General features: G+C 41.1%; 1 long non-coding RNA gene across 1 annotated transcript; it reads right to left on the reverse strand.

Moving 5' to 3' along the window:
* Positions 1 to 21241: 21241 nt before the first annotated feature.
* On the reverse strand, positions 21242 to 42053 carry LOC126068273 (uncharacterized). The gene is made up of 3 exons (XR_007515595.1): positions 41995 to 42053; positions 33724 to 33863; positions 21242 to 21288 (listed from the first exon to the last, which is right to left on the reverse strand). It is a non-coding gene; the product is annotated as an uncharacterized LOC126068273 (long non-coding RNA).
* Positions 42054 to 72089: the final 30036 nt, after the last annotated feature.

Consider the following 72089-nt stretch of genomic DNA (forward strand, 5'->3'; position numbering starts at 1 on the left):
GGCGTGTGCTTTCCTGATTAAATAACGAACCAGTCGCACTCAAATCAATTCCAGCTCGTGGTGGCCAGGGCGCGTCAGAGAAGGACTGGGCTTCACAGGGCTCTCAGCGGCTGATGTTTTTAGAAGCAGATCTCCAGATCTTTCTTCCGGAGTGCTTCTGGGTAGACTCGAACTTCCAGCCTTTCAATTAACAAGGGAGCGTTGAGCATTTGCACCACCCAGTGGCTACTGCTTTCCTGATTAGAGTATTTCACATGATAAATAATCACGCGGAGTTAGATTAAGGTAACTAGTATTGCACCCGTAATGATGAAGTATTTTAAAGACAGACAACATAACAAAACTGAAGGGCAGAGAGGGTGGGGGGAAGCATTTTAAAAGGAGGCTTCAATTAAACTGAGTTTTAAAGTCCAAAGATCACTACGAAATACCTGGGTGGTTCCTGGAACTTTCCGGGTCCTTAACAAATGCTGCTTTCCTTCTGTTTACTCTTTGCTTGTGTCCATTCTTTTAGTCCAACATGGGCTCCAAATTTGATTTATCTCTTGAAAACCCAGCACAAACGCCATTTCTTTGGTCGAACCTCTCCTAGTCATTGGCACAGCTACCTAAGTCCCCTACACCTCCCTTCTCCCCTCTCCAAGGCTAGAATTTATCTTTCTTCTACGGTGGGTCCCTGACGGGTACCATTCACAGCGTAATCACGTTGTTTTTCAAGCTCCTTTATTCAGGGCCCTTTCTAATATTTTTCAGGAGCCTTTCACGTAGTAGGTGCTCCATGAATGCTTGTAGAGTAAATAAGTAGATGTGCAGGGAAATGTTGTAGCCCTGGCAGCAGCATCTCCCTGAGCATCCTTCCTGGGCCTTTCAAACTGTCCAAACAAATGCCTTCAAGGGCAGTGAAGAGGCAGAAGAAACCAGGAAGCATCGCTGAAAACAGCTTCCCGTAAGCAAAGACATTTCTTTGCAAGTTTTTGTTTTATCCAAAAAAAAGTCATGCTACTTTTGTCTTCTGTTTAATACTTTAAAATAAAGAATCTTCATGGTACCAGTTAAATCACCTTTTGAAATGAGGAAAAAAGTGGGGTGATGCTCCCTGTTTACTCCGTGGATGGGTGCACTTGGGGTAAGCAAGAACCTGTGGCTGTGCAGCATGGTTTAGGATAGTCCCTGTTTTAATATCAAGGTTTAATGATAGTGTCTCTTAACATCAGCTGACAACCTGTTTAAAGCTCCAGGGACCCATCTCTGAAATTCTAATGCAGAGGGTCTGGAATGGAGCCCCCAATTAGCACTTTTAATAAACATTCTAGGTGATCCTGACACAGGTTTGTGCTTTTCTAAATTCTCTTCAAAGAAGGGATTCTAGTCGACTGAAATTAAATAACCCATCATAGGATGCTACTTTACTAAGAGTTCTGCACTTTGAGAAACAGGGCCCCAAGGTTTAATTTTGCATGGAGCTTTAAATTGTTGTTGTGGTTGACTGCCATCTAGTTGGCCTCAACTCATGGCAACCATCTGTGTTATAGTAGAAATGTGCTCTACAGGGTTTTCAGTGGCTCGTTTTTCAGAAATAGATCAACAGGTGTTTCTTCCAAGGTGACTCTGGGTGGACTTGACCCTCCAACCTTTCAGTTAGCAGCAGAGCATGCTAAAGACTTTGAGCCTCAAGAAAGTTTGTACTAACCCATGGCTTCTTGGAAACACATGGGTTTTAAAAATTTGATAAAATCAAACATAGGCTCTGAATGCATGGAAATCACAAGTCTCATGGCTCAAATCCCTCTACAAATTCTAAATAATTGTCCATTTAAGGCACTTTCTTAATATTTTTTCATGGTGGAAAATATTGCTCTAAGAAGTTATGACGTTTGCCCAGTGTTGCACTGTGGGTCGAGGGAAAGTACGAATAGGTCAGAGAACTAATTACACTCATTGCAGAGTTCCCTCTGTACCTTCTCACCAAAGAACTGTCATAGACACCATTTCAATGACTCATGGGCTTAGAAGCCACCCTTCTGTGGCCAGTCAAGCTCCTTTATCCCCGCACTTCATTCAGCCTTGGCTTTGACACAGTAAATCCTACGGGATCTTACTGGGACTGTGGCAAGCTTTTTACTTAAAACCAGCCTGAGACCACCAGCTTATTTCACAACTCTCAGCAACTGAAGAACTGTCATCCTTCTGTTCAGGTTTGAAACTGCCTGTGAGCTGATATTGAGCCTTCTCTTTCTTATTACAAATCTCCTGAACCACTCAGCAGACAAAGCCACTGCAAGGAATCAAGGGTAGACTTCTGTTCCATTTATAGAAGAATATGGGCTTCCTCTAGGACTAAAGTCACACCTGTGTATTCACTTATGAAAATGGCTAATGTCCAAAAAGTCCATTGTGCCAAAAAAAAGCTCATTGTCATTTCACATGTTTTTTACATTATGATGAAAAGTAAGTAGAGAGAGACATAATTAGCCTTACAAAAAGATTAAGAAACCAAGGCATAGAGAGATCAAGCAGTTTTAAAGGTTGCATAGTATATTCCAAGGAAATGAATAAAGTGGAAATATTCTGCCTTCCCATCTACCATTCTTCGCATTACTTATGAATCCCTCTCTGCATCTCAGCCTATTTTCAATTTATATTTAAGACTCTTACAACAAAAGCACATATAAAATTAGGCAGATACATATAAATATCATGCAGAGTGAAGAGAAGCGTGAAAGGAACCTAAAAATATCATGGCTGTCTCAGTTGAGTGATACAACTGACTTTGAGCTTCCTGGTTACCAACACAAAAAGAGATCAAGATGAATTATTGAGAATTAATTGTTTGAATAAAAACAACTGTATCGTTCTCCAGAATATGAAGTACAAATTTCTGGTCTAAATTCTAAGAAGAATTTATCATAAGGATCCTCATGGTTAGAACACTCAGTAAAATAAAGACCAATTCATCAACAGCGACAATGCAGGAAAAAGTAAATATGATCTTATGACTATTTCTTCTTACCATCCTTGAAGAAACATGGGGACATATTATTAAACTGTGATTCGGTAAATAGCCTTCTATAAGACTGGATTATTCTTCCAACTTTTCACTCCCATCTTTGCCATATTCTTCCCACTAGGCCAAAAAAACCCAAACAATTTCCAATGAGTCAATTCCAACTCATAGCGACCCTATAGGACAGAGTAGAACTGCCCCATAGGATTTCCAAGGAGCAGCTGGTGGATTCAAACTGCTGACCCTTTGGTTAGCAGCCAAATGCTTAACAACTGCGCCACCAGGGAGTAAGAGTTTACTTTCCTACCTCTTGAATTTGAACTATGTCATGTGATTTCCTTTGGCCAAGGGGATGTTAGCAGATGAAATGCAAGCAAGTGCTTGAAATGTTCTCCTGTGATTGGACTTGCTCAGTTGTGCCTCCACCATCAGTATGAGATGAACATATCGCAGCTACCCTGAAGTTCAAGGATGATGAGAGGCTTACAGGACAGATCCAGACCTGTAGACCTGCAGAATGAAGTAGAGCTGCCCCAGCTGTGTCAGCCAAGTGAATTGCCCACCACCCTCCTACCAATCCACAGGTCCTAGACAATTGTTATTTTAAACCACAAAGTTTTTGGGCAAATTGTTGTACAGCACTTTTTAAAGTGAGGTTTATAAAGATATAATTCACATACAATATGATTTTTGGCATACCATTCTATGAATCTGAAAAATATATACATGATGGTCAAGTGATCACCACTGCAATCAAGACATAAGATATTTACAACCCTCCAAAAACTTTCTGCATGACTATTTGCAATCATTTCTCTCCACCACTCCCAGCCCCTTGCAACCACTGCTCTGTTCTGTCTCTATAGTTTTGCTTTTTCCAGTTTGTCGTATAATTAGAATCATACAGCCTGTGGCCTTTTGTGCCTCGGGTATTTTCACTTAGGGTAATGGATTTGCGATGAATCCTTGTTGTCGCATGTCTCAGTGGTCTGTTCTTTATTATTGCTGAGTAGTGTTCCATCGTGTGACTGAAGCACGGTTTATCAATTCCACAGCTAATGGGCACTGGGTTGTGTCCAGTCTGGAGAAATTATGAATAAAGGTGCTATAAACTTCATGTATAAGTTTTGGTATGGACATATACATTTTGTTTATCTTGGGTAAAAAGTTAGGAGTGGGCTTTCTGGGTCACATGAAAGTATAAGAAACCACCAAACTGTTCCGCGAAGTGACCATACCATTTTACATTACCTCCAGGCTTGTATGAGACTTTCAGTTGCTCCGCATCCTCACCAGGACTTGACATTGTCAACTTTTATGGTTTTAGCCATTTATATAGATGTGCAATTATATCTAATTGCAGTTTGAGCAGCATGTCTGTGGCAACAGTTAAATGATACAAAAGCATTAAGCCCATATGATCCAGGTGCCATGTTTTCTGGTGCTTCAAACTTCAGCGTTACTATCACTATTGAAATTGAAAACGGCCAATGCTAACCTATGCCTCAATTATTTCTGATGCGGGCAGGCTCTGAGAAAGATTTGAAAATCTATTCAGCTCTCGGAATGTTCAGTAGTACTTCCCATAGCCTCCAATATTATAGTAACAATATGTCAGTCCTTTGAAATGCAAGAACTGCTGTAGGTCATTGTTCTTTCCCCTCTTTTCTTCATTTTATTTTCACAGCTGTACCTGAGGTCTGTCTGTTGCACTGGCTGTAATTCAAAAAAAAAAGAACAACTACAGTCGTATCATTTCTTCTGCTTTCTAAACGGGAATAAAAGTCCAGCTAGAATCAGATCTCTAGGTCCAGAGGCATGAAACCTGAGGTGTGGAGAAGTCATCTGTGTTCTAGAGTTTAATTTCTCCTCCTCAAGTCCAGCAAATGAGGTTTTAAAAATATGTTCTTTTCATTTAAAACTCTTGCAAAAGTAAAGTGGATAGAATTTCAAGAGACTCCCTGCAACACGTATTTTTTTTTTTTAATAAAAACTTACCAACCACAGGATGGTATCTTTAGCGTGATATATCTTTTTTAGTTATTGACAATTCTAAACGAAATCGACCTAGGGAAAAATGAAATTGGGCTTATGTATTACCGATTAGTTTCTGGTTTAGTAGCTCCCAAAATTAGGGGTCACCAGTGTCTGGAATCACAGCTGTACAGCCAACTATTTTGTCTGCTGGAAGGTTGTTCCAGGACTATGTTCATTTTTTTCCAGGTAACAGATTCCAATCAGCCTTGCCATATTTTAATAAAGTATATGGTCCTACTTTAAGCAAGAATTCTTTTCACCAATCCTGTTGACTCCTGAGTGTCCAAAAGTATGCATCTTAGTAATATTCAATGGTACGTTCTGGTGACGATGTTTGTTCCAAGGAAGAAGACTTAGGAGGAAATAAAAACTCTCTTCAAATATTGTAATCCTCTCATATAAATGAGAACAGAAACTTATAACTTTCCAGAGGGGAGGAATGACAAGGGAACACTTTGCTAAGCCAGTTCTGCTTCAATACGAGGAATAACTTTCTATTGACTACCTCAGCAGAATGGGCTTCTCTGTGTTTTGTAATGTCCAGACAAATTCTGAAGTCATATTATCTGACTGAAATCTGTGAGGCCCTTCTCAGCTCTGAGACTCTAAGGTTCTGTGAAACACGTGTTTGGATTATAAAATAACCCTAAGCTTACTTCTGTCTTTGAAGTCCTCCTTAAAATGGCACTTCACCCAACTCACACCCCATGATCAATCTCTCTCTCACTCTGTTTCTTTCTAACATAGGGAGGTGAGAGGGGCAGGGCACAGAGAGCTGTATTTTTCAGTAAATTTCGCTGTTTTGATTATGAATAACAGAAACCCAATTTGAACTGACCGTGCCTTCCCTCCTCCTCCAGAAAAGGGATCTCCTGATTCATGTAAGAGAACCGCCAGAAGAACATAAGTATAGCTGGCTTGGAAAATGATGAAACCCAGAAACTGTAACGCTGATTAGGCCACACTCTTCTTTCCCTCTCTCTCTCTCTTCATCTCTCATCTCTGCTTCTCACTCTGCTGGAATCATCTCCTGTGTAGCTGATCAGCTTTTTCCACAGAGCGCGTTACATGCCCTCTGGAAGCATCTTGATTTATAGCCTCGCCCTTAAGAAAGGCACTGGCCATGTTTCCTTTCTATCCATCCAAGAAATCTTAAGAACTTGGATTAAATAATGTCTCCACTCCTGTGGCTTGAAGGGCAAGAAAGTTCTTATATTTCACAGCCCCACTGAACCACACGGGAAGACAAAGCGATGAATGTCCACTACTGGCTTGAGTTTCTGTAAGTAACAATCAGTTGTAGCACTTTTGACATGGTAGGCCCTATTATAAGTGCTTTACCACTATTAATCCATTTAATCCTCATACCAATTCTATGACATACCCGCTGTCATCATCTTCATGTTCGAGACGAGAAAACAGAGGCAGAGAATTTAAGGAATTGTCCGGATCAGAACTACACCGAAAAGGAGTATACTCACATAACAAAGCCTGTCTCACATTCACAAACTCTGAATATTCTATATGATTCTATTTTCTATATCTTTCTCCCAACTCACCTTTCTTTTTCTGCTTGGGTTTTTACCCTTTTACTGTGCACTTTTTCATATAACATCCAGTATGATGGCACAACCTGTCTCCCTGTCCTTCTTCTCCAATTGACAGAGGAATAGTCTCCACCTGGCTGAGATGTCAGGTGCTGAAAAATATTGGCATTCTTTAGAGGGGTGATTTGTTTTCTTTTCCCAAATGTATCAGGGGCAGCTCAATGGCTCTGTCTTGCCTCTTACTGACCAAATTTCTCGGAGAAGGCCTGTCAGGGGTTAGAGAATCTTTTGAGGAATGGGTGTTTTCTCTATGGAAATATCCCAATTACCATTTCTTGTGGAATATGCAACATCCCCCCCAGAGGTCTGTGACCATCAGGAAAAGTAACCAGGCTGAAGGGACATTCATCTCCATTCCCACTGGGGACACCACCATCTTCTCTAACTTGTTCATCTCGAGAAATAGAAAACTCTAACTAAATAAATGAAAATGGATGGCAGAAAATAATCCACAGTGACTTATGCATCTTTCTCCATCCATAAATAACTTTATATTTCATTTCTGGCAGCAGAGCTGAGCCAGAGGTAATGAGCCATTGTGGAAAACCCATCTGTTGCTCATAAGGGAAAAGGCCGGATTTATTGAGGAAGAATCTGGAGCGTAAGTCCTGTTATTGTTAATGGGAGTTGAACATCTAATTGGTCATGCTGAAAATATGCCCTATTATATTCTTTCACTGGCCAGATGGATGTGCTGAGCTGCAGTGCCCAGAAAAAAAAAAAAGGGACCTAAAGATTTCGGGAGAGGGAGTGGACGCCACAGCCAGTAGGGAACTGGCGGTTCTAATGAGGATAGATAGTACTTGTCCATGGCCTGATTCAAAGATGTTTTCAAGAGAACATAAAAAGCCCAATATAGGTATTTCTAAATAGGGTCACATAGTCCCCTGAAGTGGATAGTGTTGGATCATTTCAACTAGAGCCACCAGCCCCATAATTAGAGAGACCCTGGCCCCCATCCTTTTGTAAACTGGCCCATTGGTACTCAATAATTTCTCTGAGACTGCCTACAAACGGTGCTGGGTAATGGCAATTGGAAGCCATTTACTTTCCTCCAGCTTCCTCTGTGAGGTTAACCGCTGTCTTAGCTTCCTAGTGCTGCTGTAACAGGAACACCATATGTGGGTGGCTTTAAAAAACAGAAATTTATTTTCTCACAGTTTAAGAGGCTGTCCCTCAAATAGGAAAAACTAAACCCGTTGCTGTCAAGTTGATTTTGATTCATAGCGACCCTGTGATACAGAGTAGAGCTGCCTCATGGGGTTTTCAAGGCTGTAAATATTTATGGAAGCAGACTGCCACATCTTTCTCCTGTGGAGCAGCTGGTGGGTTCAAACCTCTGATCTTCTGGTTAGCAGCTGAATGCTTAAACACTGGCTATAGAGGAAGCTGTCTGTTGGCTCTGGGGGAAGATCCTTGGTTCCTTGTCGATCTTCACGTGGCATCTATCTTCCCCCATCTGTGCTGCTTGTCTCTTTGTCTAAGCTGCTCTTTGTATCAACTCAGACGTGATCAGGTTTAGGATAGGCCCTACATTGATACGGCCTTATTAACTTAAGAAAACCCTATTCCCAAGCAGGTTACATCCACAAGTATAGGGGTTAGGATTCCGACACATACTTTGGGGGTACACAATTCAATCCATAACGATCACTGTGGTGGGAGAACAACTGAGAAAGCAAAGGCAGGCTATGCTTCATGCACCGGATTCCTCCCAATCGTATTTGAATTAGATTTGGGGCCAGAAGGCTCCTGACAGGGCTCAAGGACTATGTCTTAGCACAATTTCTGGTGTGCTGCAGGCTCTTGGTAAATGTTGAATGAAGGAGAATAAAATCAACTAACAAGAATTACAAGCTTAACACATTGTAGCTGAAAGGGACTTTAGAAGTTTTATTCATCAGGGTAAGCTAATTGCTGTAACAAATAATCCCTAATTCTCAGTAGGTGAATAAAGGATTTGTGCTCTCACGTCATGGTCCAATGTGGATGCAAAGAAGGGGTATGTTGTAGGGAGGGAATAATGCTAATACTCCATATGGTCATTTTTCCATGTTTTAATGCTACTAGCCTCCACATGTGGCCTTCAAGCTCACCACGAAATAGGAAGAGAGGGTGAAGAGGACTGGATGGTGTATGATTACCAAGTCTGGGTGTGAGGTCATCACTTCTACTCCATTCCACTGGCCAAAACTCAGTCATCTGGTCTCAAATAACAGCGCCAAATAAGTTGCTGTGCAGTTAATTCTGACTCGTGACAACCCCTTGTGTCAAACTTCTCCATAGGGCTTTCGCGGTTGTGACTTTTCAGAAGCAGATCACCAAGCCTTTCTTCCAAGGCCCCTCTGGGTGTAGAGCTGAAGCTGGAAAATGCAGTCTCCCCATGTGCCCAGGAGTTGAGTGAACATATCTCTACCACAGAGATACTTTAATCCAGTCCTTGGTTTCATAGATGAGCAAAGTGCAGCCCAGGGGCAGAGCCATTTCAAGCAAGTCACACGGCTGATTGATTGGTGACAGAATCAGGACAAGGCCCCAATTTCCTACTTCCTGGCTCCATTGTGTGGATGTGAGAGATAGGAGGAGAGAGAGAGAGGACAAGGCAGAGGGACTTCCTATGAAGATCCCCAGAGAGGAGCCAGGACATTCAAACTCTTATCCCTGGCTCTGTCACCAGCTTGGCTGGTCACTCACACACCTCAGTTTCCTCTTCTATAAAGTGGGAAAGTTGATGATGATTTCTTAAGTCTTTCCAAGCTCTATCTCTGCTTCTACCAAGAACCATTAGGAAGAAGAAATAAAAATAAGAAGAAAAGAAAAGTCATCAAATTCAAGGAAATTAGTACGAGGAGAAGGGTAGCAATAAATCAGAAGAGAGACAGGTAGACACAGCCTACTGGGGTTTCTCAGCTTGTGAAGACTTCTGACAGGCCCCCAACCTGCAGTGACTCAGACCATAAGTATCTTCCCAGAGTCCATTTCTCTGTCCCCTGGCCTCTCTCTCCCCACCCAACCCAATTCAGTCAAGTTTTCTTCTCATCAGAGACTCATGGTGTGAGCAAACCTTGTCACAAGGTTTGAAAGCCATCTGATCAAAGGCAGGACTGAGGGGGCCTGGCAGGCGTGCAGCTGGGCAACTGCCCCTTTCCTTCCCTCTGTGGAGCTCATGTCTCTCACCCACCTTCAAGTGTTCAAGTGTAACACAAAAAGATTAAGGTGACCCTACAGGTGCCTTCATTAACTGCTCAAGGCCAGCCAAGCCCAGGAGACTCTCCCCATGCAGGAGTGATAACAGACCTCTGCAACATGCAGCCAGTGGCAGGCTCAAATCCCTTTTCAATTCTGCTGACTTTGGTTGCTCAGAGGGTAAAGGGATCAATTTCTGAAACGAGCCTTTCCTTTAAACACAACCAAGTGGTAGCCGAAGCCTAAACAGAGGTAACCCTTAAAGGAAAAGCACTTCAGGTCCAACAAGCACTTTCATCTTGGGATTCCAAAGTCCTTTTCAATCATGAGTCACTTCCCTAAGCTTCCTGTTCTCCAACAAGGAAAAAGCAACCTGGAGACTGTATGCAAAGGAAAGCAGGAACCGGGGCTCTCAAAGGTATCAGGGGAGCTCAGTTACATTTCCATCCTCCATCAGGTTTCTATAAATATCATGAGCCAGAAATAAAATATTGCTTGAAAGACCAGATACCACATCAAGACAACATTTTGCAAAACTGGAGAGGGAGCAATTACGAGCAAGGAAATCTAGAATTATGGATTTCACTCACCTGGACTCCCTTACACTTCTGTTGCAGCGGAATCACTCACTTTAGTATCTCTCCGGGTCTCTCTGTCTTCACCTCTAACTGGGTTAAAGTGGCAACATTTTCTAATCATTACAAGAGGCCCAGGTACTATGACCTTAGACTGTAAACTTTCAACTGGGTTTATATTTGTGGAGGGTATAGAAGTGCAAGAGCCCCCGTGGCGCAGAGGTTAAGAGCTCAGTTGCTAACCAAAAGGCCAGCAGTTAGAATCCACCAGCTGCTCCTTGGAAACCCTATGGGGCAGCTCTAATCTGTTCTATAGGGTTGCTATGAGTCGGAATTGACTCAACAGCAACAGGTTTGGCTTTTGGTTACCCATCTGCAGCTACAAAATCAGGTGTGGTAAATATATTATAATTCCTTGTTTTTTAACAACTAACTGAAATCAGACTCCAGCCTCCATCTACCTGTCTGGTGGAAGATTCAATCTCAGCTGTTAGGGATGCTGCCCCCATCAGGTTTCAGGAATCCCCAGGGCCAAAGCAACCTTGACAGTGTTTTAACAGATTCGTAGATGGCAAGTCAGGTGTCACCTGAAAGAGGTGTCAGGGAGGGAAGCCATGAAAGTAACCAGGTTTATAACACTCACAGTTCCCAGAGAGGTGTGCAGCATGTCACTCAGGACCTCCCAGGAGCACACCCAATGCAGGCATCCTCAAGGGGAGAGCTGAAGAGAACTAGCTGGGAACTGTGGGAAACTGCCTTTCTTGGGGTTTCAGGTTGGGGCTAAGTAGTTGGCTGTGCTGGCCTCGGGTTGGGTAGTTACATTTTAAAGTTCATGCCTAGGGGAGAAAGGAACAGGGAGGCCAAGCCAACTTCTCTTTTGAGAGAGGCCCTGGGGAGACTATGAGACCTCAGATTCCCAAGGAAACTATAAAGTGGGGCCACATGGATAGAAAGGTATATGAGTTGCAAGGAGATGACCAGATGGGACCACAAGGGAAAATGGTAGGCGAGTCCAAGGAGATTACCAAAGGGGGCCAACCAAACCATACCAAACCCACAGCTGTCGAGTTGGCTCCAACCACTAGGGACTCTGTAGGATACAGTAGAACTGCCCATAGGGTTTCCAAGGCTGTAATCTTTACGGAAGTGGGAGACCGCATCTTCCTCCCGCAGAGAGTCTAGTGGGTTCAAACTGCTGACCTTTCAGTTAGTGCCTGAGTGTTTTAACCACTGTGTCACCAGGGCTCCTCAAAGGAAACCAAATGATAGCTATTCCAATGTGGCAGAGGGAGCCTGAAATTAGGACAAAGGGCAAGGGCCTGCTGGCAGGGGTCGAGCCCTGAAGATTTTCTCTCAGAATGGTGAAGTGTCAAAGAAAAGAGTTTAAATTGCTAATGCAGATGGCCACTATCCTGAGCCCCTGGTCCTCTCTGATCCACAATGAGATGTCTGTAAGAGCTTGCTTGGTTCCTCCAGGTCTGCTGACTGCTGTTTCTGTTCATGGAAATATTGGCTGATTCTGGAAGCTTCAATACCTCAGGTTTTCTTCTTTATAACTACCAGGCAGCTTGCTGCTCTCATTGCTTCCTGTCTCAGGAAAAGACAAATTTCAGTGCAGTCAGTGAGACCGAGGCATAACATGCTGACCCTGCTATCTCATTTTAATCTGGATTTCTAGACTAACAACTATGTTTTTGAGAAAAAAACATGTTTTTCCTCAGGGGCCAAAACCAGGATGTGAAACCATATGCCCCGAGGGGTCTTAACCAAGTGAACATCTGTACCCCTCAAAATAAATGTACTCAGAAAGAGTTCTGTCTGGGGGCTGTCGAGATATTTTTGCAAGAAAAATAAAATACATGTAAGCATCTTGTGACCATGATGTAAGCCTCCTGTGAAATTATCTGTAATCACTAACTAAATCTATTAATAATCAGTAACCAATCAGAGTGTGATTATTACAATATTCATTCATTTTCCTGTAATTGCCCTCCCTATAGTTCGGTTCCTCTTTTCACCCCGTAAGAATACATATACAAGAAACTGCCCCAGGACTACCTGGTTCCATTTCAATAGGCTGTGTAGTTCCCCAATGGCAATTGTTTTAAACCCTTAATAAACCTCTCTGTTTTAACTTGAAACATCATTCAAATTAAGCTCTACAATACTCCCCAGGGCAGCTCTCAAAAGTGAGGTTGGTTTGGCCCTCCCTGCTCATGGGACTGGTGCTTTCTAACACCTTCCTGGACTGAGTGGAAAGCTCCTTGCTTTCTTCTACTACCTTCAAAGTCATTCCTCTTTTTCCTTTCCTCCACATCACCTTTTGCCCAGCAAAAACCTAAGAAGAGGAAATCAAAGACTCTGGCTCCTGGTTTGGAAAGGAAAATCATAGAATGAAGAGAGTGGGTTAAAGATTATTTTAATAAAATATCCTCCTGCATGCTGTCACTAAGAAAACCAGCATGGACGAACATCACCTCCAGTTACTGGAGAAACAAGATTCAGCCAAAAATAGCCAGAAGCAGGCCAGTGACTAGAACTTCCAATGTCTGTAATGCATCTTCCAGCTACTGTTAATCGCTGTAGATGAGGCTCATAGATCCTGAGGTTTATTAAAAACTGCTGTGGCTTGAGCAATTCCGGAGAATGTATAAGACTGTGTGAGTATTTTCCTGGTTCCATGTTAGTTAAAGGATTAGAGGTTCAAATAGTTCATCAACCAAATTTCTTACCCAAAATCCTGAGTCAGCTTCTACAGTGAGCCAGAACTTTCTCTTGAAGAAGTGCCTTAGGGATAATGGTCAGGTTTTGGACCAAATCCCAACTTCTTGTTGATCACAATCTCATTCTCTAGTCCAGAGTCACAGAGCTTGTTGAAAAAGAAATGAATCTCTGATAGGTTCCCATCGTGTGCTAGACATTTTTAGAGCACTTTTAACATGTGCTTCATACAAATTCTGAAAGGTAGTGATTATTGTCTCCGTCACTGAGATTAGAAAGAGACTCAAAGAGTTTAGGTGATTTTCCAAAAGTCAGTTACAAGAAATAGCGGTGCCCAAGTTCTAAAGCAACACCCTATTTCTAAGGCCACTATCATGTTGCCACCGAGTTCTCCAGGTCAGTCATTCTCTTACCGTTATTTTGTCAATAACAATAGTAGATAACGTTTATTGAGGACTTCATTACGGTCAAAACCTCTGGTCACCACTTTATATGACTCATTCATTGAAATATCTCAAGAACCCTATAAGGCAGGTATGATCGTACTCACATTTTACAATCATGGAGTCCTTGAACTACAGGGCGTATAGCTTAGGTTTCTGGGCACTGTTTCTGGAGCCAGACCTCTTAGGTTCAAAGCCAGCTCATCCACCTGCATGAGTTTTAACAAGTTACTCTTTCTAAGTCTCAGTTTCTTGCGTGTGAAAATATAGGCATAATAGTAATAACAGCCTCTTAGGTTGTTGTGTATAAGGAGCACTGCTGGTGCAGTGGTTAAGGGCTTGGCTGTTAGCCAAAAGGTTGGTGATTCAAACCCACCAGCTACTCTGCAGGAGAAAGATGTGACTGGTTCTGCAGAGATTTACAGTCTTGGAAACCCTACGAGGCAGTTCTACTCTGTCCTATAGGGTCGCCATGAGTCAGAATCGACTCAATGGCGATGGGTTTGGTTTAGGTTGTTGTGAGGTTTAAATGTAATCATGCACGGACAAGGTCTGGAATGCTGTAAGTACATAATAAGTGCTAGTTATCATTATTGGACATTTGGGGCCAATGATGAGGAGGGAAGCTCCTTTCTACTCTGAAATATGTCGGTGCCTCTTAAAAATCTTATGCAGAAAGATTAGTGATTGTATTCCTAAGTTCTACCATACTGCAGTAAAACTGCAGAAACTTCTTTACTCAGAAAGTAGCTACTCCATTTTGTTATTAACTGCCTTGGAGTTGTTAGTTGCCCTCCAGTTTATCCTGACTCATGGCAGCTTCATGAGTACAAAGTAGAACTGCTCAATAGTTTTCAAAGCTGTGAACTTTTGGAAACAGATTGCCAAGCCTGTCTTCCTAGGCACCTCTGGGTGGGTTCAAAGAGTAGGTCGCTAAAAATTAAATACAGTATACCAGAGACAGTTTGATTAACATTAAAAAGATCAATTCAATGCCCTCCTTGCCTTCTAGCTGTCCCTAGTAACCGAGGCCAAAAGCACTCTAGCTTTTCAGAACATTTTATAACACTTTAGATACATACAGAGGCTATAGTTAGTTGGGGTATTCTTGCAAAGAAAAATTTCAGAAAACAGGGGACAATGGAATGTGACCAGAATGACTAGGCCACATGCTCTTACCAATTTGTGAATCACCTAAGGACTTCTGTATACCCCTTTGGCATATGGTTATCCACATTCTCCTGAGGCTGTTAACATATTGGAGAGATTGTTTTTGCAATTTCAACTGTCTGCACATTTTAAAATAGTTCATTTCTCTGTTGGGGAAGGCTCAGCTCAGAATATCACTACTTTCTGAGCAAAGAAGATGGAAGTTTCTGCAGTTTTACTGCAGTGTGGTAGAACTTGGTAATACAGTTGCTAAATTAAAGTTCTCTTTCTGTATAAGTTTTTTTTTTTTTTAAGAGGCACTGACATTTCAGAATAGGAAGGCACTTCCCCCCACATCATTGGCCCCAAATTCCCAGCGCTTGCTGGGATGATGAGTGAAAACTGTGACAATACATGCAAATAAACACCACAGGTGGTACTTTAAATTAAAACTCTAGGTTTTACATTCCTAATATGGAGTTCTACTCAGAAGTCTCAGAACAGTCTTCATTCAACTTTCCAATGGGAATTGTTTGACTACAGAATTAGGGCATCTGAGGACAAAGTCCTCTAAATGGCTAAGGCACTTCCCTTCCCACACCCTTGCCAAAATTCCAGAGGAAACACTTGCTGTAATGCAGAGCATTTAGGAAAATTCTTTTCTTTTTTCCCCCACTACAGGCTCTCCTCAGTTGGATGCAGAATGTTGGCATGCCAGATGATAACCACAGGCCTCCAGTTTTTCCAGTGAAAGAAACATTTAACAAGTGGCAGTTAAAATTAAACAATTCAAGTCAGAATAAACACCTACATGGAAGATAGACATATCTCACTAAACTAATGGTGAGTGAAAAAGTGAGACACAAACAAGGAGACGGGGTATGATTCCATCCATGTAATGTTCAGAGCAGGGAAAGCTAACCTAGGTATTAGGAATCAGGATGGTAGTCACCCTTGGGGAGGTAGCACCTGGAAGGGGGCACACAAAGAGTTTCTGGGTGTGGTTATGTTTCGTTCCTTTATCTGGGTGGTGGTCACGTGACAGTGTACAATCTGTGAAAAGTTATTGATCCATAAGGATGTAATGATTTGTGTACATCTCTTCAGGTCATTAAATCAATCCTGTGCAGGTTGAGATACTGTTTTATTATGAAAAGAAGTCAGGAGTCACCACGTACTTAATTGTAACCTACCAGGGTTTCAGTTTAATGACAAACATGATGCTATCCCCAAAATAGATGGCTTTGTATAAAACGTGTATTTCCAAAACAGTTAAGCATATTGGAGAAGTTACCGATTTCTCCTCACCCTCGTCATCACATTCTGGTGCCCTGGAAGGCAAAGCACTCATTGGATTGTCCTTCTGGGAAACCTTCCTCATACCTTGAGCTCTGGAATAGGAGACTGTCCTTTGAGTTCCCAGAACACCCTGTGCTAACGCAGTCACTGGATTTAGCATCTTGTAGCTTGCCATTTTACATGCTGATTTTCCACCCAATAATGGGTGCAAATTGACAAGAGGTGAGGTTGGTACTGGTGTTGCTCTACCCTGTGCCCTCAGCCTACCTCAGGCCTTACTGACATCTGCCAGCAACAGGGATGTAATCCCTGATGGCTTCCTACTTTGCCTGCCTGCATCTCTGTACTTCTCTGCCTGTGGGCTTTCTCCAGGGCTGCAGGAGCTTGCTCAGCCATGTAGGACAGCCTGATTATGCTGGAGATTTAATGCTTCACAACCAATGAGGGCTGGATATCGGTGGACAATGCTGCAGTGTCCAGTTACCTGCTGCTGCGTAACAAACCACTCCAAACTGAGTCCTCCAAGCACGACAATTTTACCATGCTCTTGGATTCTGGGAGCTAGGAATTTGGAAAGAGCACATGAGGACAGCTTGTCTCTGCTCCAAGATGTCTGAGCCTCAGTTGAGAAGGCTGAGGGCGACTTGATGACCGGGGACGAGAATCGTGGGAAGGCTTGCTCACTCACATTTCTGGCAGTCAATGCTGGTTGTAGCTGGGGCCTCAGCTGGGCCTGATGGCTGGAACACCTGCGTGTGTCATCTTCATGCAGCTTCTCTGGAGGACTAGTTTGGGCTTCTAAAAGCAAGCACCTAAGAGAAACAGGAGGAAGTTGTATTGCCCTTTATGTCCTAGCCTCTGAAATCACATAGCACCACTTCCACCAATGTCTCAAGTTTGTCTATATTCGTGGAGCGTGAACATAGACCCAAGCTCTTGAATAGATGAGTCTCAAGGTCATGTTGTAAAAAGAGCGTGTGGACTGGGAGATACTGTTGTGGTCATATTTGGAAAGAAATATGCCACACCCTGCTCCCTCATCCCGCAGGGGGACAATTCTGAGACATATTCTTCATGATTCTTCCAAGTGTCCCCAGTAGGACTGAGTCCCAGCTGCCCACAGGGATAACTCGTTCATCAGGACACACATGGATGGTTTTTCTCACTGACTTGTCTCACTTTTCCCACTCATCTACTTGTGCTCCCTGGAATTACCTTCCAAATACTGCCTGCACCCAACTCCTTCCCTTATGGCATGCTTCTGGGAAAACCCAAACAAGATTGAAGGAATTTAATCTTTTACTTGGTATCGTTGGTGTCTAACACAGTGGCTATTGCACAGTTAGTGCTTAATAAAAGCTGATGGGCTAGATGGATATTCCTCACTTGATGAATTGGGATAGTGATGCAATTTTGCAAAGCTATTATATTGACACTATCTTAGCATTTTTTTCCATCTGTGAGTTCAGAGTGATTGAGGTCTGCAGAAGTTGTTGAAGCATTCCTCACGTTTTCTAGAAAGCAGGATCATAATTGGCCCATAATTTGACTCATACTGTTGCCGTCTTATTCTAACACCACCATTACCACCATCAATGTAGTACTTACAGTATTTTTCTGTGTCATAAACAATTTTATAGTACTCTAAAGGAGATACATGTCACTCTGAACAATTGGATATATTTTCTCCTCATAGTTGTTAAGTAGAATTACTTATCACTACTCCTTTTTTTTTTTTTACTCCCCATAAGCACCCTCCTCACCTGTCTTGGGCTGTGTTACTATACACCAGTCCACCCATCCATGAGGACACTCTTCTCACTTGCTTGGTTGTAACACTTAGTGCTGGGTCACAATTACCCCCTCCCCCAAAATACACACACACAGATGTGCCCCTCAGTCTGCCTGACCTCTGACACCTCTGCTAGGCTATCACCCCACTCCTTACCCTGTGTGAATGTTCTCTTTACCATACTTGGGCTCCAATATCCTCTTCTAGGCCCCTGTGGCTCCCCCCATACAAAGATGCCAATCTTGCTTGCTTGAACTTAGTGGTTTTTGGGCTAAGTTATTCAGGAAGGAACAAAGGATAAAGGAAGGAGAAAAGGACAAAGGAGAAGAGACATTTTATTATCAGGCATGACCAGATCCTGAAAAGATGATTCATGTGAGGTATGAGATGGGCAACTAGGCTACAACTACATAATGTTGGTTCATTAACTTAGAGTAAAAAACTATCACAAGACCAGTAACATTCATAATGGCATGACTGGAACATATTCTCTTTCTTGTCAGTCTTCATGGAAACCGAGTCATAATCAGAATCAGTGATTCATCATGAGAAGTATCAGTCACAGGCCTGGAAATATTAACATTTTCTTGGTCGCCTCACTGTACATGTGTGGGCAAGGCTGACACAGCAATCAGGAGGATGACTGATGAGCATAAAATTAGAACAGGGGCAATTGTGTCAACGGATCTCAACCCTGACTACCTTGGGTTTATTTTGTAAAATATCAATACAATACCTAGGCCCACTGCAGGAGCCCCTGGGCGGTGCAGACAGTTAAGCACTCAACTGCTAGTTGAAAGGTTGGTGGTTCAAACACACCCAGAGGCACCCCGGCAGACAGGCCTGGTGATCTGCTTCAGAAAGCCTTGAAAACCCAGTTCTCTTCTGCATACGTGGAGTCGCCATGAGTCAGAATCAACTCAATGGCAACCAACAAGAAGTCCATTGCAGAACAATCAGCTCCAAATCTCTGGGGGTGGGGGAGGGATGGGCAGTAATCAAAAATTAAAAAAAAAAAAAAAAAACCTCCCAGGTGATTATATTGAGCAGCCAAGGCTAGAAAGTATAAGAGTTAAATATCTCAAATCTCATCAGGTTAACCGGCATCAGTTTATGATAACTTTACTGCATCCAACTCATTTTGGGTATCAGAAATACCTGTGTTTGATTAAGGCCTCTTTTCCCTTTGACAGTAAAACTTACTGCCAGTGTTTTGTTGTTGTTGTTGTTTTTCCCCTCTGGTACCTGCCTTCTGTGCTGCTGTATCTGCTTAGCTTTCTTATACCTGACACTTTTTCTTAGGTGTTACTGATTCATTCAATCAGCTTATAGGGGTCCAAGCTTGTCCAGAAAGGCTTCACCTACCTGGCTCAGAATCAATGCGCTGGTTTTAAGAATAATATCAACAGTCACCATGAGGGTAGCCTCTATATTCCTGGCACCATAAGAAGAATGTTCTACGTTTATCTCCTTTAAGAAGCAGAACAGACCTATAAGGTAAGTAAATGTGTTCCCATTTTATAGAAGAGGCTGAAAGAGATTAAATGTGATGTTTAAGGTTATGTGTCAACTTGGCTGGGCTATGAGTCTCAGTGGTTTGGCAGTTATGTAATGATGCAGTGTGGCAGTTATGTAATGATGTGGTTATCTCCCATTTTGTGATATAATGTAATCACCTCCATAATGTGATCTGATGTGATCAGCCAATCATTTGCAAGGGGAGCTTTCTCAGGGGTGCAGCCTGCATTCAATATACATAGATGTTCTGGCAAAGCTCTCTGGCTTTTGCTCTCTCTAGATGCTGCATCTGGCTCATCACCACCTGACCTGTGGTTCTCAGGACTTGAGTCAGTGGCCTGCCGTACTGCCTGCCAATCTTGTGGTTCGTCAACCTTCACAGCCCATGAGCCAGCAGTATGCCATTTGACCTGCCAGTCTTGGCTTTTGTCAGCCCCTGTAGCTATATGAGTCAGGAGAAGCCTCCGCCTGATGCCTGACCCACAGATTTGAGGCTTCCTAGCCTCTACAACCACACGAGCCATTCCCTTGAGATAAATCTCTCTCACTGTATAAACACACACATTCACATATATTATGTGTGCATATATATATATATATATACACATATATGCTTCTCTAGTTTTACCTCTCTAGAGAACCAGCCTAAGACACTAAGTAACTTGTCCAAGTTGCAAATGAGGTTATTTGACCCCAAATTGTGTTCCAGTTGTGTTGCTTTGCCTCTCGTATTTTAGCTTTCAAAGACGAGTCAATTTTTTTCTCTTTTCAGATTTTCTTCGAGAAATTTCCCATAATTGTAGATTTCAAGTGCTAACAACAGTCACTGTAACATAACACACTAAAAGACTGGAATTTTCCATGACTTGGGTTCATCTTGGATGCCTGCCAAAGAGATTTACTAGCAGAGATTGAAAAGCCAAAAGGAAGCATTCATAAACAAGATTCAGGTGTGAACCCAAATGTACTCCTGTAAGAGTAAAGCTGCTTATGGTAAATTGGAAAAAACAAACAAACAGAAGAAATCTTTTGAATTTGAGTTCTTCATACTAAATTGTGCCTTCCTGAGCAATTGGAGTACAAAGGCTGAAAAGAAAATATTTTGCCCTAGGACTTGTCACTTAAATTTTCCCCAAGGGTCACATTCAGATATATGAAAGTATTAAGTTTAAATACTACTTGAAAATGTCTACTTATCTAATTCTCAGGTAGTTCTCAAGTTAAATGTTATTATTAACACCTTTACAAGAGCCATTGACTGATTTTCCTCTATTAAAGTGGGTTACTTATAATCTGAATTTTGTGGCAAAGAGAACAGAGAAGGGAGAAGATGGGAGAATAGAGATATAGGAAGTAAGAAAGCAGGACACTTGACCTTGTTTGAGTCAAAGCATTACTAATTACATAGTAGGATATATCTCAGAAGCGAGATCTACCAAAAAGATGAAACACTGATCAGGTCAGTAATAGCCCATGTAATTTGCATTTCATTGTTAACTCAAAAAAATAAAATAGCAATATGAAGAGTTTAAAATGGATGGCCATGACTCCTCCATTCATCGGTCTAAGAAACGATTGTTCAAAATATTGCATTTTCTTTGTTCTTTATCACTTGATACTTTTCTAAGCATTAATTTGTGAACCCACCTTGCTTCAGGGTTCCAGGATCAGGTATTAAAAGGAAAACAATGGAAGTGCATGTGTTCTTTTGAACCACTTGGGGCCGACTCAGATAAAGAAGTTTCCTGGATGGCTTTATGAGGATTTTGATTAATTCATAGATGCAGCAATTAGTCATCATGACCTTGGAATAAAAGATTAATTCTGAAGTTCACTCCAGAAGATTAGAATATTCTAAGCTTTGTTGCTTCGTCTTTTATTCCTCTCTCTAAGGATTTGCATGTCTGAGTTTCGATCTTCCAAGTGGAGGTATCCAAAGTTTTTTGATCATGTATTTCTGTCGATAAAAAAAAAAAAGTTTGAAAATAAAAATTAGTTTCTATTATCTTAATATTGTACTCCACTTTGGGGACCACTTCTCAAAGTAATGTGTATACAAATGACATAGGGATTCTCATTAAAATGCAGATTTTGATTCCAAGTCAGAGGTGTGTCCTGAGAATTTGCATTTTTAACAAGCAAGTGATGTTGGTGCTGCTGGTTCACGGACCACAATTTTAGTACCAAGGCTCAGAAGCAAAAATATCATATCTCATAAGTTATTTTCTCCTATTTAGCACATTTCAGAACATTTAAGAGCACATTACTGGCCCAAGGAAATCTACCACACGGCACCCTGGTATGCCACTGTGATTGGGTTAGCTTTATTTGAAAGATGATGCCCCAAAATGGGCCTGTGCTACTTCCAACCCCCTGGAAATAAGTCTGGCTCCTCGAGAGAATCTGGACTTCCAGTCTGATGACCTGATAAACTTTTTTAGCTCTCAAGCTTGTTGTTTACACTCTCTCTCCTGAGTACAGTGCCCTGAGTATGTGTTTTATGAAGACTTATTAAAAGGCTTGGACTAGGGTGAAGAGAGTGAGGTACTAGCCTCAGATGAAGAAAATCAGTAATTAAGATTGTTGTTGCTAGTTGCGGTGGAGATGGTAACTCATGGTGACCCCATGCCCAATGAAGCCAAAAGCTGCCCTGTCCTGTGCCATCCCCATGATTGGTTGCAGGCCGACCCATTGTGATCCATCAGGTATCTATTGGCTGATTTTCCAAAACAGATCACCAGGCCTTTTTTCTTAGCCCATCTTAGCCTGCAAGCTTTGTTGACAGCTGTTCAGTATCATAGCAACATGCAAGCCTCCACTACAGATGTGTGCTGGCTGCGCGTGAGGTGCGTTGCCTGGGAACCAAACCTGGTTCTCCTTCGTGGAAGGTGAGTGGGCTACCACTGAACCACCAATGCCCCACCAATAATTAAGACAAATAATATTGTAATGCAATATTAAAAATTAATGAGGCGAACTGCAACCCACAGGCCAGCAACCTGTTTTTATAAATAAGGTTTTATTTTGTTTTTCCAGAAAAGGAAGACTTTATTACCCAAGGCACAGCAAGCAGCGTGAGTATTACCATATTTGCATCAGCTTCCCTTACCCCCATGTCTCATGGTGGTGAATGGATGGGTCCAGATGATTGCCTATCCATGCAGGGGGTCGTGTTACAGGAGAGGAACCCTGAGTTTAGACAACCTAAATCTCCTATGATATTCAGTAAACATGTCTGCCCTTATGCTCTGGAGGGAATCACTCTGTCTTCTAAGGCTGTTTGGTATATGAACATCCTTAAAAGACAGTCTTGAACAAAGGACAATATTGTCTCTCACACAAAAGTTGCAAAAATGTGAGACAGCCGTAGAGAATTGTCTCCCAACACCTGCATATAGAAAATGTTCAGTAAATGGGATCATGTTGTTATCATATACTGAACTACTGTATACCCTTGGGTTTGTCTCCGGGCTTTCTATTCTCTTCTGTTCTTTTATCAGCACCATATTGATGTAATTAATCTTATACTGTATAAGATTTAAGGTAGCTGATCTTATATTCTACAAGAAAATGTTAACTTGAACACAGATGTAAATGCTGAATGAATGACTAAATAAAGTTGTGTACAACATAGCTGTTTTAGTATTTGGTGAAGGTAAAATATTTGTTCACATGGACTCCACCTCTTCTACCTCCTTTTGTGCTCCAAGAACATAACCACAACAAACAAAACATCTTATAAAAACATTTGAAATACCTAAGTATCTCAGAAATAAGTTTAAGTATCTCAGAAATAAGATACCTATCTCTATGAACCAAGACAGAAAAGAAGCATGAAGTTGTTTTCGTATAAAGCCACAAGTCTACTGGCTGCCTGGTGCAGAAACAGGCAATGATGGCCACAGGACATGCTGCACAACCACGAGGGCAGCATTCACAGCGTTGTCTACGTAAACGGAATCGCCTGGAGTCCAGCTCCTGTGGAACAGAGGGCCAAAAGTGCTCCACAACAGATGAGAATCTGGAGCCTGGAAACAGTGTGAAAAAGTTGAGAACTTGGCTCCAGACTGGGGTTGATATTGAGTTGAACGTCTGCTGGACTGACTATTTGTCATTCATGGCTGTTTAATATTTTTTACCTCCCTGCCCATATTGTGGTAATTTCCTCTACTGAGTCTTGCTTTTGAAAGTGGAAGCCAGAAAATCCACATTCCCAGAATTCCATGAATCTAGGTTCCAAGCTTATGACCTTGCTTCTATCAAGAGGACTTGAACTTGGTAGTGAGCGATGTGAAGAGGTGTCCCATGTGCTGGCAGGTGTATATATTCCTTTGGGAGATGACAATGGAGGAGTTTCTGGTACCTGGTTCTGAGTATCATCGGTGACAAATAGCACTGGGGTTTTTGCTAAAGTAGTGTCATTGTTCCCAGTTATGTAGCTTCAGATCTTGGATTTTTGGCTCAGTCAGAGACCCTCACATCATTAATAAAATGCCTTTACCATTGAAACACCACTGTGAGTTGCAACTGTTAAGCCCAATCAATATAGTAATTTTCTGTATAATATTGCACAAAACCTGACTACAGTGACTTAGACACAAAAAAGTTTGTCTCAGGCACCAGAATGTAAATGAAGTGTTATTGGTCCCAATATTTTCCTTACTTGCCCTGTTGTGTGCTGCATCATCATACGGCCCCTATGGGTTAGATCAGACATCTCCGTGGTATCTCCTAGTCCTCTTCCAGGTAATGGCTAATGTTACAGTTATGGAGCTCCCTGATTAAAAAAAAAAAAAAAAAACTCGTTGCCATTGAGCTGATTCCGACTCATAGCAACCCAATAGGACAGAGTAGAACTGCCCCATAGAGTTTCCAAGGAGCACCTGGTTGATGTGAACTGCCGACCTTTTGGTTAGCAGCTCACAACCACTATGCCACCAGAGTTTCCTGGCGCCCCTGATAGTTAATTCCAAAGACTGTTGCTCCCCTCTGCTTGCTATATGCAGCCTTCAATAAACTAACAATTAAAAAATTATCTTTAAGTCATAGTATAAAATATTTAGAAAAAAATCCCCAATATTTATAATAGCAGTGCTCTGAATTACTAAAAGCCAAGAAGAAATGTTTAAATTCTTGATGTCTTTTTATGGAATTAGCCTGGAGGATTTCAGGGATGGTGTAAATAGTCTCAGCCAAATATATTTTTACAGTTTCAATCAAGACATTACCCTAATTCCAATCTTGAATGTTGCCTGAAATCTGACCCACAATTTCTCTGCTATAAATAGAATGAAAGAAACACCAGATTTGGTAGCATTTCTATAGAAGGGGTAGAAAAATTAAAGTATCTACACAGACCCACAGGCACTCTGCATGGTCTCTATTCACCTGGACAATAGAGGAAGAAGGAGAGTCAGGAACAGGGGGAGGATATGGAATGTGTGGCTAACTGCCTCCATGAACAACTGCCTCCTCTGCCATGAGACCAGAAAAGCTAGATGGTTCCCAGCTACCATTGCTGAACATTTTGATCAAAGATTCCATAGCAGAATCCTGATCAAAAAGGGGAGAACACAGAACAGAATTTCAAATTCTCAGGGACTCCAGACTTCCTAGAGCCAAGAAGGTTGGACGAACCCTGGAAACTATTGTCCTGAAATAATCTTTAAACCTTAAACCAAAAATATCCCCTGAAGTCTTCTTAAAACCAAACGATGGTTTAGTAAAAAAATTCTGCTCTGAGCACTGTACTCTTTTAAGAGCTATCTATATGGGATCAAACTGACAACAGCAATTCGAAAGGTTAGACAGGAGCCATAAAGGAGAAATGCGTTTATGTTAACGAGGGACGAACAACTCAGAAAACGAGGGTGAGAATGGTTGCACAACTCAAAGAATGTAATCAGTGTCACTAAATGGTACACGTAGATACTGTTGAATTTGTAAATATTTTGCTGTATATATTCTCAACAATAACAACAAAATAAATAAAATTATATTTAAAAAAATCTACACAGAGAAAGTATTCAAATTCAACTCTATGAAATGGCCTCGACACCTCAGTGAAGGCCTTGAGATCCATTGAATCACCCAAACCAGAAACTTCAATGCCATTTTCAGTTTTTCCTTTTTCTTCACTTTCCCGCACTCAGCTCCTTGCTGTTACTTCGGTTCTATTCCCCAGAGGCCCTTTGATTCTGCTTTTCATCTTTTCTATTCCTACTGCCACTAAACCCTCCCCTTCTGCTTCCTGGGCTTCTTCCCTGGAATCCGTTGTTGTTAGTTGCCATTGAGTCGGTTCCAATTCACGGCGACCGTATGTATCACTGAGTGGCACTGTTCCATAGGGTTTTCTTGGCTGTAATCTTAGTGGAAGCAGATCACCAGGCCTTTTCTTCCATGGTATCCCTGGATGAGTTCTAGCCTCACCCTTTAGAGCAGTCGAGTGCAAACCATTTTGCACCATTCAGGGACCTTTTCTGGAATCTAGATTCTTCAGTTCCAATTCATTCTCCACATTGCTACCAGAGGAATCCTTCCAAAAATGAAGATCTAATCATTTCATTTTACAACTTTAGAAAGCTTCCTGTTATGGGCTAAATGCAATGCATTTCATGCAGCATAAATCAGACTGCCCGGCCTTATCTTCCTTTATTATCCCATACATACCCCAGCCACTTTGCACTACATTTGCTGAAATTATCGGGAAAGATGTCCTCTCTTCCTCTGGGAAATTCTGGATTCCAAGAATACATTGGCCTGGAACTACTCGGGGCTTAGTTTACTTTTAAAGAAGATGGATTAAGTGAGAATGAAGGAAAATAGTAGAATCAAGAAATAGAAGGAGATAGAGATGACGGTGAAAATAGAGACAGAGCGAGGGGGGGAGATAACGGGCAAGCTGACAGGGTTACTTAAGATTTATAAGTGGCTATGCCTGAACCAGTGTATTCTGATGAGAGAGAGGAACAGAGAGATGTAAGACAGTAAATCCCTTCTTTTTATACATAGATGAGTGTAAATTGGATTTCTGAGGTTTCCAACTAAAAGAATTCTGACCAATAAACTAAACCTAATAAAATGGCATTCTGGTTTGCTCACTATTATAAAATTGGCCTATGAGATTTCCACATTCTTGTTCAGTTTGGCTAAAATGAGAAGAAGACTATAAACATTCTTGGCGGGGGGCGAAGGAGAAAGTAGACGAATGTGAATGATTAAAAACAATAGTGTAGCATCGCCATAAGTCAGAATCAACTTGACGGCACACGACAACAACCAATAGTGTTTATTTCTATGAAGGCTTTTCATTTTCTGACTTGCCCACACTTTGGAGCTGCCCCAAACCAATTAGGCCCCTATACTTACAAACATCATGATAGATGGAGAAAAGATTAATGTTGTCAAGGATTTCATTTTACTTGGATCCACGATCAATGCCATGGAAGCAGCAGTCAAGAAGTTAAAAGGCCCATTGCACTGGGCAAATGTGCTGCAAAAGACCTCTTTAAAGTGTTTAAAAAAAAAAGTGAAGATGTCACTTTAAGGACTAAAATTCACCTGACCCAAGCCATGGTGTTTTCAATCGCCTCATATGCATGTGACAGCTGGACAATGAATAAGGAAGACCAGAGAAGAGCTGACGCCTTTTAATTATGATGTTGGTGAAGAATATTGAATATATCATGGCCTGCCAGAAGAATGAACATATCTGTCTTAGAAGAAGTACAACCAGAATGCTCCTTAGAAGCAAGGATGAGGAGGCTTCGTCTCAAATACTGTTATCAGGAGGGACCAGTCCCTGGAGAAGGACATCATGCTTGGTAAGGTAGAGGGTCACAGAAAAAGGGAAAGACCCTCAATGAGAAGGACTGACACAGTGGCTTCAACACTGGGCTCGAACATAGCAAGAATTGTAAGGATTGCCAGGACCAGGCAGTGTTTCCTTTTGTTGTACGTGGGGTCGCTCGAGTCAGAACTGACTCGACGGCACCTCAACAACAACTTACAAGCATAAAGAGTTCAGTCTATATGCGTTAAAAAATTAGCGTGGTGAAAACAGTTAACGTGCTCAGTGACTACTGATAGTTTGGAGATTTCGGTCCACTCAGAGGAAGCTTGCAAGAAAGGTGTGGCAATCTACTTTTGATAAATCAGCCACTGAAAACCCTACAGGGCAGTTCTACTCTGACACGCATGGGGTTGGAGTCATGAGTTGGAGTCATCTTGATGGCAATGGGTTTGGTTTTTTTTTTTTTTTTTTTTTGGATATAGGCATTATATGTATTCAGTGCAATTTAACATAAAGCAAAAAAGAAATACGCATTTTTCAGAGATGGCAACTTCCCTTGCTCTACTGGTCTTAATATTATTCAGCAGGATAAAAAGGGACAAGAACAGAATTTATCTTCATTACTGTTCGTCCCCTTGCATCTTCGCTGAGTGGCACAGTGACTTTGCCACTGCAGATGTTCACAATCCACCGGCCCTTCAGCATCTGTTACTGTTGCTAGTTTGGAAATTCAAAGACTTGATGTACAGCTGGGCTTTACATTCATAACTGACACAAATGGAAGCTCCGTTTATCATCTCAAAGGATTCAAGTCAAAGAAACATATGCCCTTCAGCCATTGACTATAGCTTGAGCTGTTGGAGAGTATGGGACAATCCACTCTGACATGCTCGCCACAGAAAGTGCACTTGTGGCAATGAATGGGAGCTATTCAAACTGTACCTTTATGGTCATTATCTTAATAACTTTACTCTTTTATGCATAATTAACTGCATTAAAATCATACTTTGTTCTCTGAAGAAGTCAAATTCTTTCTAAAACTAGCCTGCAAATTGACCACAGCTCACTAACAAACAAATCAAAAATTGTGATGCACTCTTCAAATCTCCAAAAACTAATCCTAGAAAGGATGGTTGGCCAAATGTTCTTGTGTAAGACTTTCGTTATGTTCACAGACTTCCCATCACTGTAAACACGTCATCAAAAAAGGAAATAGGTGCTTTCATTTTGCATATCCATGACTCAAAACAGAAATACATTTTTTAAATTGTGTTTTAAGTGAAAGTTTACAAACCAAGTCAGTCTCTCATACAAAAATTTACATACACCTTGCTATGTACTCCTAATTGCTCCCCTCCTAATGAGACAGCACACTCCTCCTCTCCACCCTGTATTCCCCATGTCCATTCAGCCAGCTTCTGACCCCCTTTGCTTTATCATCTCCCCTCCACACATGAGCTGCCCACATAGTCTCATGTGTCTACTTGAGCCAAGAAGCTTGCTCCTCACCAGTATCATTTTCTATTTTATAGTCCAGTCCAATCCCTGTCTGAAGAGTTGGCTTTGGGAATGGTTCCAGTCTTGGGCTAACAGAAGGTCTGAGGACCATGACCTCTGGGGTGCTTCTAATCTCAGTCAGACCATTAAGTCTGTTCTTTTTACTAGAATTTGAGGTCTGCGTCTCACTGCTCACCTGCTCCATCAGGGATTCTCTGTTGTGTTCCCTGTCAGGGCAGTCATCGGTTCAAAACAGAAATACTTTAAAAGCGATGCGTGGTTCCTCCTCAGCAAATAGTTAATGTGGACGATATGTTGGCTGCCCTGATACTATCGGGGCATGGACTTTGGCAGCAGCTGTCAGCAAGTGATCCTGTGGACCTGCTGAGGGTCACCCTCCATGTGTCTTCTTCTCCTAATCTCTCCCCATCTCTCCCCATACCTCTCATTAAATGGGCAATCTCACTTCTCCTACATGTGGTTTTCTCAGCAGCTTGCTGGCCTGTTCCCTAGTTGGGTTGATTTATGATTTAATTTTATGGATGATAACACACAATTATCTCCAGATGGAATAATCAGGATGAAGAGCTGCCAACCACCATTAGGAACTAAGCAGGTTCACCCAGCACCAGCCATTTCTGCACTGTAATTATTTTTGTTTTGACTTCGTAAATTTGTCCAGAGACACTGGGTGTTCCCTTCCAGCAGGGCCTCATTTGTCTAATTCAAATGAGATTACCTAACCCTGGTCCCCCCATTTCCCATTATTTCTCTTGTCACTCTGCATCCAACAGGGAGGCTCATAAGTTACGGTTTGTGGAGGTAAAGACATACTAATCTAATCTGCCCAATTTATGATGGACTCACAGAATCATCACGATGAATCGTGAGTCGTGAAGTTTTGATTTAGCCCAGCACTTTGGTGAAGGGAAGACGTAGGGGAGGAGTGTTTGGTGATCTGTAGGTTTTCTTATCACTGAAACCACCCAGAGAAACCTTACCAAGTCAAAGCTGGAAATGCAAAGCCAGATGCAATTGGCTATATCTGTTGTACGCACTGAGTCCTCCAATTGCTATGGGAACCCAAAAGATATTTTTTGTTTTTTAATCCTACATTGCAAAATGCTGAAGGATCTAGCTAGGTGTTCTCCATTTTGCTAACGTTTTCTCCTAAGCTCTAAATTACTGCATGCTTCATTCCAGCCAAAAAAAAAAAAAAAAAAAGTCACAATCGTCCATACAAGCACCTTAACCACAGTGGTGTCTTATTTGGGTGTCAGTACTCACAAAAATAACAAGATAACAGCAAAGCATAGTCCTAAAGCTCTAGACTCTTGCTTATTTATTTATTCATTCATTCAACACATATTTATTGCTAAGCCAGACTGTTTTCAGGCTTGTTAACCCTATTGTTTCTTTAGCCAAATAGTGGAATCTACTATTAGTGCCTGGAGTTCCTGGGTGGTGCAAATGGTTAATGTGATTGGCCACTAACTGAAAGGTTGGAGGTTCAATTTTACCCAAAGCACCTCAGAAGAAAGCCTGGCAATCTACTTCTGAAAAATCAGCCATTGAAAACCCTATGGAGCACAGTTCTACTATGACACACATGCTGATATACATGCAGTTGCCGGGAGTTGAAATCAACACCACCGCGACTGGTACTGGTTACCATATTGTCTAAAGGAGAGATTATGCAGGCATCTGGGGATGATCTAATCAGGCCGTACAGGCTGTGGGGTGTGGAGAAAGGATTGGAGTAGTGAGTGGTTCTCCAAGGGTAGTTCCTGGACCAAGTCCATCAGCATCAGGTAGGAGCATGTTAGCAATCAGGCCCCATCCAAGACCGACTGAATCAGAAACTGTGGATGAGACCCTGCAAGCCTTAGTTTCACAAGCCCTCCAGGTGATCCTAATGTACTCCAAAGAATCACCAGCGTGTAGCAAGAGTAGCTTTTGAGGATTTCAGATGGAAGTCCTTAGTTGGGAGTGCTACAAAGTCTTAAAATTATCTCAGAAAGTCTTCTTTAATTTCTCTTGGATGATAAATAACCTAAAAGGTGGAGCAATAGGACACCCAAAGAGTCACCCACGATCCCTACCTGCAATACCCCATTAATATCAGGAAAGACCATCCTCCATTATATTTAGCTGCACGATTTTACTGGGTCTCCTAAAACAGCGTCTTAAGACACCAGTCTGTACCTCAGACTGCGTAACATCAACCGACCTACCATAAGGGTCACTGATTGTTTGCTCTACAGATCAATTTTGCTTTTCATTTCAATCGTAGTTATTAATTCCAGAATTTCTATTTGGTACTTAAAATATATATATATATATATATTTCTATTTCCCTATTGGTATTCCCTATTTGATGAAACATCCTCTATTCTCCTCATACTCTCCTTTTGGTCTGTAAACATGAATTCTTTTAGTTCTTTGAAAGCTAATATTTATATTAGCTGGTTTAAGGTATTTGTCTAGTAAGTCCAAAGTCCTCAGGGAATTTCTTTTGACTGTTTTTTCCTCTGTGTGGATGAGACTTCCCTGTTCCTTTGCGTGTCTCTAACGTAAACTTATCACAGGTCATGTAGCGGGTTGACTGGCAGGGTGGGGAAATGAACTCAGGTTTATTTGGCTCCAATCAAAGCTTTTTGTTAAAAATTGAATGTTTACAAAATATAGTGTGGTTGTTGCTGTTTGTTGTTGTCGCTGTTGCTTAATTGTTTAGTGGCTTTTCTGAGGTAATCCCATAAAGAATTCTTTGCCATGTGTGGTCACTGAAGTCTGTGCATGGCTTTCTCATTGTCAAAAAAAGTATTAATCAGAGATTTCCTTAAATGTATTGAATCGGTAAGTCCCCCAGGCTTTGCCATGGGGCTCTGTGTCTGCTGCACCATGCCTTTAATGATATGGCAGACAATTTACAACTTTGCCTTACCCTTCACTCTTTGTTTGGGCAGAACCTCAGAGGAAAGATTAGGGTCATCTCAGGTCTTCCTGGGTAGGCACACAGATCTTCACATGCACATGGCCTTCTAAGAATCCCAAAAATATGTCAGAGCTTTTCACAGGTCCCTGTAGGCATGCCAATTTTTAGCTTATCATTTTAAGTTTTTAGGTTAGCCTCTTGTTTGCCCCAACCTTTATTGCTACCTCACGAAGCTGGGATGTTAAACAGTTGTTGTTAATTGTTTTTGACAAATACCCTGGAGAACAGATTTTACCCTGAGTAAGTCCTGAGTTTGCTCAAATTGAGTCAAGTCCTGTGAATAAGCGATTCCACAGAACTGCCATACGAGTCAAGTAATAACAATTCTCTGAAAACGGAGCTCCCTGGGGTGCTCCCAACCCATTCTGTTTCTACTGATTGACTTTTCTCCTGGTCATGCTTCACATTTTTCTCTTCCCTTTCATATCTAGTAGCATTTTTTAAACTGAATGCTGGACATTGTAAATACTTCATTGTCAAGTATCTAGTTTCTGTTGTATTCCTTTAAGGACTGTCGAGTTTTGATTTGGCAGGCAGTTAAGTTACCTGCAGATCAGTTGGTTCTAAATCTGAACTGAGGCACGAGTATATGAACTAATATGATTTACTAGCTTCTTAAAAAAAAGAAAAGAAAAATTTTTAAAGCTTTGTTAAGTCATGTCTAAAGCACGCTTTACTCTAGGGCTAGTTTATCCCACCTGGGTTAGTTTATAACCCTTCTGGGATTTCTACTGAATGCCTCAGATGTTTAGTGAGGTCTTTCCACTCTGGCTGCTTGGAACTCAAATATCCTTTAGCCTGGAGTGATATCTGGAGATTATTCAGCTTACAGATCCCTCTTTCTTAGTCAGTCTTGTGGAATGTCACCCCATGCATGCATAACTAGATATCCAGCCGAAGACACAAACAGACCCTATTCCAACTTCTAGAGTTCTCCCCTAAATTCTGTTTCCATTTCCTCAGTTGCCTCAGGTAGTCTGATCTCTGCCTCCTCAGTTCAGTGAGACTTCCATGCTGTACTTGAGTTTTCCCTTCTTTTTTTGTACCATTGGGCAGAAAATGTCTCTAGGCATACAGCCAGGTGATGGTAGGTCTCACATTGTTTCTTTCCCTTTCTTCAAGGACAAGAGTCCTGCATTATCTGTTTTCCAATAACTGAATGTAGGTGTTTCATTTTCTTCTCCAGTTTTCTAGTTATTTACTATGGGGGACCAAGTTAAGTGTCAGTTACTTCACCATGGCTGGAAGTGGAAACCTCTCTGGGTATCTTTGAAGTACTTCCAGAAGAGCCACACTAAGTCATTATAGCTCATGGTCTCTTCCTTCCAACCTGTGGCAGGAGACTGAGCATCTCTGTTTGGGCAGAGCACTAAAATAAATATATAGGTAGGTGGATGATGGTGATGATAGGTAGATAGATTACAAGCAAGTGTCAAAGTGTTATTTCAAATTTGATGCAAATGAAAGACTCTAGGAAGACAAATTTTAAAAATTCTTTTTTTTATAGAGAAAAAGGAGGCGGTAATAAGGAAACATCTATTTTATTCTTCTAACAGCTAGCTATGTGGATGAATAACTAACTCCCCAGAAGAAATCCAAGTCTCGTTAAAGTATATCAGAAAATTGCTTAAATATTTTATTTGAAATGTTAATTACTTCCTAAGCCCCATTAACCCCTTGTCATCAAGTCGATTCCAACTCATAGCGAGCCTATAGGACAAAGCGGAACTGCCCACAGGGTTTCCAAGGAGCAGCTGGTGGATCAGCTGACCTTTGGTTAGCAGCCGAGCTCTTAACCACTGCACCACCAGGGTATTACTTCCTAGAAGCTACTGAATTGTATTAGTTCACATACTTCTATCTCAGTTCAGGTTCAGGGCAATTTTTCTTTATTAATTGTAATATTTAATCCTCATCCTATTAAAACCAATGCCTTTGCTGTGGGAAGAAAAACAAAGCCTGGCACACGCAGCTCTTTGATAGTTACCACAATTAAAGCAAGCCTGTAGCCATCTCCAACTTCAAAAGCTTCAGGGCTTATCTTGGGTTCTGTGGGATTCCAGACAGGGAATGGCCAAATGACTGTCATGTCACCAATTAGGACTCACTCTGGTAAATTAGAAGCAGATGAGACGTGGCATTTTCAGTGTTGATTGGTCCTGGGTTGTCCTCAAGTTTCAATTACAGGAGAAGCTTGTCTCCATCTACTGGCTCCTTGCCTGGCTTGGGTGCAGAGGCCCACCTTTACCTAGAGGGGATAAACACACTGATATTAGTTCAGCTTCATGGATTTGCCCCTGTTTCTAAGGTCTGAATTTTATTAGCCTTTCATTCTTTTCCTTGGTGGCTAGATACAAATGAAGGTAAGGAGGACGAGAAAAGGAACATAGCACCAGATGATATAAACAGACATAATTAAGCTTAAGTGACTACAGACTCTGTCACTAAATAAAACACTCCAATTTGCTTCAAGGATTCATTGGTATGATAAATTTATGCCCACTATATTGTGAAGGGGGAAAAAAAGAGCTATTTGTCCTTCATCTTTAAAGGAAGAAACTTCTGACATATGGAATTCATTTTTGCCTTCTGTATTTTGTGAGAACAGAGAGAATGGAAAATTTTCCATTCTGCTAATTGTAAAGTGGCAAGTTTCCCAGTATAAAATGTTTATCACAGGTAGGGCCAAATGGCCTGATGGAGATAATTAGTGAAAGCATCCGGTAGCTAACTGTTCAAAGTGCCTGACGTAAGATGATTAACTCTTATGGATATGAATTTGCCTGACAGGTTGGTGGTTCTCAGATAGGGAGCTTTAGTTTTTTTCGTTTGGTTTTTTCATGCTGGTTGAACCTGTTCAACCAGTAGGCCTCCTGCAGACACCACACATGTACCAATATTTTCAACCTTGGCGCTGTCGACGTCTTGGACTGGATCATTCTTGGTCACAGGAGGATGTCACGTGCGTTATAAGACGTTCAGCAGCATCCTTGGCCTCTGCCTACTACATGCCAGTAGCAATCCCATCCTCCTCATTCATGGAACCTGTATTCGTGAATGTGCCTATTTCATTGTGACAACCAAAGAGGTATCCAAAAAGTCCCTCGGGGGAGGCAAAATCACCTCTGGTTGAGAACCTTTGTTCTACACCAAGAGGAACATCAAATTTATTTGTTTAAACTACAAATGCCTCTTTTCTTCTCCCTGCCCTAGACAATCATATATTGTTTGGGGATTGCTAGTGGCAAGTAATCCAATCTCTGAAGAATAAGAACAGGGAGATAGTTTGAGAAAGTTAGTATCACAGGTTTTGCTTTTTTTCTACCATCTCTTCAACCCCCACGGTACAGCTAGCTAATGAATTCCTCATTGTCTTAATTCATTTTAATTATGGATCAGATTTTTCACACTGATGGAGGCAGAATCTATTTGAGATTTAATTACCCACACAACAAACAACTCTCCTTAAGGATCCTTCCTGGAGAATAGTCTGACCTCAGAGTAAATCATCCCACTTCCCCACAACCTGTTTTTTTTCTAGCCTTGTTTACTTTTGTCTGTATAAAAGAAAAAAAAGTATTTTTCCATAATTCTTGAGACACTTGCCAATCTTATTATGGTAAGAGCATTCTCCCTATTGCAATTGTCCCCCTGCCCTGTTATTACAACAGTACCTTTCCATTTCCTCCTTTTATTTTTGAATAAAGCTTCTCCCTATCAATGTCCACATTGTTTTTTTTATGACAGGAGCAAATGAGTTGGGCTTTTCACCTGAGACAAACAATGGCAGAATAATGATGCCACGAAGAGAATAAGAAACAGATATAAGTTGGGTTTGAGATAGAGGTAATAAGGTCAGTTTTAAACACCTTAATTAAAGCCTGGATTCTGTTAAAGGAGATAGATGTTTCCATTAGGGTGGTTTCAAGAGATGAGCCAATTGGAAATATGACTCAAATGCCTAAGCATGGAATCACCCATCTAAAGAGAAAAGATGAGATCAACAACCAGGAATCGCCCATCTAAACAGAAAAGATGACATCAACAACTAGGAATTGCCCATCTAAAGAGAAAAGATGAGATCAACAACCAGGAATCACCCATCTAAAGGGAAAAGATGAGATCAACAACCAGGAGTCTAAGACAGGAGAGGCAGAAGTCACAGATAAGCACATCAAACAGAAGCATATGTTAAACCATGAAGAAGCTCAAAGTGAGTCCATGCAAACAAAAGGTGGGGGAGGGTGGGTGGCCATTGAAAACCTAAGTGTGGGAACACGAGGCTCAAACCAGGACATTGCCTTCACAAAGACCCAAGTGCTTTTGTCCAGGCTGGGGACCTTACAGAGCTGGACTAAAAATAGACAAGGTACCAGTGGAGATATCTGAGTGCATATATCAGCCAACAATTGACAATGCAGGGCTGGGTCATTACAGAATGCTTAAAGTTAGGCAGATAGACTTTTGGGTCATTCTCATAGAGGTGATAGCTGACATCACTGATGGTGAGAAACACAAGAGAAAAAGGTGCCCCCTCATATAAACGGGGTGATAAATTGAAAAGCCAGTGAATGAGACTTAAAAAGAAGGATTCTGAGGGGTAAAAATGCAGAACAGTGCTATTTACCACAAGAAGAGCAGCAGAAGTAGTTAAGCGTGGCTGACAGCATCAAATGCTGCCGGAAGGTTGAAGCTGGGATTGCTAAATGACCACCGGACTTTGTTAACTAAAAGGTCATTTGCCACCGGTGACCTTCAAGGACAAAATTTGAGTAGCATGTCCTGAGTAAAAGAGGGAAGCTAAGGGATTAAAGAAGTCATGCATGGTACTAAGAGAGGCTCCTTTGGGCTTTCAGCTTAATCAGCAGGCAAAGATCAAAAGTCCAGACTATTTTAGTTCATATTTCTTGGCAACTGATACCATGTTGTTGTTGTTAGGTGCCACCAAGTTGCTTCCGACTCATAGCAACCCTGTGTACTACAGAAAGAAACACTGCCTGGTCCTGTGCCATGCTCACAGTCGTTGTTATGCTTGAGCCCATGGCTGTAGTAACTGTGTCAATCCATTTCATTGAGGGTCTTCCTCTTTTCCTCTGACCCTGTACTTTACCAAGCATGATGTCCTCCTCCAGGGACTGATCCCTCCTGATAACATGTCCAAAGTATGTAAGATGTAGTCTCATCATCCTTGCTTCTAAAGAGCATTCTGGATGTACTAGATACCATAAAAAATAGACTACTGAATTTTCCTGCAGTATTTTTTCTGTCTTGGGAAAATTGACTTCATCTTTCTCCTGGTTAAAAGGTAAAACCAATGCATTTCTAAATAACATTTGATCTATTGAAGCTGGACAGGATGTGGAAGACCTAAGGAATACTACTCCTGCCAACATGATGAGATAGCTGAGCTCTTTCAATGCTTATAGGCCACATGTAATAAGATGCCAAGGGGTCAAATGGAGAGAATGGGGTTGGGGGGGGTCTTCCAGGAGTAACAGAGTTAAGGACAAACTTTAGAGTTGCAGGCTGAATTTTCCCATTTTTCTGCTAAAGATTTTTCTGCTAAGGATCCTCTAATTCCCTATCCCATAATATGAATTTGGCAAAAGTTTGTAAATTTGGGGGTTACAAAGTATTTTATCTTTCCTCTATAACCTTGTCTATAATGTCCATTTTGGGGTTAGGCCATGGACATCTATTACTCCAGGTCTTAAAGGCTCTCCCTGTATAACATAAAATCAGACAAATTCCAAGAGGATATAACTCACACTGTTCTCTGTCTTAAGTTACCATGGAAACAGTGCCACTATCATGGGTAAGAAATGGGATCTTTTAATGTATAATATTGAGAACTAAAGGTCAAAATGAAAATGTGTATCTCTTTCTATACAGATATATGTGTATGTAGATACATGCATCACTGTATACATACAATGAATTCTCATCATTCATGGAATCTGTATTTGTGAATGTGCCTACTTGTTAAAATTTAAACTCCAAAAGTCAATACTTGTGCTTTCATGGTCATTTGTAGACATGCACAGAGTGGTAAAAAATTTGAATTGTCCCACATGCACTTTCCCAGCTGAGGCTGAATAGGTGCCTTCTTGCTTCAGGTCTCATATTGTAAACAAGTTCCATTTTATAATCTGTTCAATTCCATGTGTGTCACAGTTTTGGGCTTTTTGCTGGTGATTTTGCTGCTTAAAATGACCCTTAAGCACAGTGCTGACATACTGTGCAGTACTCCTAAGCGCCGGAAGGCTGTGATGTGCCTCCTGCAGAAAATACGCACTGTTCAGGTATGAGTTATAGTGCAGTTGGCCATAGGTTCAACATTAATGAACCACAGTACGGTGCATCCAGGAAAGGAAGAGAAAATTCACCAACATACATGTGAGGCCAGTCCGGAAAATGCTAAAGTAACATCTGCAGTGTACTGCATGATGAAACTATGGAAAAGATAGAAAAGTGGCTAAATTTGTGTATTCACGAGATGAAGATTGATTAAAAAAAAAAAAAAACATAGTGGACAATGTTGTGGTAAGGCTGAAAGTCAAAGAAATTTATAGTCACATTATCCAGGGTCAGGGAAATGTTAAAACCTTCTCGGCTAGTGTTTAATTATAAAGAAATACTCCGTAAAATTAATTACTTGCAAGAAAGATACGTTAAGTAAGGTGTTTTTCAACATAAATGCACATAAAACAAAGTTACATATGGGTTGATTGACAAAAACGTTGTGACCAGAGGCTCCTTTAGCGGCAGTGGCTCATGCTCACTAACTCATTTTTTACAGAAACTTTATAGAACATAACTACCACAAATAATGAGAATCAAGTGTATATGAACACATGGTGTCAGCCCAAATGTTACCACCTCAAAGAAGCTTTCTCCAACAATTCCATCTAAAGTAGTTCCATCACCCCTGCCTATCACTCCTCATGACAGTACCCTGATTATTTTCTTCAGAGCATTTATCACATTCTGAAATTATCTTATTCATTTCTTTTTTATTTATAGTCTATTTCCCTTTGCATTTCCAGTGTTTGGCACAAAGTAAGTGTCCAATAAATAAGCATTAAATGAATGAATGAATATGCCTAAATAGTAACAGAGGGTAGTTTTAGTTGCAGGTTATGGGATGACACTGAGCAGAGTTAAGAAAACAGTGTTTCTAGAACAGAAGAGAATGGAACATGTTATAGGCGAAATACAAGGCATGGAAGATGTCAGAATGGAAAATTAGGTACCTTGCTTGGTTGCCAACCCAAAGGCTGGGGGTTGGAACCCACCAGCTGCTCCATGAGAGAAAAGATCTGGCAATCTGCTCCCATAAAGACTGCAGCCTAGGAAACCCTATGGGGCATTTCTGCTCTGTCACATGGGGTGACTACGAGTCAGCATCAACTTGATGGCGTGCAACAGCAAAAAGAAGAGTAATAACAAGAGCATTGGTTTAACTCTAGAAAGAAGGAACGTTCTTCAGTTATAGAGACCAAGGCAAAGAGGGTGAAAATAAGTAAAAAACTAGATAAAGTCTGAGGTGGAGAGAAGTGTATGCCCGGAGAAGTGTTAAGAAAGAGGGATGCTGACTATTTCAAAACATTCTTTTTTATAACACCTTGCCTCTAACGGTTTTTATTTTCTTCCTTTAGATAAGAATCTTTGCAATAATTGGCACTGACTTTCATAAATAACAGTAGCAAATTAGCTTGGCTTTCCCTTCTCCTTTCCTTCCCCTTCTATATTTAAAATAGTCCAAGTAGTCTGTTGCTCATTTTGGCCCCAGGTTTTGTATGAGGGCTCCCATCAACCACATTTTGTTCTTGTTGTTGAGTGCTGTCCAGTCAATTTTGACTAATAGTGACCGCACAGGGTTTCCAAGGCCATAAATCTCTATGGAATCAGACTACAACATCTTTCTGCAGCAGAGCTGCTGGTGGTTTCAAATCGCCACACTTTCGGTCAGCAGTCAATTGCTTTAACCACTGCACCACCAGGGCTCCTTAGGAACTGGTTAGAGAAGCAAATTCCCAGCCCCCACTAGCAGTGACCTAAGGAAAAGTTTGAGGATGATTATAGTGATTAATTTTACATAACGCTTAACTCCAGAGAGTATTCTGAAATGAGAGACTTCTTTTTCACTGTTTAAGATCTACTCTCAAAATTTACTGGGCAGCATGACAGTAGTCAAAACAGCCTGGTACTGGTACAACAACAGATACATGGACCAATGGAACAGAATTGAGAATCCAGATGTAAATCCATCCACATATGAGCAACTGATATTTGACAAAGGTGCAAAGCCAGTTAAATGGGGGAAAAGGCAGTCTTTTTAACAAATGGTGCTGGCATAACCGGATATCCATTTGCAAAAAAAAGGAAACAAGACCCATACCTCACACCATGCACAAAAACTAACTCAAAATGGATCAAAGACCTAAATATAAAATCTAAAGCTATGAAGATCAGGGACAATGTTAGGAGCCCTAGTACATGGCATAAACAGTATACAAAACATTACTAACAATACACAAACACCAGAAGAGAAACTAGATAACTGGGAGCTCCTAAAAACCAAACACTTATGATCATCCAAAGACTTCACCAAACGAGTAAAAAGATTACCTACAGACTGGGAAAAAGTTTTTGGCTATGACAAATCTGATCAGTGTCTGACCTCTAAAATCTACGTGGTACTGCAAAAACTCAACAATAAAAAGACAAATAACCCAATTAAAAAATGGGCAAAGGACATGAACAGGCACTTCTGCAAAGAAGGCATTCAGGTGGCTAACAGATACATGAGGAAATGCTCACGATCATTAGCCATTAGAGAAATGCAAATCAAAACTACAACGAGATATCATATCACCCCAACAAGGTTGGCATTAATCAAAAAAACACAAAATAATAATGTTGGAGAGGTTGTGGAGAGATTGGAACACTTATACACTGGTGGTGGGAATGTAAAATGGTACAACCACTTTGGAAATTGATTTGGCACTTTCTTAAAAAGCTAGAAATAGAACAACCATACGATCCAGCAATCCCACTCCTTGGAACATATCCTAGAGAGATAAGAGCCCTCACACAAACAGATATATGCACACCCATGTTCACTGCAGCACTGTTTACAATAGCAAAAAGATGAAGGCAACAAGGTGCCCATCAACAGATGAATGGATAAATAATGGTATAGTCACACAATGGAATACTATGCAATGATTGAGAACAACGATGAATCCGTGAAACATCTCATGACATGGAGAAACCTGTAAGGCGTTATGCTGAGTGAAATTAGTCAGTCACAAAAGAACAAATATTGTATGAGACCACTATTATAAGAACTGAAGAAAAAAGTTTAAGCAGAGAAGGAAATATTCTTTGATGGTTACGAAGGTGGGGAGGGAGGGAGAGGGGTATTCGCTAACTAGATCGTAGACAAGAACTATTTTAGATGATGGGAAAGACAACACACAATAGGCGGGAGGTCAGCACAACTGGACTAAACCAAAAGTTAAGAAGTTTCCTGAATACAACCAAACACTTCAAAGGCCAGGGTAGCAGGGCCAGGGGTCTGAGGACCATGGTTTCAGGGGACATCTAGGTCAACTGGGATAACAAAATGTATTAAGAGAATGTTCTGCATGCCACTTTGGTGAGTTGCGTCTGGGGTCTTAAACACTAGCAAGCAGCCACCTAGGATGCATCAATTGGTCTCAACCAACCTGTGGCAAAGGAGAAAGAACACCTAATAAGAACAAGAACATAAGAACATTACTATGTAAATACTATTATTATGTCCATTTTACAGATAATCACAGAGAGGTTAAGTACCTAAGCCAAGGCACTCAATAAGTAAGTGACTTAGCTGGCATTTTAGGCCTGGCAGTCTAGCTTTAGTTTCCAGCCTTAATCATTATGCTATGTGAGAGAGCCAGGTTTCAGGCTTCTTTCTACTATTTCCACTGCATATTCTAAACACTGAAATCAAAATTATTGATAATCCATATCCATACTATGGAGTCACTGATTTAGCTTAGGCTCTACCCAATGCTGGGATACAGACATGTCCAGTCTCACAAGGCAGGCATAAGTAGCTAATCTGACCAAAACCACAATGCACGGTGGCTCTCTAGGCTGGAAAAATTGGGTGGGCAGCCTGCTAAAGGGAGAGGGTTGGGAATACAGTATGGTGTTTCTGTGGACACGTTGAGCCTAAAAGAGAGACAGGAAGCAGACCGAAGACAAACATGACGTTAACATGAGTAGGTCTGTGAAGCATTTGGATGTAAGCAGTGCAGTTTGGTGTTTAAGTGTTATGTATTGAACTTGACACCAAATGGGGAGAAAGTAGCTTCTCCATGTAATACCATTTAGTCTTGGCATCTCACAGGTTTTCAAGATGTTTTCCTCAGATGTTGGGAACTCTCTGGAGATGGCAAGCTTTGCCTGGGCATCACTGGAGTCCATGGATATCCTAGTGGCCACTGGCATTCTTGAAAGGGATGAGATATCCTCAAGCAGTCTTGCAAGAAAAGAGCAAAACAGAAGTTTCCATGTGGCAGGAACGACATTCTGTGGGCTCACTTGGGATACTTGCTGAGGACTCTTAGATATATTTGGGTTGTTACTTTCAGGATATTGAAGACCTCTGTATCAATCAGGCTTCAGTCAGAAAAATAGAAGCATGCCATGTATTCCAGCATAATGAGTTTAATGCTGAATTAGGGGCTTCCTAGGAAGCCCTGGTGGCGTAGTGGTTAAATGCTACAGCTGTTAACCAAGAGGCTGGCAGTTCATTCAAACCCACGAGGCGCTCGCTGGAAACTCTATGGGGGCAGTTCTACTCTGTCCTACAGGGTCGCTATGAGTCAGAATTGACTCAACGGCAGTGGGTTTTGGTGGGTATGGGTTCCTAGGTGACACAAATGGTTTGCATTCAACCACTAACCTAAAGGTTAGCGGTTCAAACCCACCCAATGGCAGCTTAGAAGAAAGACCTGGCGATCTGCTTCTGAAAAGATTACAGCCCAGAAAATCCTGTGGAGCAGTTCTATTCTGTAATACCTGAGGTTGCCATGAGCCAGAAGTGACTCCACGGCAATGGGTTTGGTTTTGGTTTTTGCGTGGCACAAATGGTTTGCTCTCAAATACTAACTTAAAGGTTGGCAGTTCAAACCCACTCAACTGCACCACAGAAGAAAGGCCTGGTGATCTGCTTCTGTAAAGATTACAACCAAGAAAAACGTGGAGCAGCTCTACCATGTAACCCAAGGGGTTGCCGTGAGTCGGAATCTACTTGATGGCAGTAGGCTTAGTTCTGTTTTTTTCTTTGTTTAGAGGCTTATGTGACAACTGGAAGAGTAGCAGCCAGTGAAGCTACTATGAAAGGTCAGGAGAGCTGCCAGCGAAAGTCAGAGGAATTGACCCTGAAGATCTTGGCCTGAAGCACCAAACTGGGCGATTCTCCGGTTTGCCTAGAAGCAGCTACAACTCTCAAGCATCACTGAGAAGCGCCCACCGTCCGCTTTAGGCTGCACCTGAGAAGCACGTTCTGTTCTGGGGGGGCTTACCAGGACACTGCTGTGAAACTCTCCTCACCCTGTACCCGCCTCCAGAGAAGAGTGAGGCTTCCAACTTTCGAATGAGACGTGAGCAACTTACGTTGGCAAATGGCAACCTGGAACAAAACATGGAAAAGGATTCTGGGAAAGAGTTCCCAGCCTTAGAAATTAGTGATGGTTGTTCCAATTTGACAACAGATAATTCAGCTCGGTCTTGTGACTGCAGGTGGGAGCAAGACCCAGCAAAATAGCTCCTTACTGTTAACATGAACCCGCATGTAAGATGACCAGGAGAAATCCAAACAGCACATCTACAGAATAACAAACGTAAAATGCACACACAAAATAGTCTTGTTCTTAGTTAGTAACAACAATAGTATAGATGTGTAGGATGAAAAGTTTATAAGTACAGGCAAATGCATAGGTAATTTTGAAATTCATCAGTGGTATAGAGGAAGAAATACTATATAAATACCCAAAAGGCCACCAAGGATCAGGCGTGAGGTTGAGTACGCAAAACACAAATAGAAGTTTAGCTTTAACCTTTCTAATATGCATGAAATTAAAGCATATACTTTGATTGGATAGATGCCAAAGAAATGTAAAGCAAACCCCTGGGTACACTGGCTGAGCAGAGTCATTTGAAAGTAGCCATGATGGTGAGAAAAAATTATTTCTTAGAGTTTTTGGTGGATAATGAAGAGAATGGGCTATTTCAGGGAACCAACCCATCGGTTAAAGATAAAATTTCTCAGAACCTGGAATAAATACTTAATTTGGGCTAAATATCTTGTATTTAAAGCTTTAGAAATAAATTCCAATGCATGAGTAGGAAAAATATATTTTAAAAATATCATCGTTGTTGACATTTCCTCATCTTGGTGCATAATTGTATTTTATATATTTTTTTGACTCACTTTGAGAGCACTCTACTTCTGTTACAAACTATCATTATTTGTAACAAGCTGAAATTGCAGATGGGTGTCTATTATCTTCTTTTAATAAGCCAAATAAGTTGTTTCGTGGGCAGAATGAGATTGGAAACAGTTTTCCTTGAGAACACACACACACACACAAAAGTATCCAACCATTTTACACAGCCTTCCTGAGTATATAAAAGATCAAAATGCAGAGTTCTTACTGTTTTTAATTAATCAGCCTTTAGTAGATAGATTTGGGAAACATCCTCTTAGTTACAAAAAATGCAAAGATGTGCTAAAAAATTAAGTATTAGAAAATAGTTAATACTTACAGAGCTCTTGCCATGTATGGGGTACTGTTCTACAGGCTTCCTTTGCTGATTGATTTAATCCTCCCACCTTCCCTTTGAGATAGACCAAAAAAAAAAAAAAAAAAAAAAACCAAACCCACTGTCATTGAGTCGATTCCGACTCATAGTGACCCTACAGGACAGAGTAGAACTGCTCTGTAGGGTTTCCACGGAGTGCCTGGTGGATTCAAATTGCTGACCTCTTGGTTAGCAGCCATAGCACTTAACTACTATGCCTCCAGGGTTTCCAAAGTTGTTATTATTTTCATTTCATAGATAAGCAAACTGAGGTGTTATGGATTGAATTGTGTTCCCCTAAAAGTTGTTGAAGTACTAACCCTCAGTACCTGTGAACATGAACATATCTAGAAAGAGTTTTTGAAGATATTATCATTAACACCAGGTCATACCCAACTAGGTCAGGTCCTAGTCCCATCTGAGTGGTGTCTTTATAAGAGAGGAGAGGACACAGATGGACGCACAGAGGGAAGATGACTCGTGTGTTAGCGGCGGTTGGTGTTATGCTGCACCTGCAAGCCAGCAAACACTTTGGGATATAGGAAACAGATAGTCAAGGAAAGATCCTCCCCTAGAGCCTCCCGAGAGAGCAGGGCCCTGCTGACACTTTGAACTTACAGCCTCCAGAACTGTCAGAGAATGAATTTCTGTTGATTTAAGCTACGAGCTTTGTGGTACTTTGTTGCGGCAGCCTAGAAAACTAAGAGAGACAGAGGACCCAGGGAACACGTTCAAAGTCACAGAGCTGGTAAGCAGCAGTCATGATGGAACCCCAAACGGTCAAACTCCACAGACTGCACGCTTAACACTAACTCTATCCTGTCTCTTAAAAGAAATGAAATCCAGTAAAAACGGTAGGGAAAGTGGCATATTTTAGTTACACGAGATAAAAATAGCTGAATAATTTTGATTCTCTCAACTAGATTGAAGGTACTTCTATGTATTTGACATTTATTCAAACTGCTAAGCTAACACCTTCCCTTTTGGGACAATTACGTATGGCAGGAAAAGCTAAAAATGGGCGTTTACTGAACATTTGTCATGTGCCACTTGTTATGTGCTCTTCACATGTTAACTCATTAATCCTTAAAACATGTAAGGAGGGCATTTTCATCCCCATGTTAAAAATGAGAGGGTTTACAGGAAGGGATTGTTTCAGATAGCCCAAGCTTTGCCCAAGACATAAATCTAGTAAATGGCAGAGTCAGTACGTGAAACTTAACAGTTTTATATTTTGCACTTGATCCACTTTGAGCTAGCTTTTGTAGAAGATGTAAGGTTTAGGTCGAGGTCCATTTCTTCTGCCCATCATTGTCTCAGCCCATGGATGTCCTATTGCTCCAGAACCAATTATGGAAAAGGCTATCCTTCCTCCACTTAATTGCTTTTGCATCTTTATACAAACATCAGTTGAATATTTATGCATAGTCTACTTAAGGGTTTTTTTTTTTTCGTTATTCTATGTGTTCATCTCCCCACCAAAACCACACAGTCTTGATTACTCTTCTGTTGTCAGCTGCCATCAAGTCTGCTCTGACTCATGGTGACTTACGTACAAGAAAACAAAACATTGCTCAGTCCTGCGTCATCGTCACAATTGTTGATATGCTCGAGTCCATTATTACAGCCACTATGTATTTTGAGTACTTTTCAACCTAGGAGGTTCATCTTCCAGCACTATATAGGGCGATGTGATCCAAAGGGTTTTCATTGGCTAGTTTTTGGAAGTAGATCACCAGGCCTTTCTTATGAATCTCACTTAGTCTGGAAGCTCTGCTGAAACCTGACCACCATGCATGATCCTGTTGGTATTTGAAATACTGGTGGCATACCTTCCAGCATCACAGCAACATGCAAGCCACACAGTATAACAAACTGACAGACCGATGGTGAGTAATTACATAGTAAGCTTTAGTATTGGATAGAGTGATTCCTTCCACTTTCTTTTTTGTCAGGATTATTTTAGCTATTGCAGGGCCTATGCATTTCCATATAAATTTTATAGTAACCTTGTCTAGGTTTACAAAACACCTTACTTTGGTTTTGAAAGGCACTGTGCCAAACCTACAGATCAATTTGAGAAGAATTAACATCTTTACTCTGCTGAGCCTTCCAATCCATGAACATAGTACGCTTTCTATTATCTAGACTTTTTTTTTTAATCAGAATTCTGTTATTTTCAGCATTCAAATCCTGGAGATTTTTTAAAAGTATGTACCTAAGTATTTCACTTTCTTTGGTGTGATTTATAATGGTATTGTGTTTTTAATTTTTATTTCTGTATGCTCATTGTTATATATAAAAGTGTGATTAATTTTTGCTGGCAGCCTTGCTGAACTAATTTATTAGGTCTATGGTTTTTTTTTTTTTTTTTTTTGGTACATTTTGGATTTTCTATGTAGAAATCATGTCACCTGCATCTATGGAGAGTTTTATTTCTTCCGTTTCAAACTGTATGCATTTTAAAATTTGTTCTTCCCTTAGTGACTAGAATTTTCAGTACTGTGCTGAATAAGAATGGTGAGAGCAACTATCCTTCTCCTTTTTCTAATACTGCTGGGAAAGAATTCAGTGTTTCACCAATAAGTTAGCTGTACGATTTTTGTATATGCTATCTATCAAATTGAGCTAATTCCACTCTAATCCTAATTTGTTGAGGGTTTTTGTTTTTTAATCACAAATGGTAATTAACTTTTGTCAAAGTTTTTCTGCATCAATGATATATGATCTTCATTCTTTAGCCTGTTGATATAATAAACCACACTGATCGATATTCCAATGTTGAGCAAAATTTGCATATTTCCTGGAATAAATCCCATTTGGAAATGGTTTTATTCATTGTTGGATTCAGTTTGCTAATATATTTTGAAGATTTTTCATCTATGTTCTTGAGAGATACTAGCCTGTAGTTTTCCTTTTTTGTATGCTTTTTGCCTCATTTTGATGTTAGGGTAATACTGACCGCATAAAATGAGTTGGAAAATGTTTCCTTCTCTTCTGTTTTCTAGAAGAGACTGTGAAATTGTTGTTTATTGTTCTTTAAATGTTTGGTAGAATGCTCCCGTAGAATTATCTGGGATTGGAGATTTCTTTTCAGGGAGCAAGATATTGATGTTCAGTTTGGGAGTTTGATTTTTTAAAATGTTATGTATATACATATGGGCTGTATTAAATAAGTAGAAATTTTGTCCAGTAGGTTGGTGTAGCAGACGCGTTGGTGCTCAACCTCTTTCCTTCCGGACCCCTTACCATTCCTTTGCATGGCAGGCTGACTTCCAATGCCTAGCAGCTGCATCTTTGTTGGAGGGTTGCCCTTGGATTGCTGGGATCCACTGAGCCCACATAGAAAGCTGATGAGAAGGGCTGACCATTAACATCTTCCTTCCCCTAGCAGCCTTTAACCAACTGGTATGGGGGTATAAATACTCCAGCTCTCTTGCCTTTGGGCAGGTAAGACTGAAGAATGTATCTTGTGTCATTGTCAGAGTTTCCTTATAGGATTAAGCTCCAATTGCCCACTGTGGGAGCCAGCTTTACGTCATCCCCCTTATTGTCTGCCTTCCCGTTCCTGTATCTCTTTACCTCTTGCCTATTCGTGTTCTTTGCTTCTCCCAATAAACAACTTGTGCTCAAATTTTTGCCTCAGAGTCTGTTTTGGGGAAATCTAAACATGAAGCATTTAATATCATATATAAGTGTTTTGTGTACACGAAACATGGTGATTGCAAATTGACACTAAAAATTGAAAATCAGAACATTTTCTAACAGAATAAAAAAAATAGAATAGTATGGGAAAATATGGAATTCCATCTTCTATTGAGAGCCTAGGAACTTGTGTGTGTGTGTGTGTGTGTGTGAATTATACACAAGTGATCATTCTATGAGATACATTAAAAGTAAATTTAGTGGAAATAAGTGTGCTATTTCAAAGCATGTTTAAATAGACTAGCCTTCCAGGGCTCCAGTCAAGCTCTTGGCTGCCTGTGGGAACTCTTGTTCAGGCCTTAGAGAGGAAATTTACTGAACATAAACTGAAATATCTCCCCAGCCTTTTCTCTCTTTAAATAACATAGGAAAACCAAAATAACAACAATGTGCCTATGAAGATCAGCAGGGAAAAGGCAAAGAGGACTATTGTTTTAAAAGTATGAGTTTTTTTTTTTTTTTTTTTAAGCAATAAAATAAGAGAATTTGGTATACAATTTTTGGTATTTTCCGTCACAGAGAGCAGAAAATTTTGTGCTTGTAAGTGAAAGTATCGGTAAAAATGAAAAACCTTTGCATGTTTGCTTCCTGAACACTCTTATGTATAAGAGTATTGGAATGGTCATCGGGTCATCGCATACTTGCCTGGAACAGGCATGAACTACTGAAGGTTGGTTCAGGTGTGGGAGTACTAGCTGCAATTTTTTGAAGTTGATGAGACAATTCTTTCAGAGATATGCATCAAAGGAATGGGTGAGCATTCCAAATAGCTGTTCACCTGAAATGGCAGTGTTGGAAAGGTAAATTCAGGTGCGAAAGCATATGAAAGGAGACTGTGGAAACCAAACAAGAGGAAGAGATGGACATAAGTCAGGAAAATGTAGAGTTTGGAGCAATACCTGAGCCTGAAGTTGCTGGAATGGCTTTACCTAGAACACTTACAAACTTGGTTTTGGGTTGAGATGTAGCAGCAAAGGTGGATGACCTCCATGAAATTTTGTTTGTTGGAAAAGCATGGGAACCTGCATAAATACATACCTTTTTCTTCTTACTGGAGGTCTCTAAGGGGTGAAAATGGTTAAGGCACTTGGCTGTTAACCGAAAGGTTGGAGATTCAAGTCTACCCAGAGGCTCCCAGGACAAAGGCCTGGTGATCTACTTCTGAAAAATCAGCCACTGAAAACCCTACGGAGCACAGTCCTACTCTGCCACACATGGGGTCACCATGGTTTGCAATTGACTCAATGGCAACTGGCTACTGGTTTCTCTTACCACCTGGGCCTTGAGCTATTAAAATACCAAAGCTTGAACCACATCCTTTCATATCACCTTTACCCCCTTTCAACTTAGATTCTTTCTTAAGAATCTTCTGGCCTTCTCATCTTGGGAGAAAATATAGGAAAAAGGTTCATGTACTTTTAAAACCTACAGTGAAATCACGATATATACTTCAAATAAATAGAGCAAACTTAGGAAACAGCACTGAGATGAGGGTAACAAATTGGGCCTGCCAGGGGTTCAGCTGCATGTGATTAACAAGAGACCCTTGCCTACAAATGTCACCCCTGTTCTATCATCCTGACGGTTTTATTTGCTTTCCGAATAGTTTTGGGGTTTTCAATATAAATAGAAGTTTTATTTCTATAGAATTTAGTGTTCGCAAAGGAACCACAAGTGTATTAAGTAGTAAGATGCTCACAGAGCTTTCTGAAGTAGATCTAACAGATCCTCATTACCCTATATTACAAGGGCATTCCTTTTAAAATGCAAATGTCCCCGAGGATCAATAGCCACATAACGCCTTAGAAAGAACAGGATATCCGACCACTGCCTGCTTGAAATGCAAGTGAGGAGGGAATAGGGCATGGAGGATGAGAAGGTGCTAGAAATCTGACTTTGAGAGCTTCACAATTTGCCTAGGACCATCCCTGAGTGAAATCGAATGCCTCAGGGCATAACCATGCTTCAAACACTTTCACTGTGAACTGCTGAAAAAATTCCCCAAACATCTCTCCAGATTCCTCTCCACGCCACCTAAAGCTCTTAAGAAGAGGAAGGGGGGAAAAAATTCCCCTCTTAAATATCTGTGGTATTTAGGTCAGGCTGTCTTGGCTTTATACTTGATTCAACTACAGTAGAAGGCTTGCTCACTCCACCTGCTGGCCAGGAAGAGAAGACAAGCATCTACGGAGATGAACAGTGGCAGGAAAGAAAGAACATGGGCAGTAACAGCATCTGTGAGTCGTTGAGGGTTTGTGCCAGAAGCGATACTAAGAGCTTTGTTTGTTGTTGTTAGATGCCTTCGAGTCAATTCCGACTCATGGCGACCTTACATGTGCAGAGTGTAACTGCTCCATAGGGGTTTCAAGTCTGTGACCTTTTGGAAGGAGACCACCAGGCTTGCCTTCTGAGGTACCCGAGTGGATAGGAACAGCCGAACTTTCAGCTAGTGGTTGAGTGCTTAGCTGTTTGCGCCACCCAAGAACTCTTTTACACACCTTCCTGCTGCCATCAAGTGGATTCCAACTCGTAGCGACCCCACAGGGCTTCCAAGGCTATAAATCTTTACAGAAGCAGACTGCCACATCTTTCTGCCATGGAGCCGCTGGTGGTTTCAGACCACCAACCTTTTGGTTAGCAGTCGACGGCTTTAACCACTGTGCCACCAGGGCTCCTTTTACATGCATTACCAAAAACCAAGTCAAACCCACTGATGTCGAGCCGATTTTGACTCAGTGACTCTACTGGACAGAGTGGAACTGTCCCATTGGGTATCCAAGTAGCAACTGATGGATTCGAACTGCCAACCTTTTGGTTAGCAGCCAAACTCTTAACCACTGCACCACCGACATTCATTGCTGCATTTAAATCCCATACCCTGGAAGAGAGGAGTGACTGTCCACCATTTTACTGAAGCACAAAGAAGTTAAGTGACTTGCCCAAGCTCACACAGTTCCAATGTCTCATAGCCAGAATTTTAACCCAAGTCTGTGACTCTAAAGCCAGTGCTCTGCTTCATTAATAAATTTGCTCCTGGAACACATGGGTGACAGACGTTCTGTGATCTTTTTTGAAAGGGTAAACATCAGTCACCAAACTTAGAGACAAGATCACCTAGAATAGGAAGAGGACCTAGGACCAAGCACTGACCCGTTGCCGTCGAGCTGATTCCGACTGATAGCGACCCTGTAGGATAGAGTGGAACCGGCCCATAGAATTTCCAAGGGGCTCCTGGTGGATTTGACCTGCCACACTTTTGGTTAGCAGCCATAGCACTTAACCACAAAACCACCAGGGTTTCACTGGGGAACCCTAATTTTATGCGTGCATATGGGGGTGGGAGGAGTGTCTAGTTCTTTATTTCAAGAAGACACTTTATTAGTTTCCAACATTGAAGAGTTGTACTATTAGTTCATCTTCCTCTTACTTGTCTCCCAAATGATACTACAAAGGAGAGGACATTTCAAGGCAGTAAGCTCATAATTCAGATCTAACAGATTTCACAGGAACCTCAACAAGTAAGGGGGTTCAGTATTTGGAAAGGAGTTATAAAAATGCAGACCACAGACCACAGAGAATGAGAGAGAGAAAAAAAAAATACTGCCATATGGGGTGGCCAGTGTTCCTCATCCCCAGAGTTCTAAAAGTAAATATAATTTTAAATATACACTATATATATGTATGTATGTGCATATATATATATATTTGTTGTTTGACTCATGCATATATATATATATATATATTTGTTGTTTGACTCATGGTGAACCTACAAGACGGACTAGAACTGCCCGCCTAGGGTTTCCTAGGCTGTAATCTTTATAGGAGCAGATTGCCAGGTCTAGGCTTGGTGGCACAGTGGTTAAAAGCTCAGCTGCTAACCAAAACGTCAACAGTTTGAATCCACCAGCCACTCCTTGGAAACCCTAGGAGACAGTTCTACACCGTCCTGCAGGATTGCTATGAGTTGGAACCTACTCTACAGCTATGGGTTTGGTTTGGTTTCACAATTTTCTCCTGCTGAGCAGCTGGTGGGTTCAAACCACTGACCTTTCAGCTCGCAGCTGAGTGCCTAACCACTGCACCACCAAGGTACTCTCTCTCTGTATATACATACACACACTCTGTTTAGGATTTCTCCCACACTTGCTGATACAAAGCAAGATGAGATGGCACAATTGGAGACGGTTGCTTCAGACCCAGGAAAGAGTCATGAGATAGGTTTCCTTTGTCTAAATCATTGACAAAAACCTGTTTCCTTATGGAGTGTGAGGCTTAAGATCCATTTTGTGAGCAGTGAGGGGGATGGAGAAAGCTCTCCTCTCTATTCAGGTCACACCTTACTGATTTGTTTGGCCTCTTCTACAACTAACTAAGAAGTATAAATAAAAACATGACCGAAGGTACATTAAAGCAGAAAACCTGAAATGTACTTTTCCCCCGGATTCCTCATGGAATCACCTTTCTCATTTGTCTGATGTTTGGTACACAGCAACAACGTTTCACTTGGTGAAGTCTTTCCCTGAGTTAGGCTAGGCTCTCAGTAAAGCAGGCAGACATCCATTTCTCACCTCGAGTCCAGTGGTCTTCAAAGTGTGGTCCAGAACCACCAACATCAGCGTTCTCTAGGCACTTAGTTAGAAATGTAGATTCTCTACCTTCCCTAAATGAAACACCAAAACAAACCCTCTGCCCTCCAGTTGATTCTGGACGGCCCTATATGACAGAGTAGAACTGCCCCATGGGGTTTCCAAGGCTGTAATGCTTTATGGAAGCAGGCTGCCACATCTTTCTCCCGCAGAGCAGCCGGAGGGTTCAAATCTCCAACTTTTCGGTTAGCAGCTGAGCACATTAACCACTGTGCCACCAAGGCAGGTGCTCCTTCCATCTGCCCCAGACCTACAGAATCAGAAACTCAGAGCATGGGGTCCAGCAATCTGTGCCAACTCACTTTGCTTTCCATCGGCAAGGTTTGGTGGACTCTTAATCTCTGTTTTAACAAGCCCTCCAGGTGGTTTTGATGCGGACTGCTGTTTACAGGTTACTGGCATTAGGCAGTAATGTGGTTAAGAACTCAGCTGCTCACCAAAAGGTCAGCAGTTCAAAGACACCAGCTGCTCCTTGGAAACCTCATGGGGCAGTTTTACTGTGTCCCATAGGGTCACTATGAGACGGGATCGATTTGACAGCAACCGGTGTGTCACCTTCCAAAACTGAAGGAAAATGTGTATCAATGACCAATGAGGAAAAAGCACATGCTACCCTCCCAATACCTTAAGATTACGTAAGTAGTTCAGAACTTGGATGCATTCCTGGATGGAAGGAACCACAAACTGAACGTGATTAACTGCCCACCATCACACACAGATATAAAGGGAACACAAATTAAAAATTAAACTCAGCTAGGGAAAAGTAAGGAGCCATGGTGGCGCAGTGGTTAAAGCGCTTGGCTGCCGACCAAAAGATCAACAGTCCCAACTCACCAGCTGCTCCACTGGAGAAAGATGTGGCAGTCTGCCTACATAAAGATTTATAGCCTTAGAAACTCTGTGGGGCAGTTCTCTGTCCTACAGGGTCGCTATGAGTTGGAATAAATGCTATACCAATGGATGGGTGGCCCAATGGTTAAATTCCTCTGCTGCTAACCAGAAGGTAGGCAGTCCAAACCCACCAGCCCTCCGAGGGAGCACGATGTGGCAGTCTGTTTCAATAAAGATTTATACACTTGAAAACCCTATGGGACAGTTCTAGTTCTACTCTATCCTATAGGGTCACTATGAGTCGGAATCAACTCGATGCCAATGGGTCTGGTTTTGGGGTTTAGGGGAAAATATTGTTTCTTACATATCTATTTTGTGGATTGAGATCTTACCTTTCATACTGTATCACCATTCCTACTTACTGATTATTAAGGCTGCAAGGCCCTACAAATTGTCATCAAATCACTGTAAAGCCCTTCTTACTACTGCAAAACCCGAACAAAACAAACAGAAATCGTCAAAAAGCAAACAATGCACGCCTACCATGATGGCATAGATGCTGGAATCCCAAGAAAAGCACACCTGGACAATCTCCAATCAGAAACCTTTACTAGCTTCCCACTGTCAGTAATCATCCTCCCGTGCTCTCATCCCTAGATATAGTTGAGATTTTCCTTACTATGAAGAAGATACAATCATTTCCCTTTGTGATTTTATATGTCAATGAAATAACAATTTTTGAAAAGGCAGTAAAATATTAAGATATTGATTTGATTACACGGACAGAAATAACCTTCTTTCCACAACGCCTCAGCCATTCAACAGATGCAGCTCACGAGCCGTGCCTCTTGTGAGCATTTCAATAGCAACGACTTCATAAAATGCTTTGCAATACCCGTATTTGTTCTCAATCCACACAAAAGCCTTGTGAGTGGACATCGTCATTCACATTTCACAAAAGGGAATGATGTGATTCAGAAAACTTGTTACAGTTACTTCTCTAAGGCTGCAAAGCTCATGGAGGCAGGGTGATACTGATTTCCATTGTTACCGTACCGCTCTTCACACATTGAAGTACTTGTCTTGGGCCAAACTGCATTTCCAGTTTTGACTCCTGCGTAACAAACCACCCCAACTTCAGCAGCATGCAACAGCAACCATCACGTCTTAGTATTAGTCCTGACAGTTCTGGAGGTTAACTGGGTTCAGTTAGGAGGGTCTCGCCTAAGATTTCTCCCATCTGTAAACACACAATAACACTGGAGTCATCCTGAAAGCTGCTTTACTTACGTATCTGGCATCCGAGCTGGGAAGACTTAATCAGCTAGAAACAGGAACAGCTGGGGCAGCTCAGGCATGGCCGTGGTCTGGCCACGTGGTCTCTCCAGCATGCTGGCTTCAGGGTTGCCAGACTTCCTACATGGTAGTTCAGCACTCCAAATGTGCATGTTCGAGTGCAAGTGAGCCAGGCAAAGCAATGTTGCCTTTTACAACCTAGTCTTCAAAGTCACACAAGGTCAGTTCCATCTCCCTAGATTTGTTAGAAACACGTCAGTAACGTCAGCCTATATTCAACCAAACACCAAACCAAACCCAGTGCCTTCGAGTCAATTCCAACTCATAGCGACCCTATAGGACAGAGCAGGACTGTCCATTAGAGTCTCCAAGGAGCGCCTGGTGGATCTGAACTGCCAACCCTTTGGTTAGCAGCCGTAGCACTTAACCACTACTCCACCAGGGTTTCCAGCCTATATTCAAAAAAAAAAAAAATATATTCAAGGGGAGGGGAATTAGAGGTAGACTCTTGATGGGAGGAGTCTCAAAGATTTTGCGGGCATACTATAAAACCGTCACAACATAACTGAGTTGGGAAAAGAATGGTTATCAACAAGTAGCTTAAAAAAAAATTATTGTGCTTTAGGTGAAAGTTTATAGCTCGTTAGTTTCTCATACAAAAATTTACACATATTGTTTTGTGACATTAGTTGCAATCCCTACAATGTGACAGCACACTCCCCTTTCCACCCTAGGTTTCTTGTGTCCATTCATCTGGTTCCTGTCCCTTCCTGCCTTCTCATCCTGCCTCCGGATAGGAGCTGCCCATTTGGTCTTGTATATCTGGTTGAACTAAGAAGCATGTTCTTCACAAGTATTATTTTATGTCTTATAGTCCAGTCTAATCTTTATCTGAAGAGTGGACTTCGGGAATGGTTTTAGTTCTGGATTAACAGAGCATCTGGGGATTCCTCCAGTGTCAGTCAGACCATTAAGCCTGGTCTTTTTATTAGAATTGGAGTTCTGCACCCCACTTTTTTCCTGCTCTGTCAGGGGATCTCTGTTGTGTTCCCTGTCACGGTGGTCACTAGTGGTAGCCAGCACCATCTAGTTCTTCTGGTCTCAGGCTGATGGAGCCTCTGTTTTAAATGGGCCTTTCTCTCTCGTGGGCTAATATTTTCCCCAACCCTTTATGGAAGCAGACTGCCACATCTTTCCTGCCGTGGAGCAGTTGGTTTGAACTGCTGCTTACCCACTGCACCACTAGGGCTCCTTCTTCCAAGGGAGACCCCAAATCTACTCTCAGCTGAACTAGAGATGCTCTAGACTTGGGACTTATGGTAGAGCGGAGGATGGATACGGGATGTTTAAGACCGAAAATCTGGAGATTAAGTGTCCCGAGCCCATATTGCTAATTGCTAGGCAAACACCACCAATGACCCAGTCAGGAGTTGCGAGTATTTTTTTTTTTTTTTCTTTTGGAAAAACTGAAATACTGCAGAGAAAATGGAAACAGCCAAGGAGACTGAGGCCCTGGATGTTAAATAGCTAGGTCACAGACACTCAAACAGGAAACGTCAAAATCATTTAATTCTAGCTCGCTTGATGACTCAGTCCTGTGTTTACCTCTCCTTCTCTAATTCCCTTGTAGTGATTATAGTTACAAAATAGTTCACACCTTATATAGTGTCTGTTTCCTAATTCTCTAGTAGAACAATTCAGCACTTTGTCACATCTGTATACAAGGCTGGCATACAAGCAGTGTGTTTCCGTTTAGTTTGCTATTCTCTTGCAATAGAGTATCACTTTACCTCTTTAACTGAACCAGGTTGTAAAAGACACAATTTTCTCAGTTTTCCAGGGAAACTTGGCCCTGAGATTTGATTTAATTAACCCTGGCCATTGTGTGTAGATTAAACCCCCCACTCTTGTGGGAGAGTAACAAGAGGTCTGCTTGGGGATTTGCTGAAAGTGGATAACTGCTTCCTGGTTCCAGTGGCAAAGCAGTTGCCTTTTTCCCCCTCTTGGGATTTTTCCTCTCTGACACAGCAAGCAGATGTCTCTCTTCTGAATAAACTCAGGGACTAAGAAGAGAAGAATCCCCTACAGGAAGGAATTAAAACTTGGCAGCAGGGACAGAAGCAGACTTTTAAAACTCCAAACCAGATTATGAGCCAAATCTCATTGAAATATTGAGACAGATTTTAAGATTCACTATATGTTGTAGAAAACCAACACTGGGCTTGATTTTCCCTCGATTCATTGAGAAAAGATGTATGCATGTCTCTGAGAAATGGTGCTTGCTTGATTTTCTTGACTATAAGAAGTTATTTAAGTTAGGATGAGTTCAAATCATACATTCGTAGGTTCAATCCTATTCGTCCTCCTCAAGGTCAGGGGCACCACATGCCATCCCCTTTAGGACTGTGTGACTGTGGTATACCACTGCCACACGCTGCTACCAAAATCGAAATGAAGCCCAAGAAAACTTAGGAATTCAAACCGTAAAAATAATACTTCCTTAATTTTTACCTTTCTATACAACTTTTTATAATTTACAAACTGCTTTTGCTACTATTAACTCAATTGCTCCTCACAATAACCTTGTGAGCTTGTTTAGAATGGCCCCAAATTAGGCTGGAACAATGACGAAAATCTTGAGCTGGTTATAGGGTTGCCAGATCTGTGAAAGCACAGGATGTTTAGTTATATTTGAATTCCAGATGAACAATAAAATAATTTGTTAATATAAGTATATTCTGTGTAATATTTGGAACACATTTGTGCTAAAAATGTATTCATATTTGTTGCTTATTTGATAATCAAACTTAACTAGGTCACCTGTATTTTATCTAGCAAGCCTAAGCTGGTACCAGTTAACAGCATCTCTTCAGTGAGATCCCCCTTCTTCAGTCTTGAGCAGTGTGGTTAATTCTGAAGGCTGGTCATAGTCCAGACCTAGCCAGTCAGAAGACTTCATCCCACTGGCCAGAGTAATTGGTTCAGTGATAAGCAAGTGACCTAAGTTGGACCAAAGAGACACATCTCTTGGGGGGCCTTTGGTGAAACTACCGGAAAGGAGATGATCTTTTCTCATTGCACTGCTAAATGTCGGGACAAAGGGAATTTAGAACTGCTGGGGGGGATTCTGAGAAAAAAAGTCAGCAAAGTAGAGATAGGAGACAGCCAAATTTGTGAAATAATTTGAGCCTCTGGCTCTAGCTAGATTTGGAACCACGTGAACTTCTGGACATATAATTGGAATTTTGTCTCTTGTAACCAAGGCTTTTCTGAGGAACATTCTGAGATATGTCAGTCCCTTTCTAACTAGCCCATTAAACCAGATCCTCCTGACACACAGGCTTTTATGTAAGAAGCCGGTTTATAGTCAAACCACAAATAGAATAGGAAGCTGCTTCCCTGCCTTCTTCTGACCCCCACTTTCATCCCTCAGTTCTGGGGGCAGGAAGCTACCCAGGGTTAGGACTCCCTGGAAGTGTGAGTTTCTCTGAGGAAGAAATATTGTATGTGATGAATTTGAGCTCTCCAGAGACCACTCTTGCTGCCTGGCCTTTTCTGTAGCCCCCAAATTACATATCTAAAATAGGAGCTAGCCAACTTTCTCTGTAAAAGGCCAGATATTGAATGTTTTCAACTTTGCAGGTCATAGGATCTCTTTCTTGCTGAATCAACTCTGTCGCTGTAATGTGAAATCAGCCACAAACAATAAGTAAATGAGTGAATGTTACTCTATTCCAAGAAAAAACTTTATTTACAGAAAGTGGCAGTGGATAGATTTGGCCCCAAAACTATACTTTGCTGAACCTTGACTATGAAGCCACCAAATGGCAGCATCAGATATTATCAGATGGGTATGCCTGGGTGATCAGACAATTCCCATCACAATGACTCGCTAACTATGAGACAAGTGAGAATTACTTCAAATCCTGGGCTGTGTCCACATATAGGCACAGACCCAGATAAGTCAATTTATATATATTTTTAATTTTTGTTCTTGGCATGTGTTGACTCTTCTTCAGGTTTATATTAAAAATGTTTTCTATACACATTCAAATGACAATATTTGTATAAAGTTTGCCCAGCTTGAACCTTTGAAAATATTGCCTGGACATTGACCTTTCTAAGGTTTCTGTGTGCTATTTTTATTTAATGTTTATCCCATGCTGACCAGATTGTTCTTAAAACTGCTTATTATTTTGATTAATAATGATTTTCTGGTTATTTATTGCTGCATATTAAACCATCCCAAAATTTAATGGCTTAAAACCAAAACAGTCATTTATTTTGCTTTTAAACCTGTCATTTTGAAAAGGATGGGTGGGGGAGAGTCTCATTTCTACTCCCTGTGGCATTAGTCAGAGGAGCCCTGGTGGTGCAGTGGTTAAAGAGCTCAGCTGCTAACTGAAATTTCAACAGTTAGAACCCACCCAGCAGCACTGCAAAAGCAAGGTCAGGGAGTCTACTGGCATGAAGATTACAGCCAAGAAAACCCTAGGGGGCTCAGTTCTACTCTGTAACCCATGCAGTTACCGTGAGTAGGAATTGACTATGGCAATGAGTTCTTTTGGATTTTTTAATCTTTACAGAGCAGATCATGAGGCCTTTCTTCTGTGGTGTTTGTGCTTGCTTGTTCCCTGGTAAGTCATCCATCACTATGAGAAAAGCTTGCCAAGGCTTGCTCCTGTTCTTAGGAAGAGGGTTAACACCATGTGGTACAAAGCTGAACCACCCCAGCTGAGCCCAGCCTAAATTTTCCCACCCTCAGCTGACCCCATAGCCAACTCACAGATCCACGAAAATAAATGACTGTTGTGTCTTGGCAATCACTAGCTGATACAACCCCACAACAATAATATTCTCTAATACATGTTCACAACCATATGTCTTCTATGAATGCCATCCATTGAACCCAATAATAATGGAATAATAGCTCACTTTTTTGAGAGCTTATCATACGCCAGGCACTTTGCTAAGCATTTTAGATTAATCGTTACAGCGATTTTATAAAGTAGGTTGAATAGAAAATTAAGAAAGCCTGAGAAGCCTATTTCCCCCCTACTTTCAGCAGTTTAGCAAGGGGCTGGCTTATCATAAAGATCAGAGGTTGAGGTCTGCAGGCTCTCCCCTTCTAATAAGGCTATCTTCTCCACAAAGACAGTCCATGTGATATATTCTTTGTTGATATACAGAGCACTGTGGGTCCAGACATTGTGGTGAGGCACTCACCAGGAGGAATCTTATCTAGTGTGTCCTGCCTATGCAGCCCCTCTTTGTGGGGTACTGGGAACTAAGGGATTTGTACTCTGACACTCCACTGCTGTCATATAGCATGTGGTGTTAATGGTGTGCTTATGCCTACTTTGCTCAACATAGAGAATAGCCCATTTTACAGATGAGAAAACTAAGGCTAGAGAACCTAATTCAACATCACATAGGCACTAAGGTGGGGAATTGAATCTAGGTATGTCTCTAAAATCTATGCTCCCAATCACAGTTCTATCCTCCTTCAACCTGTGAATAACTGTCGTACGGTTCTGCACCCCACCCACCCTGCTCCTCAGCAATCTCTGTGCCCCTACTACTACCATCTGGGTGCTGTGGTTAATGATGGATGAGTCTTGCTATTCCTCCCTCTCTTGTCCTCATCTTATAACACCCATCCCTCATTTATCGACACGGTTAGGTTTCAAAGATCAGGTCAATATGCAAAAATTGGTGCTATTAGAAAATGAAGGATGACCACTTCAGATCACAAAATGGAAGATGACTACATCATTACATAACTGCCAAATTATATAATTACTTTACTACCAAACCACTGAGAATCATGGCCCAACCAAGCTGACACATAACCTTAACCATCACAGCCAGCATTGCTCTTGCCTCGCTCCTTGGTATTTATTAATGCCAGACGTGCATCGTTAAGGTGCATACTAGTAGGATAGGAGATTTTTTACTATCATCATAAATGCAAAATATTGAATAATGAGATAGTCAAAAAGTGAGGAATAGGTGTAGTCCAATATCCTTTGCTTTTGGACTTGACATCTCAGTCTAATCCACGTACCTCCCCTTTCTTTCCTTTTACCTTATAAATTATTGACACCCCCAACAGTTTATTATCTAATTGTGAACAGAAGCCATGTCTTTATTCATTTGTTTAACAATTCATTCATTTATGAGACAGGCACTTCCTATGTAGCTCCTTAGTACTGCCATAACAAAAAATACCACAAATGAGTAGCTTTAAAAAACAGAAATTTTCTTACAGTTTAGGAGTCTTGAAGTTCAAATTCAGGGTACAGTTCTGTGGGGAAGTTGTTTTTTTTCAGTAGCCCCTTGAGGTCCTTTGTGTCTGTCTTTACCTCTGTGTGTGTTTCTGTGTCTATTCTGGCCTTTTTATAACTCAGAAATTATTAAGTTTAGGACCCATCCTACTTTGTTATATAGCCTCATTAACATAACAAAGAAAACCCAAATGGGATCACATCCACAGGTACAAGGGCCAGGATTTCAGTGCGTATTTTGGTGGGACACAATTTAATCCACAATTCCTATGAGTCAGACCTTCTGATGGGTACTAAGATTTATAAAATATGGGAAAGTCCTAGTCCTCAAGGAGTTTTACTGCTGAATTCTTCTTTTGTTTCTTTTTGTATTTAGAATAGCATTAAGGAAATGTTAACTATTGTCATGCCGTTGCGTGAAAGTGCAGGAGAACGGCACAGAGGGTGAAATGTTTTTATTTAAAATACACCTACTCCTCACTTATATCTTGTTATCTGACATTTCTCATTTGCAACAACAGCAAAAAATCTACTATCCAACTACTTTGCGCCGTTAACGACGTACATCTGGCAGTAATGAACCCTGAAGGATGAGGTGAGGGTAACACTGGCTGTGATGGTTAAGGTTATGTGTCAACTTGCCTGGGCCATGATTCTCAGTGGTTTGGTAGTTATGTAATGATATAATTTGGCAATTATGTAATGATGTTGTCATCCTCCATTTTGTGATCCGATGTGGTCATCCTGCCTTTTCTCATAACGGTGTGGTTAGGTGATAAGTGAGGAGATAAGTGAGGAGTGGGTACATTCAATTTTTAAAAAATATCACTTAAAGAGCACGCTTCCTCCAATTGCTTAGACCATTTGATGATTTGCAACTCTGTGATCCATTTGTCTTTAAAACCAGGAGATTAGAACAAGAGGAAATAAAGAAAAGCAAAAAGAATTTATTAAAAAGAGGATTAAAACAAATGCATGAAGACAGCATTAATATTTAGCAAAATTTTACTCACAGAAGCAGAACTCCATATGTTATTAAATAAATGAAAAGATTTTATCCTACAGCAAACAACTTATGAATGCTAGAGAAATGAGATGGCTGATACCTTTCCTTGGGGAAAATACAATAAACATTTCTAAGTCAGAGTCTAACATTCTCCTGTAGAAGATTGTATTTTCCAAAGACAGCCACACCAATATCTCCCATTCCACACATTCTCTTTATAATGTGATCTTGCTATTTTTCCCATCTAGTGATGGTGCCTAAGTCCCTCTACCCATAAACCTGGATGCTTGTGATGGCATTGATTTGTAGAGTACATTATGTGACATCTAAGCATAACTTATAAAAATTCCATGTACTTCTCCTGGTTCTCTTGGGATGTTTGCTCTTGGAACCCAGTTTCGATACAGTCAGGAAACTCAAGCAGCCCTTGGAGAGACCCATGAGGAAATGAACCAAGTCCCCCAGACCCCAGCCCAGCAGAGCATCCAACCAATAGCCAGAACCAACTTGCCAGCCATATGAGTGGGCCATCTTGAAACTGGATTTTCCAGTATCCACATGAGTCATCTCAGGCAATGCCAAGGGAAACCAAGACATATCATTCCATAAAGCCCTGACAGTATTGTGGATTCATGATCAAAGTAAATGGTTTTCACTGCGTTAAGTCACCACATTTTAGAGTCATTTGTTTTGTGGCAGTACCAAATGGAGTATCTCCTTTTCCTTGGTTATTTCAACATCAGCCAAAACAACAAAGAGTGTCTTGTTAAAATTCCAGGAATGATATTCTCAATAAAGACCTAGACTTGGATGTTAGGGAAAAAAAACTATTTGCTTTTTGCTTTTTTTTTTTCTAGTTGTATCACTTAGTTCTTAATTGGTTTGATTTGGTTGGTTGGTTAACGGAGTTTGGTTTTTGATTTTTCGTTTTTGAGAAGACTGGAAAACAAAAACTGGTTACGTTTTCCTGTACTCATGCATTAGCCTGGGTATGTTTTTCTGAGTTTCCAAAACCTACATATTAAAATAAAAATTGTGTTTCTTGAAATTTATGAAAGGTCATTAGGGATTGGAACGTCAGGAGCACACACACAGCAGGCCATCTTCCTTAGCAAATGTTCCAAGTTTTTATTACCTGAGTCAATTGGCAGATTTCAACCTCAAACCAGATGAAGAGGCTAAGTAGATTTTTCATCCCTGAGACGCTAAGAAGGTGTGATAGACTAAGCCAACCGTATTCTGGATGCTTCAAGCTGTTGAGAAGAGCCACATATTTTTAATTTGAGATAGTCTAAAATTCCTATCTCGTATCATCCCCTTTCAGTTGAAAATATTCCAACAATATTTCTCTTTTAAAGGGAATAATACCACACATTTGTCTTACTAAATTTAAATTTTGCTCTATTTTTAGATAGCAAATTTACACCCAAAGGGTGTTTAAGAGGTAATATGTATGAAAACTAACATTTATTAAGTATTTGTGTAGCAGAAAATTTCATACACCACTTCTATTAATTTCCCCAAAAAAAATCCTATGAGAAAGTGATTGTAATCTTATCTCACAGAGGAGACAGAGAAGGCTCAGAGATGCTGTCTACCCTTACCTTACCAAGCACACAAGTGAAACGAGAAATGATTCTCACACAGGTAGTGTCTTCTAGAAGATGGTCTGTTTCCTCAGTATTCTGTACTCTTCTACATTGCATTCAGTCCTGAAGCTTCTTCAATAAAAAGCTAATTAATTAATTAAAACAAACAAACAAAAAAACAAATAAAATCAATGCTTCTTTTCTCTGCTTACTATTATCCCCGTATGAGGGCTATAGAAATGTTAAGAAATTAAAATCTCCTTACTATAATTTGTATATTGTTCTGTGACATAGAAATTTGAAGTTGGAACGAATCTTGAAGGTGACCTTTTCAATTTTTTGAGGTTAACAAGGATCTCTGCGACACCCCTTGTATGTGTTGGCACATTCTGCTTTGAACGTTTCAAAACTATTTTCAAGGCATCTACTGCATTTGGAGGGCTCGTTAGGAAATGTTTTCTTGTATTGAGCCAAAACATGACTTCTCTATCTTCTCCCACGGATTCTGCCTTCCAGAACAGCCATAGATCGAAATCTGCCTAATTCCTTCTGGAGCACGTATAGACATGAATAAAGATCGCCAGACTCGAGTTGAGGCAGATTTCATTAATTTTCAAGTATCCTTCTTTCTGAATAATATATTTTTTTTTGCCTTGTTCAATTATTTTACCTCCTATCTTATCTCCTACATATCTTCCTATCTTTAGTAAAAAAATCTCCCCAAATTGAACTCCCCACTCTTTGTAAAGCTTATTTTTGCTTTGCTCTTACCTCTGCTGGAAATGCCTTTTGTCATTCTGCATTCTGCCCATCAGAATCGTGCCTACACATCAAAGCCTTGTAAGACACTTCTTATCCATGAACATTGTCTTGATCTCCATCAGGCTAATAAGACTTTTCCTCACTTCTGAACTCCCACAGAACTCGCATTCATTTTAAGGAACATAAGTAGTCAACATTTTGTAGAATTTGCGTGTTCTTTACCAAGGAGCCCTGGTGGTGCAGTGGTTAAAGCGATTGACTGCTAACCAAAAGGTCAGCAGTTTGAAACCACCAGTGGCTTCTCAGGGGAAGGATGTGGCGGCCTGTCCATAGAGATTTACAGCCTTGGAAACCCTATGGCATTGCCAAGAGTCGGGATCGACTTGACCGCAGTGGGTTTTGGTTTGGTGGTTACCTGTATCCACTCATAGCGGGTTCTCTAACAATAGATACAGCATCGTACAGCGCTTGGTACTGAGCCAAATATTTCACTGGTGGAATTTGCTGAGTTAAACTGACTGGGACTTAAAAAAAAAAAAAGGCAAAAACAAAAACACAGCTGCTTTATATCAGAAAAGAAAGAACTGTAGCGGAATCTATACTCCGCTGTAGATAGTGTGGTTGCTGCAGAGGAGATCAGCTGTGCTGTCCTCTGGTTGCCCTTCATTAGTGAGAGGCGGGGTTGGGAAACGGAATGGCAGAAGGAAGCAGAGGTTAGGTGTTTGTTCCTCATCCCTTCCCTACTCTGGGGCAGGATTCCTGCAGCAGTGGTGTGGCTTCATGGCTGCAACTCTCTAGACTCTTCCTCCACGGCTCCAGCTCTCACTCTGCTCTGGTAATACTCTCTTTCGCCCTTGTTCCTTCAGCCATACTAGTTGCCATTTAACCGACTCCAACTCATGGTGACCCCACGTGTTGCTGAGTAGAACTGCACCCCATAGGGTTTTCAGCGCTGTGACTGACTGTTCAGAAGCAGATAGCCAGGTCCTTCTTCCAAGGCTCCTTTGGGTGGGTTCCAGCTTTCAACCTTTTGGTTAGTAGTCAAGCACTTAACCATTTGTGCCACTGGGGGCCTCCCCTTCAACCCTAAAAACCAAAAATCAAACCCACTGCCACTGAGTGGATTCTGACTCATAGCGACCCTATAGAACAGAGTAGAGCTGCCCCACAGAGTTTCCAAGGAGCATCTGGTGGATTCAAACTGCTGAACTTTTGATTAGCAGCCACAGCCCTTAGTCACTGCGCCACCAGGTTTTCCTTTCAGCCTTGGGGATGGCAAAATTCTCACAGCAACTAGTTTCACTATTGCTTTTTCCTTTCTTCTTCTTTTTTTTTTAAATCTCTGCTCAAACTTTGGAAAGTTGTGACATTAACTTTCATTCATGCATCTCATTTGAACCATCTGGGGCAAATTTTGTTTGCTGTTTATGCAACGACTCATACATACTAATTAGTAAACTAGTCAGAAAAAAGACATCTATTCTCTCTATTACTGAGAAAGGTGCCAGGAAAATCATCTGGATTCACAGGGAAGATTTTTCCCTTACAGGAGGATAATAAGCATCTTGGAAGGTCTGAAGACTCATAAATATTCAGGTAACAGTCAGGATCTTCTCCAGAAAAGCCTTCTGTGCATAAAAGTCTCAAAAAAGGAAGTTACACCAATGGTGAGTCCCCTCACCACCAGGACAACCTATAAACAAGGTCAAGTAGCATATCATTCTACTGCCCTGAGCAGTTTCTGAAACACAGAAACGGGGAAAAATCCAAGATGAGAGGTAGAGCAATAGTAGTGAAGGACTAAGGATCAGATCCCTGCACTAAGTTTGGGGATAGCTCTGTCACACAGGCTGCTACTCTGCTGCCTTAGAGCCCTTGGACATGCCCTGCCTCAAAAACAACCCTGTGCCCTGGAGAGGACACACTCCACCAGCTCCCTAGGATGATCTTAAACCCAGTGGGATGACCACAGGAAAGCATGGTTTCAGACTTCTCATCTCATCGTTAGCCACAAAGCTGTACCCTAGGGATGGAGGAAGGTACATTTGGTTCATCACCCCAGAGAGGCAGAGAGAGTAGCTACATTCTGTTACAGAAGGAAAGTAAAAACTGAAAATTGCTTACAAGGTAGCCATCGTTAGAAGTACCGAAGTCTAATCCCTTGCTCTTTCTACATATAATATTTTCCTAAACATCTATCTCTCTAGGATTGATTGTGGAGCACCCTCATATCTTTTAGCTTCCAAAAGTCCTCTCTTCAGGTAAAGAGATTCTCCAAAATTATGGTAATCTGAACTCATTTACTTTAATTTCAAAATCACCACTGTATAGGTCTGTATCTTCTTCCCAGCCAAATTTTAGATATGAGAAGAGTGAAGGTGCCACTTAGCAAACTTTTCTTGAAATCACGAAATTATGATTGCTTTCACCGTTCCTCATGGGTCTTCAATTTTTACTTTTATCAGTTAGGTTTTTATTTTCTGTAATTTCTTCTAATAATTTACGTGAAGCTAAATCCAGTCTAAACTAGGTCATTTTCTTTTGTCTGGAAAATATGTAAGGAGAGAAAAATCCCTTAGAAGGGGTTTGAGAATTCTGGGACCTTCAGGTGATTTTTTTCTCCTCTTGGGAACCAATGGGATTAATAGCTTCCATCCTTATTCTCAAAGTGAGTTATGCCACTGACATTGTACCATATCTTGAAATATAGGCTGCATATCTTTCCTGAAGGAAGTTGCATAACATCAGCAAATATTGTGCTTAAGTTCCATTTGCTAGAACTTCTGTTTGCTTGAGCTTTTTGATAAATAGATGAGGAAAGAACATTTCAAATACAGGAAAAGAAGTTATAATTCTACTTCACCATGGCACCTACATTTGCTGCTCCAAACGGGCTCTCCCTTAGCTGGAATTGTTGACTTATAATGGTTCCCTGGTGGTACTGTGGTTAAGAGCTTGGCTGCTAACCAAAAGGTCAGCAGTTCAAATCCAACAGCCACTCCTTAGAAACCCTATGGGGCGGTTCTACTCTGTCCTATAGAGTCGCTATTAGTCTGAATCAACTAGACAGCAATGGGTTTTTGGTTTTTTAAGTGCTCCATTGTGTGCTTTGGGCACAGCTCCATGGAATCTGCTCCCGATTCCTGAATGGGAAGTGCCAGCTCTGGGCTGTAGGACCACAGTGGGGATTGAAGAGCCCCCTTAGAGCTCAGTGTTGGAGACAGAACAACTCATATCTGAATATTGCCTCTCCTTGCATTTAATAGGAAATAAAAGTCATGGGAAGCCTTGGACTGCACTCTGCTCTTCAGTGTCTCACAATTTCCATCTTGTTGTGATTACAGAAAACAAAGTACAGTCTAAAAGCATCTTATTTGGCAACTACTAAATGCTAAATCTCTCATGAGAGCAGAGATAATACTTGGTATAGGAAAAGCCGTATCCTGTCTCTTCCTTCATCTTACAAATCCCACTAGGACAGCAGCATTTAAGGTCTCTCCACGTGGAGTTGACTCTTCGTTACTTACGGCTGTTGGAGAAGCAACCACATGTCTTCTGTAGACAGTAAGAATCATCTGCAGCCCATCAGAGGCGCTCACGGTGTCACGGTTAGCTGGTCGAAACCTCAGGGGTTCCTCTCAAGCGCCGTCCCTCACTCCATCACTAATGCTGACATTCTCAGCTCTTCCTCCTCTTGTTTGAACTTTCCTGTTCTCTGCTCTCAAAGGGACCATAGCAGACTGAGAACTATTCATAGAGTGGATTGAGAAAACAGACTTGTGCAGAAAGGTGCAGGCATATCAACTCAGGGCATTTTAAAAAATATATTTATTTATTTTGTTGTTGAGAATAATTTTTTGTTGTTGTTGAGAATATACACAGCAAAACATACACTGATTCAACTGTTTCTACAGGTATAATTCAGTGACGTTGATTATACTCTTCGAGTTATACAACCATCCTCACCCTCCTTTTCTGAGTTGTTCCTCCCCCATGAATACAAACTCACTGCCCCCTAAGGTTCCTATCTAATCTTTCGAGGTGCTGTTGTCGATACCCAAAGCTGCTCCTCACTTCCAGGTCCTACTTTAAGGTTTATAGTTAACATTTACTCATGGGGTATAAACAAATGTAGGTTCACATACATACGCTCCATCAGATGTCGTTTCTGTTTTTAAAACCTGGCTTGTGGATATTCTCAATGCAAAGTCTTGCATCTTGATGAGATTTAGAAATTAAGAGACCAGCAATTAAACCTCAGAAAAAATATTCTTTCTCATAAAAAAGACTCTAGCCAGTTAATATCAGACTTGACATGCTTGGACTTGTCAAGTATTTCTTAGAATTTCTGTCTGTTTTCATTAACTCTTCACATGATGTTATTTGGGCAAAAAATTTTAGAGAAAAGAACAAGGATTAAGGTATGAAATGATCCTTCCTGAAGGTTTTCAACTTCCCAATGGAACACCTCTAAGATAAAGCCTTCAGGACCATAAACTCAAGGCCAATTCTGTAAGTTCAGAGAGTAGGAAACAACCCATATGACACGATTTATGAAAGAACAGAAACCCCTGACTCTTCCCAGGGCCTAAACTGTTTCCCTGATAATATTGACATATTGCTTCAGCAGTCTCTCCAATGGCCATACTTTGTGGTTTAAGCATCATACCCAGGAGATTCTTAATATGATGCAAAAATTACTACCTGGATGGCACAAGAGAGTAGGATCATAAAAAAAAAAGAAACAAGAAAATCATTGTAGACGCAAGTTTCAAATTCAGGGAGTAGTCAGAAAGCAGCCTGAGGACAGAGTGACTTGGCCACAGTTTAGGTGAAACGGAATCCAAAAACGAGCTGGAGTTGCTGAAAACATAATCTAGTCCTAATTTTACTTCAGGTTCATTCATATTTGGGTTCTTAGTTAGGATCAGCAAAGGAAGAATGGCTGAGTAAATGTTGCTATTTCTTTTACAGGTGTATTAAGACAGTTCTGGTGCTCTGCCTAGGGGCATACAAAACCTGAGATTCCCTGTGGGATGGTTCTCCAGTTCTTTCTGGGCAGGACAGAGCTGGGGTACCAAACCCCTTGCTGTCAAGTCAATTCCAACTCATAGCTACACTATAGGACAGAGTAGAAATGCTTCATAGGGTTTCCAAGGAGCGGCTGGTGGATTCGAACTGCTGACCTTTTGGTTAGCAGTCGAAAGCTTAACTACTGCGCCAACAGGGCTCTCGCTTATCAGATGGTAGATTCACAATATCTGACTTAATGGTGTTTATTCTGATAAAGCAGCCCTAGCAGCGGAGTGGTTAAGAGCTCAGGCTGCTAACCAAAAGGTTGGCAGTTCGAATCCACCAGCTGCCCCTTGGAAACTGTATGGGGCAGTTCTGCTCTGTCCTATAGGGTCGCTATGAGTCGGAATCGACTTGAGGGCATCCAACAACAACAACAACAATTCTTATAAAAGCACAACCTTCCCACTAAAAACTGCTCCTCTGAATTGCGTGTCTCAGCAACTAAACGCAAACTAGCATGGAGGATGAATCACAAGCTGCATTAGGGGTGACAGACAGGACAGCCAGGGTACCCCCTCTATCAAGGTCTGTGCCCTTTGTGGCCTCTTAAAGAAACAACAACAATAACAAGAACTTCTTAAGATCTACCATTTGGAGGGCTCCCATCAACACAGTAGTTTCCTGGGGTGCTATTTTATTTTAATCGTCAGCCTAAATTGACTATTATAACACAGTAGCACATTGAGATTACTGCTGCACTGCTGGGGGGAAAAGGAGAAGAAGGAATAAGAAAAACATCGTCTGGCAGTTGGCAGAAAGTATGTCAACCCAGTAAGAGAAGCCCTGACAGAGCAAAAGTGAAGTATCTCTGTTTACGCCAAGAAATGCCAAGTACAAAGAGTGGTTTTCTAGAGCAAACACATCCAGGAACAGATGGCTCTGGTCCCATCAGAAAAATTTCAACCAAATATTCACGCTTAGAACTGAAATACTAAGAGCTGTTCAAGGGGAAGGAGGACATGAAAGAAAGATAAAAATAAAAGAACTGACAACATGGCTCTCTCCTGCTCCTTTTGTTAGTAGACCTAATTTCAGGAAAACGCTCAATAATGGGTTCTGGTTCCTGTGATCCATCACCTACATACTCTAGAAGTTAATCTCTTTTGTTAGGCACAAACCACGCATCTGCACAGAAAAGCCAGCTTCCTTCTCAGGTTTATTACGCTTTGATACCTAAAGATAAGCTTTCTCCTGCCCATCCCTACAGTTGCCCAGCCTTAACCTAATGACCACTGAGCAGGCATTCTGCCCTTTTTGGCACCTCATTCATATATTTAGGAGGTCCCCAGGCGGTGCAAATGGTTTGTGTTCAACTGCTAACCCTAAGATTGGGAATTTCAACTCACCCAGCAGTACTGCAAAAGAGAAGGCCTGGCGATCTGCTTCTACAAAGATTACAGTCAAGTAAAACCCTGTGGAGCAGTTCTACTCTGGTAACGCATAGGGCCGCCATGAGTCCGAATCGACTCAACAACAACTAACAACAGAGGTGAGAAGGGTTTGCCTTCAGGTGAATATTTTTCCAACCTCAGGAAAATCCAGCCTTTACTTCTTGTGCCATGCCAGATTCAATTTCATCAGGGAAGAATACATTTTTCCAAAAGCACCATAGAAAGAATCAGCCCTTCAATATTTAAAATACCCCTGTCCTTTGACATACTAGTACCACTTCTAGGAATTTACCCCTCAAATGCTGTCTTACACATGTTCAAAACGCCAGATGAATGAAGATAGAAATGCTACATTGTAGAAACAGGAAGAATTTGGAAACACAAATTTTCAGCAATATGGGACCAGCTAAATCAGCTTGGGTACACTCATGTACTGAAAGATGCTGCCATCAAAAGAAATGAAATCATTCTATACACAAGGAATATCCAGTGGAAGAATTAAAGTACCAAACAGCAGATACATTATCTCTTGTGTTCACATTTATGTAATTATTTCCGAAAAAAACACAAGGAACAGGTAACAGTGGTTGTTTCAGGCTAGAAACTTACTGTTGATGTTCAGACTTGACACATTTTGAATTCTCCATTCTGTGTATGTATTACTTACCAAAAAAAAAAAATAAATAAAATAATAATAACAGTAAAATAATTCCAATATTGCTTAAAAATTAAGGACTGTAGAAAAAATATAGCTCTCAATTTGTTTGGGGAGCCTGGATGATTTTACTACCCATACATTACAAAGAAGAAAAGTACAAAGCGATCTTATTTATAGATATATTAGGTTGAACTTTGTGTAGTTGCTGATATATGACTGTTTTTGAAGTATAAAAATAGCCATTTCATTGGGTTTCACCTAATAGAAACAAAAATTCTAAATAAAATATTAGCAAACATAATCCAGAAATATGTAAAAAATATATATAAGATACTCTACGTGGATTGTTTTACCACGAATACAAGA

This window comes from Elephas maximus, chromosome 27, assembly GCF_024166365.1.
Source record: "Elephas maximus indicus isolate mEleMax1 chromosome 27, mEleMax1 primary haplotype, whole genome shotgun sequence".
NCBI classification, from domain to species: domain Eukaryota; kingdom Metazoa; phylum Chordata; class Mammalia; order Proboscidea; family Elephantidae; genus Elephas; species Elephas maximus.